Source organism: Sesamum indicum, linkage group LG12, assembly GCF_026168435.1.
Source record: "Sesamum indicum cultivar Baizhima isolate 11 linkage group LG12, ASM2616843v1, whole genome shotgun sequence".
Taxonomy (NCBI): Eukaryota; Viridiplantae; Streptophyta; class Magnoliopsida; order Lamiales; family Pedaliaceae; genus Sesamum; species Sesamum indicum.
The window spans coordinates 6,658,721-6,730,809 of record NC_142668.1 but is presented as its reverse complement, the minus strand read 5'-3'; the positions used below and the strand labels follow the sequence as shown (position 1 = coordinate 6,730,809).

Below are 72,089 nucleotides of genomic sequence, written 5' to 3'. Positions count from 1 at the left end.
ACATCAGTGTTCCACATTAGCGACTGCTCCACCACCACCACCACCATCACCACCAGTCCCCCCACCATCAGCGCAGCAGTACATCACCCTCAATGACCCGAGGTAAATACATTTATCAAATTTTTTTAGTATTATTTTATCTTTAAAATGTCTATTTAAATGTGTCCTTCTAGGTCTGGCAGCCGCTTCCACGAACGCATCAATACGGTAGTGCAGGGACACCCTTCCCCCACCTGTGGCCATGTCTGAGGCAGGTGCTACCAGAGCACCAGCATTTTAGGCTCGAGAGCATGAAGGTAATCAAATTTAGATTATTTTGGTATTATCTAATAATTTAAATTGTCTAATAAATTTTACTAATGTTTTTTTTTAATTTTATTATTGTAGATGACCTTGTTGTGGGTTTGTGACGATGAGTCCATGTTTTGGGTCTTCCACATGTGGGTTGGAAAGTACATCCAAAAGACATTCTCTGTCGTCCAGCCCAGCCTGGTCAAGCCACTTTGGCTGGCCAACGAGGTCCAGCTCCAGCTTCAGGTATATTGAGCTAGCAAGGACATCCAGCAGGAGTCCTCGAACAATAAGGCGAATTGGGCGGCGAACCCCACGGCATCCTCGACTGTGTACTGGGGGATCTTCCTCTGTCGGCATGCACAAGAGGATGTTGGTAAGTAAATCACATTATTTTTTTAGGTTTATCATTATTTTATAAATAAGATGTTAACTGTTTTCTTCTTCTACAAGAGGCAATGGAATTATTTAAATGGTGCTACAAGAAAAAGGAGGACTGTGGTTGGAGCAAGCCAACCGGTAAGTAGCTTATTAATATTATATTTTTAAAAAAATTAAATTTTGGTTAAAAGTACTATAATTTTGTTTGTTTTGCAAGAGACGTTTTAGAAACTGATGGAGGATTGTCAGCCTCAACCCACGGTAGAGGACAATGATACCCTGGTCGAATCGGAGGCTTCGGTGGCAATGACGGAGCAGCAGATGTGGCTAGCTGCAATTGGGGACAAGAACAAGGATCGAGTATTTGGCTTTGGTTTTGAGGCCCACGTTTCTAGCTGGACCTTCACATCATCATCACCACCCCTACCGAGACCTCCACCGCCAAACCTGGCCATGGAGGACCACATCGGCCACCTCGAAATGATGATATCCAACATGATGGCCATAATGAGGGAGATGCGGGCCTCCTCCTCGACTGCAACACCACCTCGGACAGACCCTCTGGTCTCGAACCGGGATGATATGGACATTGCTGACGAGGAGAGGTTAGATTAGGTTTTAATTTTTTTTATTTTTATAAATATAAATAAATTATAAAATTATAGATAAATTAAAAAATTATGAACGATTAGTAATTGTAAAGAAAATATTACAAATCTAAATAAATGACCGTTCCTAATACCATTACTAAAACAGTTCTAAACACGTATTCCGAAACTGCATTAACTGTTCCCAACACCATTACTAAAATTATTTCAAATACGTGTTCCTAAATAGTGGCTGATTGCCCCTAATACCATTACTATTTCAATTTTAAGTACATCTTCCTAAATAAGACAGACTATTCCAAATAAAAATATAACCGTGCCTAATATTATTGCAAATAATGACAAAAGAATCATTCCAAAGATCATTCCTATATTTATCACCAATACAAATAAAAATAGTTCCAAAATTCAGGAACGAATATTACAAAAATCATTCCAAAAATAACCCGATATAAATAATACAACCGTTTCAAATTTCGTCAAAACCGTTTAAATTAAAAAAATAAAAATTTTTAGAGAAATTTAATATTAGGAGCGATTTTTCACATTGTGTTACAATGCCCATCCCAAATGGGAACGGTCATGCACAAACTGTTTCTAAATATTTACAATGCCATTTATAAGAACGGATGTCCAACCATTCCAAAATCGGTCCAAATTAGTTCGGTAACTTGCAAACCATTTCTAAACCTGCTCCAAATTCCGCCTTTTTTTTTATAGTGATATAAAGAAAAATATCTTTCATAAACGAGTTCTTGGGAAAAATGTTATATTCTATGGCCCAAAAAGATTCCAAATAAAAAGAGTCCACTTAGGAGGCCCACCCACCAAAATCCGACGGTTGACTATTTCTAATCTCTCCTCTTCCCTTAAACTTCTGATTCTGTTTGTTTCCTCATAGAAAGGGAAGTCTTCTCTGATCAAATCAATGAGAGTCCTCGAGGCTTATCTTTCTTCGAACCCCTACTCCTATAAAAAGGGGATCTCCCCTTCGGTTGAGAGACATCAATTGAATCAGAAATATACTAAGCCAAAAAGTATTACGAGTGAACTGATTTCTCTGTGTGGGTCTTTGGGACGTTAATACTGATGAAAGATCTAAGTGATCTTGAGGTTTCCATCGGATCTTGCTGGTGGTGTGGCCGTGGTCTGAACCTTTATGAATCGTTGAGTCTTCGGTGACCGAGTTCGTAGGATCTGGTTTCCTGAGCCACCATTCATAAATCTGTTATTTTATTTACGATTTGTTCATTCATTAATTATCTGTAATATTAGTTGTATTAAGGAGTTTCGTACTCCACTATTTCGATAATAGTCGAATAGGATTCTCTGAAATACGAGGTTATCATTCTACAAAAATAGTAGCACATGTGCATGTCATTGAGTTCGTTACCACATGTTCATATGTTGGTAATATTTGATGAGGATGATAAGATAAACACACTCGAAGATTATGACTGTGTTGTTAGAGCATAAACACCAAACAAAGATCAAGAACCTGAGTTGTATGTTGCAGTGCTTAAACACATTATACACGGACCATATAGACAAAGCAATCATAATGCTCCATGCTCAAAAAATATGAGTTGTAAGAAAGGCTACCCTAAACCATTTGCAAAATGTACTGTGTAAGGGTATGATTCGTATCCTATTTATCTGTGACAAAAACACTATAGATTTGTAGCTTCGGACAATGAGCGGGAAGTGGTTGTTGATAATGGTTGTGTTGTTCCTTACAACTCTTGGTTCTTATTGAAATATGATTGCCACATATAGCATCAAGTATTTGCACAAATATGTGTGCAAAGGACCAAAGCATCATGTAAATTATATTTTTGGTCTTATAAGTGGACCTGTTTCTATTTTTTGGTCCCACACTCGGTCAATTCGCACATTGAGTCTCATTGAGGATCATTGAGGGATTTTCGTCCAATTGATAACGACAACTGCTCTTTCCGTTAGTCAATACAATCAAAATAAGGGTAAATTACATCTTTTGTCCCATAAGTGGACCTGTTTCTAATTTTGGTCCCATATGTAAATGTGTGAATTGGCCTGAATGTAGGATCAAAATTGGAAATAGGTCCACTTATGGGACTAAAAATGTAATTTACCCTTATTTTGATTGTATTGACGAACAGAGAGAGCAGCTGCCATTATCAATTGGACAAAAATTCCTAAATGGTCCTCAAATTGAAAAAAAAACCACATATGGAACTCAATGTGCGAATTGACCAGAGTGTGGGACCAAAATTGAAAATAGTTCCATTTTTGGGACCAAAAATATAATTTATCCCTCATTAATCTATTTTTGATGTGATAGCCGACGAGAGGAACTCCCAGACTATGTTAACAAAGTTTTTCAAATATACATAGAAGAACAAGAGCCAAATATGTATTAGAGAGTGCTTAATCGAACCTCGAAGTTTCAAAACGCCCTCTGCACTTAGAAGGTTATTTGCTAAGATTTTATTGTATTGTGAACCCAGTGGAGTTTCAAATCCCCATAGGATTGAAGATTATACGTCTTTGAGTAATATTAATAATTTATGAAAATTTCTTGTCCAAATTAAAATTGAACAAAATCAGTTGATACATTATATAGAGTAGTATTGATTGCATGCTTGATGTGTGTGCTTATACATATCAAAATATATTATTGAAAGATATTTATCAATTTTTTATATAAATTGAAAATATTTTATGGTATTTATTAGATTATTATAAGTTAAAACAAAAATATTATTAAAAAAGGAGTTAATTACACTTAGACTCGCCACGAAGATGTGAAATTATATATTCTTTTTAAAAAGTTTTAAAATTACACTTATTCTTCCATCGAAAACTCTCTGTTTGGACATGAATACTTTCATTAGGGTCTGGATCGAAAATACAAACGTTAGCAAAAAGAATTACATAAATTTTTAATTTTACCCCTCATTTAGCATTCTCATGTATATTTTTGTATGTATAAGGGGATAAATATAACATATACATAAAAATAATGGAGTGAGGTTAATTATTATATTTTCCCCTTATAAATACAAAATTATGACATGAGAATATTAAATGAGGGGTCATTTTTTAAAATTTATGCAATTCTTTTGCTAAAGTTGGCATTTTTAGTCCAAATTATAATAAAAGGGATAGGTGTAAATGGTGTGAATGGAGAATTCTTAAAAGGGGTATAAATATAACTTTGAAACTTCTTTAGAAGAAAGTGCAATTTTATATTTTTAGATGGGTTTAAGTGTAATTAACCCTAAAAAATAATATAATCTAAAATAAATAGAGGAGATAAAAACTTTAAATAATGAGTGATGTGGGATGAAAGAAGAAAATACTAAATAACATGAAAAGAGAAAAGAAATGGGAATAGAAAAAACTTTATGGATATTATCTCTTCAAATATGGATAATTTGGTCCATTCATTTAATAACATGCCAAGATAGTTATTTGAGTTGTTGGTGCTTCATATTTATATATATATATATATATATTTATATAAACGAGTAATTTGTGATACACTCTGTTTTTATAGAATTTTATTATTTAATAAAATGTATAAATATTAAATTTATTAAAAATAGAAACAAAAAAAACGAATAAAAAAAAGAAATAACTATCAAAAGATCGAAAATGGGGAGTGAAAAGTTAGATAACAAATAAAAATAAATTAAATATAAAAATAAAAAAAGACCATAAAAGGGAAAAATACCAAAAAGGTGTTCTCCCTTATAAATAGTATAGATATAGACCAAAAAAAGGTGACGTTGTGGTCCTTTAAAAAATGAAAATTGTGATTTAAATCATTACTTTTGTAAATTTTGCGATGTGATGAGGATGCATTTTATTGGAAAATTATAAATCTATTAGAAATCTGGACGTGCAAGTCATGTGTTGGCTTAAATTGAAGACATTTCGGTCAATTTTCAACCTCCCACCATAATCTATCCTCAAATCCTCAAAGTCAAGTATTAGAATGAAATCAATTTTCAAATTCGATTGGGTCGAATTTGAACCAATTATATAGCAAGTACAATACACTTATCGTATAATTGATATATAGTTCAAAAAAAGTAACAAATCACATAGTAAGTGTATCATACTTACTAAGTAATTGATTTGGTTCGACTAAATTTGATCTGCACAAAATTTTTTTAATATACAAAATGCTAAATAAATTGCAAGTTTCATTTTTTAGAAAACCCAAATCCCAAACACTTATAATTAAATGAGGAAAACTATAATAAAGCCCCAATCACATGTCAAATGCATCTCTAAACTCAATCCACGTCCATTTTTCTCTAGTATATATATGAACATTTATCTTAGAGGGAAAGAAAGAAATTATCATTACTTGAGATTTTGAAACTAAAGTTACAATACAAACCCACTGAGACTGGGCAACTGCATGCCCTTCAAACGAAGTAAAAAGTTTCTATCATACAGATGAAATAGAGCAACACTTCTCCAGGATGAACATCTCAGTCCCTGCAATGATGAGGAATTTCTCTAGGCAGGGCATTGGAAGCCAGAGGGAGGAGTTTTCCCACAGTCCACAAGAACCTCTACAGCAATAGGCAAGATGATGTTAATGTTGAGAAGTTTAGCTTTGATGGTGGTGCAAAGGCAGATGGCTGCGTCCAAGTCGACGAGCCCTTGGAGCACCGGACAGCATGCTTCCTTGGCGCTGCTGCCGATTCCAATGTGCACTAGGCCACCTAGGACGTCCACACATGCACCGAGTTTCAAGGTGTCAATGGGGCATGTTTCTTGTGCCTTGGGTGGTGATGGTGATGGTGGCGGTGGACACGGAGTTTCTGTAGGTGGTGGTTTTGGTGTGACAGTCGGTGGAGGTGGTGGCACAACGACGGGTGGTTTTGGTGTGGAGGGAGGTTTGGGTATGATAGGAGGATAGATAATCGGAGGTTTGGGTATGACCGGGGGATAAACGATGGGAGGCTTAGGTATGACTGGAGGATACACTATTGGAGGGTGCACGATAGGAGGTTTGGGTATGACGGGAGGATACACTATCGGAGGGTGCACAACGGGAGGTTTGGGTATGTCTGGAGGGTGCACGACGGGAGGTTTGGGTGTGGACGGTGGTGGTTTGGGGACGTAGGGTGGTGGTTTTACGACGGGAGGCTTTGGTGGGGAATGGGGGGGTGGTTTGACCTTGGGGGGGTGCTTGGGTGGCAATTTGGGAGGGAGTTTTGGTGGTTTGGAGGGAGGAGTAGGGTAAGGACAATATGGACATGCAAGAGAAAGGAGCAAAGTTCCCAAGTTGAGGAGGAGGATTAGCAGTTGAGCAACATTGTAGTTGGCCATGATTAAGATCTTAGTGTAATAAGAATGAAAATGCACAGCATAGAATGCTTCTTATAGACACCAAAACTATGTACTATGTTTTATCTCCAAATTCAAGACAACTATTTAGTGAAAGTGATTGGGATCCATCAAGGATTTGGAGTTGTTAGACAACTTGACAGCAATGACTCCAGAACCATTTTTTTCATAATTAATTATCTTATAATCATTTAGGGAAAAGTTTTATTTTAGTCCGCTAAGTATGTCTAATTTTAATTTTAGTTCGATAACTATGTCCGTTTTTGTTTAGATCCAGTAACTTACGAAATTATGTACTTTTAGTCCTTTAGCAGATTTTCGAACAATTTTACCCCTATGCAACTTTTGAAAGGCAGTTTTAGTCCATATGCACTCATAGGGGTAAAATTGTCCGAAAATCTGCCAGATGACTAAAAGTAAGCAATTTCGTAAGTTACTAGACCTAAACAAAAATGGACATAGTTATCGAACTAAAATTAAAATTAGACATACTTAACGGACTAAAATAATACTTTTTCCCTAATCATTTATGTAATTACGCTTTAGATGGTGTTTGGCTAAACTTATAAACTCCTCGAATAATTTTATAAGATGTTTGAAAGCATATAAGCTCTTGAAAACAGTTTGACAATTTTTTATTTGGAAAAAGCTTATAACATCCTAAAATAAGATATTTTGAATCTAATAATTTTTTTTTAAAAAAAAAATAAATTTACCTAACTTTTTCTAAAACATCTTATAAAATTCTATACAATTAATATTTTATAAGACAAAAATATCCTTATTATTTTTGTTAAATTTCAATTTTAACCTTCATATATTTTATGCTATTTTTGAATGATGAATCACTCTCGCTCCCCCCCGCCTAACATTGTGTAAAGACTCGGTATCGGATTAAAGCTGAGACCCATGATTTTAAGATTGTGGGTTCTAATCCCACCAGCGTGTCGAATATTTTTATTTTAATAGTATACGTTGATTATATATAGTTATTTAATATTACGATATAGTATATGATCATTATTGTTGTTGGTGCTGTTAAATATTGATATTTGATATTAATGATTGCAATCGACTTATTAAAAGAAAAACCCACTATTAAATTTTATATTTATATTAACAAATTTCATTTTTGTAAAAAAAAGAAAACTTTATCTGTTAGCCAAACACCATCTTACTCAAATTTCACACTTATCAACAAAGGTCCTATTCAAATTCTTTTCTAGAACAATTTAGACACCATGTCTCGACTATAATCCGACACATCGCAAAACTCTCCACCACGTAGGCAATCGAATATAGCTCTGTCCAATCCAACACAAAAAATACAGCAAAAATCAGTGAAAATAAGTAATTTTCTTGGCCATCATTTACTGTAATTTTTGTCATGATTCTTGAGTTGATAAAAACCATACATCTCACATTAGACACTGTATGTTCTTCCTCAGTCGCATGTAGTAATAAATCTTCTATCACACATTCCAATTAGACAAATTGATGTTCCACTTATATTTGTATCGCACTAATTTATCATTTGTGATATTGGAAACAAGCAAATTATTCTTTTATTAAAAAAAAATAGCATTTTACCCTCCCTGTGCTTCTTAAGTGAAGCAATTTACCTTCCTGTCTAAAAAGGCAAATTGCTTCATTTAAAAAAAGGGTGAATAACAATTTACCTCCCTGTGATATTGAAAATGAGCATATTACCCTCCTATGAAAAAATATAGCAATTTGCCCCTCTGTACTTTTTAAAATGAAGCAATTAACCTCCTTATACAGGGAGGTAAATTGCTTCATTTTGAAAAACATAGGGAGGTAAATTGTTGTATTTTAAAAAATACAGGAAGGTAAATCGCTATTTATTTTTTTTAATAAGGGGGTAATTTGCTCATTTTCGATATCACAAAGGGGTTGCTTGTATTTTTCCCTTTTAAAAAAATATAGAGCGATAAATTGCTCTATTTTTTTTAAAAAAAGAAGGTAAATTGTTATTTTTTTTCATATAAAGTAATTTGCTTATTTGTGATATCACAGGAAATTGTCTATATTTTCTTCGTGCATTATATATACATAATTTTTTTAAAAATAATTTAATTATATTTTTTTAATTTTAAAAGAGTACGTATTAATCACTCGTTGACATATTAAGAAAGTGTCATAAAAAATCTACCTCGCTATGATATTAAGCTCCAAACTAAGTGGGGCCAGCTGACGGGTTTTGTGCCTCCAAATTTCAAACTTTTTGTGGAGCAAAGTGATTGCAAAAAACGCGGTGGCGACAGATTTTTTCTTCGTCTTTTAGCGACTGTTTTGTCCGTGACTAATCCTTTTCATACCGCAATAATCAAAGCAAATCACTTTTATATTTGATTTTTGTGTTAGGCTCCGTTTGGTTGGAGTTTGATTAGTTCCGACCGAAATAAATTAAATATTCATGTGCGTTATATAGATTATGGCGTATCCCTTGGCCTGTCGAAAGAGAAACCAATAGTTGAGCACTGTTGTACTATACGATCTTATTTTATTAATGAAACTTACATTTACCAAAAAAAAAAAATACGATATGAATAATAAGAATAAATAATATAGAAATTTGATATAAATAATAATAACTAATACATTTAAATATGAATATTATAATTGTTCAAATATTAATTAAAATCTTAATAGTAATTAAAATTTCTTACATCTTTAATTTCTTTTTTCATTGCATCCAGATCTCGTTCATTATACACCTCTAAATATGTGCACTAAACTCCTCGGTGTACACGATCCCACCTTTATAATATCATAAAAAAATGACACAATAATTGATAATTTTAATACGACTATTAAATTTATCACAATAATGAATTTCATAATTCTGATAATGGCAATAATTTTATAAAAATTGATTCTAGCTAAGTTATTAGCAATATAAAATTGTCGTTAAAAATTATTAGGGACAAGAGTATAGTAACAATTTAGTGATAATAAATAATTGTTATAGCTGTATTTGTATTATCATTATAAATGTGTTGTTAGTGGTTTGTGGTGGTAATTTTATGCACAATTTTCGTAATTAATAATCATATTGTGATCAAATTATCATTATTGTCACTTAATGTGCATATATATATCTTTATTGATAATTTTAAAATTATCGCTTGATATTTTATTATTGGTATTATTTTTGTCACGATTTATATAAATGGGATTGAAATATATTCGAACCTCGATTTTTCCACTATACGATGAAAAATATTAAACAAGATAATTACAAATATTATTAATTAAACAAATACAAGATGATGGATTACGGGAATTCTTGTTATGTATTATTCCATCCTATTTTAATTTTATCATATATAATCTCATTGCGTAAACCAAACGACCCCTTAAAGAATAGAATCCTTTAGGTTTAATTGCATTTTTAGTCCTTTAATTATAATTATTTAGTACTTTAGTCCTATATTTCATTAGGATGGTAAAATGATCATTTACCATATCTAATTTTGTTAGGACAAAACTAGCAGAATTATGATGTCAACATTAAAAATTTCAATCAATGTCATTCTAAAATCGTAAAAAAAAAATAAAAAAAATGAAGAACTATTTTTACAACTATAATAAATTATAGAATTGAAATGCTAAATAGCTAAAATTATAGGACTGAAAATGCAATTACGTCAATCCTTTTATGCTCAAGGACAAAATAACTGCAGAGATTTTCTAACACCAACTATTCTTCGTCACTGAATGCGATCCATACGGACAGAACATAAATGTGGTTAGGTTGTCGGCAAAACGGACAAAAATTTTGAGAAGGCTAAAATTTTAAAAAATCTACACATTTGAGGAGATGACATTTATTTTTCTTAAAAGAAATATAAACATAGGAAATAAATCTTCAAAAATTATACAGATGGGGTAAAAAGAAAAGGACATTTAAGACTACTTTAATATTTGCGAACAAATAATTATAATTCATGATTATGTACTCAAAGAAATTATGAAATTTGAGTTGATACACGTCACGCCTCGAGCCCGTTGAACGCGAGAATTGCCTCTAAAAAACCCATCGAATGGGTTCTAAAATTCGACTATGAACAACTCGTCGAAAATGTATATTAAAAAATGGATGCGCTTGAATTTTTTAACCAAAACACATTAAGTGGTACTTACTCATCAATTCTTAATCGATGTGGGATGGGGTATCATAATACTGAATTAGGTAAAAAGGAAAAACAGTTAAAATGGAAAAGTTTTGGTTTTATTTTGTCCAAATAATTACCAGCAAATTACTCAAATATTGGCAATCTTGAATGCACATTTGGTCTCCCTTAGGTAACATTCTCAGCTGGAGATGAAATGGCACTCACCATAGCCTGCAGATATTCATAGATATGTTAATATTACTAGTTTCTCAATAAGATATATATATATATATATATATATATATACACGGCAAAATTGCAAAATATGTCCCACAACTTATTATATATGCTATTTTTGTCCCATTATTTTAGCACTCATTAGATTTAATCTTATATAAGTCGCAAAAATTTGCAGTTTCTTGACCACAAATTTCGTTAAATATTTTACAGAGGCAGCACATGATTCGCACATGCTCTGTTTAGTAACTGACCATTGATTCAACGGAAAATTACATGCTCCTTTAAATATTTAACAAAATATGTGGTTGGGACTAAAGTTGAAAGGTTTTGTGACTTATGCATCAAAATATGGTGAATGCTAAAATAATTGGACCAAAATAATATAAAAGATAAGTTGTGGGACGTAAATCGTAATTTTTTTTCATGTACGTACACAACGGGTGACGAGGGTAAGCAAGATAAGACATGTATTAATATCACACCAGATAAATAAAATCTATTGTAAACACCCCTATGAAATATACATGCAATATTATTTTACTAAAGGTTAAATATTACGTGCATAAAGCATACAACCCTCATCAATTACCCCTTTAAGTTAACGAAATTTTCACTTACCCTATATCTTTGGGATAAAGATGATATTGAATTAGTATAAATTATATAAGTACAAAATAATTATTTCAAATTTAATTGTATAAGTAGTCGTATTAAATTAGAAAAATGAACAATATTTTTGTCATTTAACATTAAAATTTGTGTTTCCTTATGAACAATATTAAAGTTCATTTACGTCAAAATTTGCTAGATATTATTCGTTTAAAATTAATTAGAAAATTTTACGAGATCATTCATTTTTCTAATCGCAATAGGGATATTTATACACTCAAATTTGAAATAATTATTTTATACGTACTTAATTTAATTATACTGATTCAATATTAATTTATGAACAATGTAATTGGATAAAACCTAAAAAGTCAAATTAATTAATACATTTTATTATAGAGTGGATTAAAATGAATATATCATATTATTAATAGTTAACGATATCGTTAACCATTTTTTTTAAAGTTAAAGGATTATCTCAAAAGATGGGAAAGTAAGTGAAGGTTTCTTTAGGTTAACGGGCTAATTGACGAAGGTGGCATACTTTATGAATGTGAAATGTATTTAACCCTTTTATAAAATTCCGATTGCATCCATATGCAAGATTAATTAGCCAAAATACACCACCAATAAATCGATTATTTCATATACTACGGCTTAAATATTGAATAAATCAATATTATTTACCACGATCAAACAAAATAGATACAAAAATTTAAGGTTTAATCATGAGTAATCAACAATGACTATGATTTTACGTTGGTTAAAATATTTGCCACAGATTTTAACTGTAATAAATGTTTTGGTCAAATTTGTATATAACGACTAATAGTCGTAGCTCAATCGTGATTAATTAATATCTGCTATAATTTTTTATTTTTAATCATCGTTGAAAGCCTAAATTCTTCTAGTGGTATTCCATGTATAGGAGTTTGCTACCTAATTATTTGTAGGTCGTTCACATTAGGATTTCATTCGGATTTTCAAAAATAAAATCATAATTGAAGTATTGCTGATGAATTATAATACTTATGAGATAGTCAAAATATAGGATTAATATTATGGTGGAACAAGAAATCAAACAATAATTTCAGGAATGTATGAATCGGGTCCCGGATGGGCGGTCCCGAATCGGGTTTGGATCCGAATTAAAGTGGGTCAAATATGAAACGAACTGGATCCGAAAGTAGTCGAAAGCAAGAATTCGAAATGCATTCTTGTTTACGAAAACTTCTACTTTCAGAAAAATATTTTTTCTTAAAAAAAATTGAATATTATTACAAAATCGAAAGCTAAACTACGTAATATTTAGCGAAAAAATTACTTTCGGAACAAGTTTAATTGTTGAAAAACTATTTTGTCCCGATATATTTAAAAACTATATTATTTTTTTAGTATTAGTACTTTGACAATACAATTATTTAACAATATTTTTTTTTCAATTAGTATGTTTCATAGATAAATTTTTCTGAGTAGGTACTATTTATATTATTAAATTATTGAACATCAGTAGAAAAACTAATTAATATTTAATGAAATAAGTAAAACTTGCGTGCTTTCAGAAAATATATATATTTTTTATTAATTAATCATATTAATTTAATTTATATTTTCTATAGTGTAAGAGTAATATCAGATACTGTAGCAGATGAAGTATTAAATACGTGAAAATTTAAATTTTAATAGTACTAAATTATTCAAATTATTTGTAAACTCCAATATCAGTAAGTAAATTTGAAAAACAAACTAAAAATGGTACATCTGAATTAAAATTATTATAATAAAAGTAAAGTAATTCCAAATTAAAATTCAATTTTATTTACAAAAAAATCAAAGCTGCTATAAGCACGCTCAAAGATGCTTCTAATTTTTTTCTCTAAACTAATTTTTTAACAGTTTAGCATCCCAAATAATTCAAATTAACTTTTTTTGACCCAGAAGTTGGAAAATATTTTTCTAGAACTCTCACAAACACTCCTTTAAAACGGTCCGCCGAACTCAAAATAATAATAATAAAAACTAATAGAGATAATATATTAATCAAACCACATATTCATGCTTATAATATTTTAGATAAGGGCTAAATTAATAGGGCAGAAAAAATCTTAAGAAAAACATATATATATATATATATGTATATATGTCATCGTTTCTAAAATATTTTTTATTAAGGGTAAATTACAGTAACCTCTCTTGAGATTGGGCATAATTACGAATACCTCTTCGTTATTACCAATACCCTTCTGATTTTAACAACCGTCTAACAATTAGCCCAATCCGTTAGGTTTTCATTCATTTTTTGTGGTGAACTAACCAAAATGTCCACGTGGATTAAAAAGTATCATTTTATTTATTTTTTATTTTTTTTATTTTTTATGGGCTGAGTGGATAATTTTTTTATAATTTTTAAAAAAAAATTTTCATACACTCCGTTTGATTTTTTTATAAGTTTTTAATTTTTAAAAAAAAATAAAAAAATATTATACGGGCAATGTTGACAATTTCATACCTTTATCCAAAGATTGCATAATTTCATCAAACATCAAGGGGGTATTTGTAATTTTTCAAACAACGAAAGGTATTCGTAATTATATCAAATCTAAGGCGAGGTGGTTGTAATTTTATCTTTTTATTAAACTATGTAAATAACATAAATTATATCTATATATATATATATATATATATAGCACATACATACTACACAAAACACAAAATATAACTATATATTGCGTAATAAAAGATCTGAACTGAGTAATATATAGTATGGATCACTGGACAAAGATACTTACTCGGATCGACCGTGACAAGCATCGCGGCACCACCAAAATCACAAGTTCCCCCAGCCCTTTTAGTCCTTTGCCAATAGCTATTGAAAGCGTAGGAAGCATGAGCAAGCAGAGTGTCCGGCTGGTAGCACACCCCGTTCAGCAGAATCGGCCCACAGTCGGCCCCTGACGCGCACGCATAGTCCAAGGCCTGCTGCATCACCGAAGACGGCACCATCGGCTTAGCCACGCACCAACCGCCGTGCTCAGGCTTTGTGTAAGGGGACGGTGGCCCAAAAGACGGTCGACTGGGCTGAGCAGGCGGAGGGTATACACAGACCGGAGGGCGATTCGAGGATGCAGGACTATCAATGAGCAGTCCGCCAGCATTTCCAGCTGCGTTTCTCGTTGAGTTTTCAGCTGCAAGAACCTGAGTTTCTGGGCTGATTCGCGTGCCTGGACAACGTTATAATCGACAGAAATCATGAGGCGCTTTCGTGCCAATGTGCTTGAAAGAAAAAAAAAGATAGAAATACCAATCCGACGGCCAATGTCTACTAACTTTTGTTGTGGAAAGAAGTATTACCAGAGCATAGTCTGCAGGTGGTGGAGACTAATGACAATGTCCAAAACACAGCTATAATGGACAGTTTAATACAGTTAATTTCTGAATTCATAACTGAATCAAGAATTCTATTTTTCCTTTTTTTGTCTCTGCACTCTTAGTTTTAAGATCTATATAGAGTTCTGGCCGTTTTAAGTTGCAGAGTATGGACGAAAGGCACAGTAGTTGGAAGTGGACGAAGGATATAAAGATTGTGACTCTATTGCATGTGTTTGTGTAGAATATGTGCTTTCCCCCAACACAAGCAAAATTCATTGCAAGTTGTAAGCTTTTTCACCTTTTATTTGCTTGCTGTTTCACTCAAATGAGAAGCGAATCAACCAACAAAAAATGAAAAAGAAATCGGGTCTAATGCAATTTACCCGATAGGGATTGGAAATAAGCAAATTACCCTTTTATAAAAAGAATAGTAATTTATCCCCTTATGTTTTTTAAAATGAAGTAATTTAACTTTCAGTCCAAAGAGATAAATTACTTTTATTTTAAAAAACATAAGCAGGTAAATTGCTATTTTATTTTTTACAGGAGATAATTTATTCATTTTTAATATTCGAGAATTGCCTGCATTTTTCCCAGAAGAAAATTGTAGATAGTTCTGGAAGATATAGTTAATTACCTTCCGATCTAAAGAGGTAAATTATTTTTATTTTAAAAAACATAAGCAAGTAAATTGCTATTTTATTTTTTATAAGGGATAATTTACTTATTTTCAATATTCGACAATTGTCAGCATTTTTCTCAAAAGAAAATTGTAGATAGTTTTAGAAGATATAATTAATTAACTGCCAAATACTATATTTTGTTTATGTAATAACAAGAGTATGACACCTCGTGACGCGTGTTTCGGCCAATGGACCGATGCAACAGGCCGCCGGCCAAACTTCCGCGACAAACGATGGCCTTCAGAAATATTTCTGCATTGCTTAGGGTCTTAGATGTTTTTAATGTATAGAGTAAAAAATTTTATAAATTAATAATATTGGGATCACGTAATTTTATTAATTTAAAGAAATATTAATAAATTAATAATTTATTAATTTAAATCTTGTTTTTTTCTTTTTAATTCAAAGAACTTGAGATTTGTTTTTATATGATGTTCATATAGTGACTACACTAGCTACGTTGGATAGTCACTATCTTTAATTTAAGTCATTATCGAGAATGAAACTGATGATACAATGTCTTTGCAACCAATTATGCGGAAGGAAGTACTCGTAGTGGCAACAACTCTTTTTAATTTTTTGTTGTAGTATGGAAATACAATACCGGAGCTTTTGGTTGCAGTAAGGAAAGTTAGAGACGAAATACATACGGCTTGATTTAAATTTTAAGAAGAACCAAACAACAATAGAATCATATTTTACTAAGTGTGTCCTAGTTATACGGTATTTGTAATTTTATAGAATTATTAATTTATAATATTGAAGGGATCGTAAATATATATAAGGGTCTTTCAAAAATCTTATTAATTTAGACCTTAGGCCTAATTCAAGATCGAGAAAAAATATTATATTAGATAAGTTATTACGCTACAAAAAAAATATTTTTTTATAACGGCCAACTTAAAATTTTCTAACTGCTTCTTAATAATTGGAACGGCTTTTGTAAAGGATAGGCTTTCACGATTGTTTTAGGCGTTATAAAGTATTTGTAACGGCTCATCTTGTGGCCATTACAAACTGTGAAGAACTTTGTATCCGCCAGCAAAGCCGTTATATACTTGACCAAATACAGAAAATGAGTTTGGAGCTGTTTTTGGAACGGTTAATTTGAATTTAATAAATGTATCGTTGGAATGGTTATTGTACGACATATAGTTATGAGAGTATATTTATGTTGGACCGGCCTTTTGAATTCTATTTGTAATAGTCGTGCCTTATTTTGTAACGATTTTTCTTGCTTTTTTGGTAATAATCTTTTCAGCACATGTTCAACGATCTTTGAAATGACTTTCATGGTTGTGTGCTAGTAATTCCTATTCCAAAAACCGTTAATAGTCGCTACAAGCGAAATATATTTTTTATATTATTTATTTGTATTTAATTTATTATAATATTTATTTTTATAATAATAATTTATTGATTTTTTGTTATAAATATATAGTTGAATTTGATAAATGTGCAATATTATATAAAAAAACATATAACATATCAAGAAAATAATAACAATATAATTAATACATTGAAATAGTACTCAAACATTGTATTTATAATATACATATAATTTTTTTTTAAAAAAAAACTAATCTAAAAAATTGGCCTTCCCGTCAGCAGTGTATATACCATCGTCAACTTCGTTGTCAGGTGTCGAGGAATCAATTGGAGGTCGCCGGGTCTGTTGTTCCTCTATCATCCTTTGGATCAGCTCCTGCCTGCGACCTCCACTACCCTCGAATCTTTCCATTGGCCGTCCTCCTTTTTAAAGCACGTCTCGAATACCGATAGTCATGAACCTACAACTTAAAAAATGATAATATTAAAAATTATTAATTGTATTATATTATGTATAAAATCATAATTTTCCTAATACATTCAAATTTCCTAAAATTTTGCATCAAAATCAATAATTCTCCTAAAATTTTCATTAGAGACCATAATAATCCGGTAAAATTTGCAGTAAAGTCCATAGTTTTTCATAAATTTGCATTAAAGTTCATAATTTTTTTTAAAATTTGCATTAAATTCGAAAATTTTCATAAATTTGCATTAGAGTCCATAATTTTCCTAAAAGTTCACATTAAATTCTATATTTTTTTAAAAAAAATTGCCTAAAATGTATATTAGAAAATTGTAGAAAATACTCAAAAAAATGCATAGATTTTTTAGAAACATTGATAAATTTTGCATGTAAATACATGAATGTGTTCAGAAAATTACAATTAACATACAACATACATACATTTTAATCCTAACAATTAACAAAATGAACCCAACAAATTCATATTTATCAAATACAACACACATATAAATACATACTTTCAAAAAAAAATACAACATACATACAAATAATTTCATAAATATATTTCTAACAATCAACAATTATCTTGATACAACATATATATAATTTGAAAAAAAATACAACTTACCTACAAAACAATTTCAGAAGTACAACAAAGTATACCAAACATTTAACAAAATACAACAAAATATTCGTACCAATTAACAGTTCTAGAAATATACCCAACAAAAATATATTTCAGAAAAATAAGAATAAAAAATAGAAAATTGAAAACGAAAAAAATAAAAATATTTGAAAATATTTTTGAAAAAAATTCAGAAAAGTACCAACATTTCAGAAAAACATGAATTTTTTTAGAAATTTCAGAAAAAGCCCGATAATTTTAGAAAAAATATGAAATAGTTTCGAAAATATTTTAATATTTCAAAATATTTCAGAATATTCAAGAAAAATTATTTCAGAAACTAATTTAATATTTAAGTAAATTTCAGAATTTTTTTTTAAAAAAACAAAATCACAAAAAAAAAATTGCATTTTTGAAAATGGCCAAGGTGGAGTGGTGGCTACTTAATTTAATGGTAGAGGAGGGGGGAGGAAGTTGATGAGCTCCAGCGACAACGGGTGTGGCGGACGATGAGCTTGATAGTGAGAGATGTGGTGGAGGGGGACGAGGCTTAACTGGGGGAGTAGGTGGTGGTGGCGACAACGTGGGGTGGGGATTGGGGAGGGGTTGGCAGAGAGCAATTTGGGGGGGGGGGGGTCTTTTGGAGAAGGAGAATAGTGAAAAAAATCTGCTAAGTGTGACTTTTATCTTATGGCCGATCCGAAAATCAGTACAAAAAGAGTTCCAACATTTGCTTGAGTGTTACATATATGTAGTTTTTTATTGAGAAACCGTATACAAAGTCATTCTAAAAAGAGTTCAATAAGTAATATTTGCCCTTCACCTAAACAACATTGTATTGACATTGCGCATGTAAAGTGGCTCCAAAAGGAGTTCCAACATTTAAATATATTTTTTCATAAACCAAAACGACATTGTATCAACTAAGCTATTCATAGACCCGTTCCAAAAGGAGTCCCAAATAAATAATTTTTTCAAAAAGAATTTAAAAATTAATAAAAATCCATACTGGACAATTTGATATTGAAGAAAAGTATCCATTGTGTGGAAGGATGCAAATTTGGTAAAAAAAAAAAATGAAATTGAGATTGATATATGTTCAAAGATGAAGTAAATTTGTATTCTCATAATTATTAGTATTACACTGATGTAATTATCATTTTATATTGTTGTACTGTATAGCTTAATCGGACCATCAAAATTTAGAAAAAACCATTAGATATGATCAAACCACATAAAAATAGATTCGATGAAGTTTTGGACTAATTTGGTGTCTGGATCTCGAGAATCGTATTCGGAATATAAGAGTAGTCTTTTAATCCTGTGCGTCACTTAATCAACCCATGTGATTTTAAATCAAACCATCATTTGTGGTCAAATGGACATAATCTTATTTTTATTTAATTTTGATATGAATCCGGTGGACAGATTTTAAGATATCATACCTTACAAACATAATATTTGGAATTTGAACACCAATTATAACGGCTTTTTAAACGAAAATGATATTAAAGTATTTGGAATGGTCTTTATTACTAATCATGGAACGATTGTTTAAAATTTGAAAACCCTCCAAATTATTTTATTTTTCTATCAAACAAATTCATCGGGCCGATTTTTGGAACAGCCTTGTAAACTGGTCGCTCCAAAGAGTTTCAATTTTCCTCCATATTTTGAGCTAGCGCCAAATTTAGAACGGTTTTTATCTCCCATTTTAAATTGATGGACATTCCAAATTTGGAACGATTTTTGTAGCTCTCTTTACATATTACGTTTTAATAACGGTTTTATTTACGGCATTTGGAACGGCTTCTTATTTTTACAGGTAACCATTGCAAGTCTAACAAGACCATTTCAAAAACTATTGTAATTTTGCAACGGTCAAAACTTTGTACGGTTGTTTATAACGGTCAAAACATAATAAGTATTTGGAATGACTCTTCTACTGATTTTGGGACCGCTATCTTTCAATTCAAAAAAAGTTGTTACAAAATTTTCAACTATTCCAAAAGTCATTCCAACTTGTTACAGTCTGGATTTTGCAACGGCTTTACCTATATGACAATTTTATAATGATATTTGTAACTCCTGTAGTCGTTCCAAATATATGAAATTCAGCCGGACAAAACCATGATATCAGCAAATATTATCCATTCAAAATTTGTTACAAAAGCCATTTATATGTGGCCGTTCTAAAAACACCGTTACAAATTCCCCTTTTTCTTGTATTGTTAATTTATCGAGTATTAATTTACAGAAGTATACTATATATAGGGGATCGTGTGCCTTCTCAAGTGCAATTTTCAACTTTTCAATATTAATGTTGTTAGGAGAATTTTTCTTTTTAAGACTATAATAGGGGAGAAGAGGTATTCGAAGTTTGGTGATGGTGTGTTTGTTACTGTCCCCCAAAGGATAGACCTTGCTCTAGCAATTGTTGTACTTTGTATTATGTTACTTTCAATTGATGCAATTAGTTTCTTGAAATTATCATTCACTCAGTTTACTATAGTTATCGTTATCTTGCTATTGCTATATTGTCTCTATTGCTATATTTTTGTCATTGTGGGAATTCAATTATTGCTTTTCAAGCAAAGCGAGTCATTTATTGTTGGATTACGTAGATCTATGGTACCCTTTTACATATCTTGCAAAATGCACTCTCCGAACAAGGATAGGTGCATGTAAAGATGATTGTCAAGAAGAAGAAGTTTTGATTTTATTTCTAACTCATTGAGCACATTTGTCTTTCCAGTTGAATGGTGCATTCTTCTTCAACAAATTCGTCAGAGGTTTCACAACTATAGAGAAACTCTTTGCAAATCTTCAGTAACAACCAGCTAATCCCAAAAAACTCTGGATATCCGACATATTTTTAGGTGGTTCTCATTCTAAAATAGCATTAACTTTTTCTGGATCAGGTTGTACTCTTTCTTTTGAAACAACATGCCCTAAAAAAGCAATTTCCTCCATCCAAAACTAACATTTGCTGAATTTAGTGTACAACTGTCTCTCTCTCAAAATCTATAAAATTGTCCATAAATGGTGTTCATGTTCCTCATGACTACTAGAATATATTAGAATTTCATCAATAAACACAATAACAAATTAGATCGAGGAATGGTTCTAACATCTTGTTCATCAGAGACATGAAAGCTGCAGAGGGGCATTCGTACCCAAATAGCATAACAAAAAATTCATATTGGTCATACCTGGTCCTGAAACTTGTCTTTGGGATTGACTCATCTTTAATCCGCAGTCACCAATACCTAACCTCAAATCAATTTTAGAGAACACAGTGGCAGAGGGTACTTGTTCTTGATTGTGATTTAGTTCAATTGTCTATGATCGACACATAATCTCATACTCACATCCTTCTTCTTTACAAATAGTACTGGGCTCCCTAAGGTGAAATATTAGGTCGGATAAATCCTTTATCCAGTAACTCTTTTAACTCCTTTAATTCTTTCAATTCTGACGAATCCATTCTATACACTGCAATTGAAATAGGTGCCACCCCGAGAATAGTATCTATTTCAAACTCTACTTCTCGATTAGGTGGTAACCCAGGTAATTCGTCATGAAAAAACATCAGAAAATTCTCTCACCACTGAAACATCTGATGCACCCGAACTAACTTTCTTGGTATCGTGTACATTAGCTAAGTACGCCTCACACCCTCCTTTAATTAAATTAAAAGAAGTGACAATGTAAATTAAATAGTTAGGTATCACATTTTCCCCCCCACTATAACCGTCTTCATCTGTCCATTGACTTTTACAATCACCTCTTTTGCTTGGCAATCCACTAAAGCCTGATTACTAGCTAACCAGTCCATCCCAGAATAACATCAAACTCCCTAAGGTTTATCACAACCAAATTTTCATATAGAGTGACACTCTCCACTACTATTGGGCAAGATCTCACCACCGTATTCACTAATACAATCCCACCAGCAGGCGTAAACACATATAAGTCGTGTCCAAATGATTTTATATTAGCTTGCGCACGAGATGAAAAATCATGTGATATAAATGAACAAGTAGATCCTGGATCAATCAAACACATGTGCACTAGAATCGCAAATAGAGAAAGAACCAGTGATAACCTTGGGTTCCATAGGAGCTTGTTCTTTTACAATTGCATACACCCTTGCTTGTGGTTGAGGTTGACTACTTTGTTCTGTTGATATCATGGAAATATTCCTCCTACCTCTACCTCGCCTCTACTCGTACCTGCTTGTTGTGAGTTTTTCCTCACACTGCTCAACTCTGAAGTCTGAGGTCTTTTAGTATTATCTCTCCATGTAGGACAGTCCCTGGCAATATGTCCTAATTGATGGCAACTATAACATACAATTGGTTGGGATCCCCAACATTCACCAATATATCTCCTACCGCAATTGACACAAGAAGGAATAGATCTTCCACTAAACGATCTGGTTGGACTTTGCTTTCCTCCAAATCCAACCGAAATAAGCCCACCTTACTCGAAGACACTAAAGGAGACCTACTAGTCTGACCTGTTGCTCGGCCTCTATACAAACCTCTCTGCGATCCAGAACCCTAAAGAAAACTACACCACTTTATCCTGATGTAGGATTCAGGTTATCTGTCAATTTCTTCTATTTAGCTTCAGTAGAACTCCTTTCAGTGGATGTCTCTTCTGCTCTTAGTGCCGCTCCCAGCAGGGCACCATAACTCGGAGGTTTAATTGCTATTCTCCCGAATCTTGAGTCTCAATCCTCATTCAAATTCGTCTCTCCTCAATTCATCGGTACTCACTCTTCTAGAGCATATTTTGACAACCTCACAAGTTGCAACTCATACCCAGCAACGGATAACTCATTTTGCTTTAGTTCAAGGAATTCAACTTTCTTACAATTTCTGTAGACCGACAGAGTATATTTGTCAGTAAATTCTTTCAAAAAGGCATTCCAAGTCAAGGTGATTGGCCGATTCTTGCTCCTTGGAACTGTTTCCTACCAATCTAAGGCATCTTTCACCAATAAGGACACTGCGTGCCTCAACTTTTGCTCAGAAGTGCATTCAATATGCAGAAGTAATCTCAACGTCACAACAAACACAATCAGCCTACAATATTATACATATACGCATATATCAAATGCCACAAAGTAATCCATCACAAGTAGTTCCCGCGCTTTTAATTCCTCCTTATACAACCAAAATGTGATTTGTATTTTAACTGACAATGAGGAGAAAATTGCGCTACTAGCCCGACCTGACTGAATATAGTGTTTGGACCTAGCCTTCGACAGGCAGACACCTCAAGATCAACTCTTGAAGAAAGAATGTCTGCAGAGGAATGAGCCAGCAACTCAGTAAGTATATAACCAGCCCTATCTACATATGTATATCAAACATAGCCCAAACAATATAAGTAGGCAACACGCATAGATTATAATCAATTTAATCCCAACATAATCAGCTTTATTGCACCACATAGCCAACTTGCAATAAAAACAATCAATTAAACTCCATTTTTTTCTTAGTTTGCTTACCAGAAGGTGATATAGCGTTTTTTCATCAACTCAATCTCATCATTATATAAGTTCAAGTGTATCCCCTTGACAGTCGGCTCATTAATCTCATTTTGCATCACAACTATTTTAATGCACATCATAGCTCTTTTAGCATCATAGCTCTTTTATGTCATATCATAGCTCTTTTCACATCGCATCATAACTCTTTTTCATATTGCATCAAAGCTTTTTTCATTTTATTTCTTTTTCATATCGCATTATAACTCTTTTCATTTCATTTCGCCTTACAGGTTTTTCAACAACATCAAAAGGGGTATTCATATTACAATTATATTCAATTTTCACCAATTTCTCATTTTCATATATCATCATTCTTGTAAGCAGCTAGTAACGTAAAACCATATATCGATATATTCTCATTTTCAGGCACCCACAATACATCATACAACAAATATACTATTTCAATATATTTTCTCATTTCACATACACAATATTGTTAATCAAATTAAATCATCCACCACACATACATTTTCAGATAAATCAGCTTCAGCATAAACCACAAATTTATATAAAAGTAATACCACAAATAAAGGGAACATATATAAATAAACTAATTGTTTACTTAACTCGACTTACAACACTTCTATCTACCCAATAGATAATTGTTTAATCGTTTCATTTTATTTCTATGTCCTATAATGAGTTATAATGCATATAATTAATATATCAAGAATATAATAATTTTTAAATAGAATATTAAATATTATTCGCACAATTTCTAATAATTTGCTCATAAATATTATAACGAACTCCAATTTAATCCATTCAAGTTTTAATATTTTTGAATTTCAACCTATGATTTATTTACTAATTAACTAAATTTTATAAATATTTATCAATTAATCCCATAATTATGTATTATAATCTTTGGGGCATTACATGGAGGGCACACGGTTTAAGATGTAGGCAGTGGTCAAAATTGCATCTCCCTAAATGGATATTGGAAGATTTGCTTGCGCCATCATCGATCTGGCCATTTCTAAAAGTGTTTGATTCCTCCTCTCAACCCCATTTGTTGCGGAGTATAAGGAATTATGAAATTTTCATATGATTCCTTTATCCTCACAAATTTGCTTGAATTGCTTAGAATGGTATTCTCGCCCTTTGTCAGTTATAAGAACTTTAAGGTTCACTTCTCTTTGATTCTCAACCCCTGCCAAGAATCGCTTAAAACAATCAAGCGCTTCTAATCGATGAGATAAGATATATACTGACTCATAGCACAAATAGTCATCCATGAAAGTGAAAAAATAAAATGCACTATGACATACCATCATATTCATCGGCCCGCAGCATATATTGAGTGGACTAACTCTAAGGGGTGAGTAGCCCTTTTAGCCTTCCCAAAAGGCTTACGGCAGCTTTTCCCTCCATACATGGTTCACATGTAGGAAGGTTGATTTAGCAAGAGACCCCAATCGGCCTTCTCAAGCTAACCTTGTCATCCTTTCTTGTCCTATGTGTCCCAATCTTGCATGCTATAAAACAGATATATTATATATATTAACAGAAGAAGAAACACAAGAAAGACATTCATTTGCTAACTTTAGTAGAAAAAAACCATTATTCATAAATCCTAAGTCATAGAGGAACTTTTCAAAATAAATAGACAAACCCATTTATTCAAACAGAAAAGAAAACCATGTTCCATCAATGAAGTAACTGAAAGTAAATTACCTCGAATATTTGGTGCATATTGTGCTAAAGAGTAGCTCACCCCCAGTGATGAACTTGAGTTGGTATGAACTAATCCCAAGGACCTCCTCTTGTGTGCCATTCCACATAGTGATGTAATGGCTGCATGTTGGCACTCAATGGTAATCTATAAATTCGGCTCGATCCCTTGTCACATGTTTTGTTGCACCCATATCTACGATCCAACCAAGGAGAGAATTAGCCACAGAAACCTGTGAGCACACAAAAGAATTTGGAGAGCTGGGATTAAGTCTTACCTTCTTTGGCTTAGTGCATTCATGAGCAAAGTGACCCATCTTTTGACAGTTATAGTATTTGGCCTTCTCCATGTTTTTCTTTCCACCCCTCTTTCCTCAACGACACTTCATAGCCTTGTCACATTATGGGGCCAAGTTCTACTTTTGGCTTTGGCTATGACTTGATCCTACATCGATTTGTTTCAACACTTGCCTCTATGGGAGTTAAGATAACCGGCATGTGGGATAAAGACAGCCTGTTGAGCGCGTTCAAATTCTCTACGGTCAGCCTCAAGTTTAAGATGATTGGCGAAACTATCGAACGTCTTTATTGTGCGTTAACACCAGCTTCACATGTCCCCAAGTTTGCTCAAGTAGCGACCTAAGGACAGCCAGAACTTGTTGTTCATCACTGAGGTCACAACCGGAATTTTGGAGTTCTTGAATCATATCCTTCATCACATCAAGATATTGGATAATCGAGTGTTTTAGGTCAAGCACATATTGATTGAACCTCTGGGTTAGAGCCCTTAATCTCGTAGCCGAAGTGCTACCATATTCGACCTTCAAAACTTTCCATAATTCGTTAGCCGTTAGATACTTTTCATATTCGCGGATCAGATTATCGTGCATCCAGCTTAACATAGTAAAGCACGCACTCATATCTTGTTCCAACATTGTATGCGTGTAATTCGCGATGAGATTGGGAAGTTTGTCCGTTTGCAGGCTCTATTGTCTCAACCATGCTAGTGGTGAGATGATCAAGAATCTTTTGTGATGCAGAAAATACTGAATTTTCCTATGCCACATTGCATGGTTTTGGCCATCCAATTTGCTACTACCATGAAGCTCAGAAAAAGCTAGTTTGATCTCCGTTACCGTATTACATGCTCAAGTGTGTTAGGTACCGTTCTATAATTTTATTCTTAATCCAAGTAAATATTATTATTTCTTTCATTCAGTGGGATCGAAAATTTGGCAACCTTGCTAATAATCATCTTCCAAAGAAATTAAAGATCATAATAAGAATTATCAATTCAAGAATAAAATTGCATTTTGTCTAACAACAATAAAACATGCCATAATTAATATGAAATGAGTTGAATTTGGTGCTTCATGCCGGCATAATCTTACAGTCTATGGTAATAATTAGCGAAACATATCCCAAAAAATTACATGGCCTAAAAAATGAGCGCAAAATACATATCCGATACAAAAATAGCATTTGTTCGGACCTACTACATCAATTTAAAGCAAGGGGATACCACATTATCACCATCTCCATAAATTATTTTGAACAACAAAAAAACAACTAAAGTACATTATTCACGAGCACCCAAATGTCAGCTCATGTCCCAGTTAAAACAAACACATATAAGCATGATTTGCAATCACCAAGAGATGCAACAATAAGGCATGTTATTTCCTAAGCAATATTTAATCTTTCATAAAAAAATAAATAATATTGAAACTTAGAAAAAATAGCCCCCAAGAAAAGGTCAAATAATTTCATGAAATTGGAAATTTAATACTGATTTAGGCTTTAAAAAAAGCACGAAAACAGAAAAAATATATATATACAGTCAGCACGGTCAACCCTTGGTCAATACAGTCAACAGAGTCAATGCACTCAGCGTGGTCAAATTAAATACATTTCACATCCATTTTTAATAAATCAAACACCGTTTTGAACCTCTTTTTTTATGCTCAACAATATGGCATAAAAAGTATGCAGGTTAAAACAGTAATTACTGTGTGAAAAGAAAACTAATTTGCAATTAGGATTTGATTTACCAAAATAAATATTCAATCATTTTCTACCAAATTTTAACCATGTGTCTTCACATTAAGATCTATCATGGTAGAAAAAAGAATTCGAAAACAAAATAATAATCTCATGTAAATCGAATTTTCGATTGAAATAAACAAATGGGTTTCCAATTTCAAAAATACCCAAATTTATGAAACAAAATAATTTTCACTAAAAAGGGAATACATCATTCATGTTTAATCTCATGAATCACCAAAAAGAATTATTCATGGCATAAAATTAAATACTTACATGCTTGTCTATATAAATGATGCGAGTACAAGCCTTAACGGCTCTAATACCACTGTTGAAAATTATAGCATATAAGTATCACATAATTGACACACATTGTACATTAAAGGGTTCCAATAATTACATCAGTAGTTTGGTCTTGAAACCTGCTGCGGAATGATTAGAGGAACCCTGGATTTCTACGACTTGCCTACGAGCTTCCAAACGATCCCTTAGATCTACAAGCACCTTCTTTGTTACCTCTTTGGATCGGCACTCTCTTCTCGCTCTCATGGATTGCTACAAGAACTTCCACCCAAATTCACACGCCTTAAATCCTTGGAGACTTTGGTGATATTAAGAGAGAATGGAGAGAGTATTTTAGAAGAAGTTTTATGTGAGAACTCACGTAGTATGAATTGTGTTTGGTGTATCCATAGAAACGCCTATTTATAGGTATGTACAAGAAGAGTCCTGATCCCACATAAATTTGAGAGACTACAAATACTGTGCCAGAAGATGTCTCGTCCAAGAGTAGTCTTTCCAACTAGAATTTTGAGAGACTATAAAACTTTATAAAATATAGATGTATATCTAATAAAAGAATATAAGTATATGGGGGTTGAATTGTACAACCAACTGAGATAATTGATATAGAATGGATCAAATGGTAATCAAAATGATGACAAAAAATTCGCGATTTTTGAATAATTTAATTATTTTAAGGGTAAAATACACTTTGCTACCTAAATTATTTTTTATGTAATATTTACCCTTCTAAATTAATAAATGTAGCACTTACTCCCTTGGTTGGATAAAAATACCCTCATCCTTTGAATAATTATATTATTTTCAAAATATTTTAGCATTTTGCACATTAAATCATCACAAAATTAATTTTTAAATAATTTTTTTAATAAGAAAAGAATTTAATTTAAAAATAGTATAAATTAATATATATATATATATAGTAGATACACTAAATATAATATAACCAATAACACATATATACTTTTTAAAAGAAATTGACAAATATATATGTTTAACCAAGTTAAATATATTTATAAAAAAATGAATAAATATAAATATTTTATCATTTTTTTAAAAAAATATATTCAAAAAGTTCGATATGTAATTACTCATTTTTATCTAAGAGATCAATAAATAGTTAATAACTTAATTTTATTGCCAAATTAATAAAATCTTTTATGATTTATTTTTTGTGTTTTTATTGTATTCATTTATTACTTAATTTTGAGTCTGTAAAATATAATAAAATTTAAATTATTTAACTCACTAATTTATATATATTATTTTATTATTATTAAAATATACTTTTTTCAATTAAGAAAATTTTAGTTAAACTTAAAATACAAAATTGTTAAAAAAAATCATTGAACTATATATATAAATATAATATATGGACAATATTGTCTAAAAATTTAATTGAAAAGAATAAATATTATATTTGTTAGTTTAAAAAAATAAATATTATATTAAAAATAGTTTAGAGGGGCAAATTGTATTTTATCCTTATTTTAATAATATTGGATATTACAGTCATTTGATAGGCTCCATAATTGATCCCCACATCATATCTACAATAATTAAATTAAATAGTTTTGCTGAATTTTATTTGGATCCGAGCTTATAAGTTATTATTTTGTTATTTTAAAAGCTTATAAACTCTTTAGAATAAATTTAATAAAATCATATGTATTACCCTATAGTTTAAAAAAATTATATTTAATATCCTTAACGTTTGTTTCTATCTAATAAATAAACCTCTTTGTTAGTCAAAATTAATCGAATTTTTTAACATTTTATAAAAAATTGAATAAAAATTTATATTTATCCTTGAATGACTTGTTACTGACTTATTACAGGTCTAACAAGTATTTTCCTACCAAACTATACTTATATATCTTTATATGATAATGCATGTAAGGCAACATAAGGTAAATTTTGTTAAGAAAAGATTTATTTGATCGACTATGAATAAATAATAAATCAATCATGAAAAAATATAAATTTTTATTGAGCTGTTACTAATATCAACAAATGATGTGAATTTTTGATTAACGGAATGATTTATTTTTTACACCGAACTTCAGGGAGCGCAATGTAATTGTCTTATGATAATAACTTAGTGGTAACAAAAATATTATGGTTGATTATTATGATAATTTGTATTATCACTATAAATGCAGCAGAAATTATTGACTAAAATAATAATTTTATCCAAAACTTTTATCATAATAATTCTATTGTCACAAGATTAATATATGTCTTTTGGAGATCTTAAAAATTTATTACTTAATATTTATCCCTAACACTACATTTTGTTGAAGTGAAATAATGGGCGGGCCAAATTACCGGGTTCGGATTTAATAATACTCAAAAATATATTTAACTTTTACTTAGTGCAAATATTTATAAAAATAAATTGTATATTTAATATAATAATAACTTATAGATACTTAATAACAACTTTAACTTCTTTTAAAAAAGTTATGTTTATCAATCAAAGAAAATGAAAATTTAATCGACTTTCGCGAGTTAGATTAGTTGGCTTGAAGCGAGTCGGGCGAGAGGGGTTTGAGGCGAGGCGAAGCAAATCTCTAATCTAAATAGAGGTGGGTCGGGGCATATTCGAAGCTACATTACGATAGATTTCAGATCTTATAAATATTAAGTGGAGTAAGGGGTGAGTAACAATTTATCCTCTTGTGATATTGAAAATGAGCATATTATCCCTCTATGAAAAAATATAGCAATTTACCCCCTTATACTTTTTAAAATGAAGCAATTTACCTATACAAGGAGTTAAATTGCTTCATTTTAAAAATTATAGGAGGGTAAATTATTCTATTTTAAAAAATATAAGGAGGTAAATTGCTATTTATTTTTTCATAAGGGAGTAATTTGCTCATTTACGATATCATAAAGGGATTGTTTGTATTTTTTCCATGGAATAAGTCTCGAGTTCAATAAAACACGGCGTAAATTGGTCTGTTTGGCATTCTTGAAAAATTATTTTTTTCACCATCAAGTGTAAATAAGTCTCTTCTGAATAATTTTTATTTGTTTTTCAAGAAACAATAAGTTTAATTGTTTGATAACCTAATTAATAATTAATTAAAGATGGGAAATAACATAATCAAGTACAAAAATGAGCAGAAAGTGCGGGAAAGAGCGGAGTCTGAGTAGGCAACCATATGAGGTTTCGAGCCCATTTCCCTGACGATGAGCAAAAGGGCAAACCATTTGGAGATGGAGGCTGAAATTGAGCAGCTTGTCACCATGGGTTTCCCCACTGACCTCGCCGCCCAAGCCATGGCGGCCGCCGGCGGGAACCTCCTCAAAGCCACCGATTGGCTTCTCAATCAGAATAACCACCACCCTCCTCCGATTGCTCAAACTCCCACTCCCCCATCATCCAATTCCAGCCCTCCCGTTGTCCAACCCAAGATCGATCGCTTTTTCCACTTCCACCCCAAGAAAGACCAGACCCAACAAGAGTCCGAAGAGATTGAGGGAGATGAACAGTCCCACTCGTTGGTTCATCCCAGAAAGCGTCAAAAATTGGCTGAAAATCAAGAAAATATCCAGAAACCCTCTCCGGAACCTCCGCCCCCGCCGCTAGCGGAGAGAATGCGGCCGCGCGTGCTCGACGAAGTGGTGGGACAGGACCACCTCCTGGCAAGAGACGCCCTCCTCCGCTCGGCGATCGGCTGTGGCCGCCTCCCCTCCGTCATCCTTTGGGGCCCACCCGGGACCGGCAAGACCTCCATCGCCAAGGCCATTGTGAGCTCCTGTGGCGGGTTTGGATCTTCTTCCTACCGATTCGTTTCTCTCTCCGCCGTGACTTGTGGGGTAAAGGATGTCAGGGAGGCTGTGGAGGAGGCCAGAAAATCGAAGTTGAAAACTAGCAAAAGTACTGTTCTTTTTCTTGATGAGGTCCACAGGTTCAACAAAGCGCAGCAAGATTCATTTCTGCCCGTAATAGAAGATGGGAGTATAGTGTTCATCGGCGCCACCACGGAGAACCCGTCGTTCCATCTGATCACGCCATTGCTGTCCCGCTGCAGAGTTTTAACCCTCACTCCGTTGAAACCCCATCATATAACAATGCTAGTGAAACGAGCCGTTTTTGATGAGGACAGGGGACTGGCTGCAAGCCTAAAGCGATTGGTTAAGTTCGAAGTAGATGATGATGCAACAGAGTTTTTATCTTTGCACTGTGATGGAGACGCCCGGGTGGCGTTGAACGCCCTTGAGGTCGCGGCCACGACTGCCTCTGCACGAGCCAAAGAATGTAGTACCGATGAGGATTCACGGGTTTTGGTTGTGGTTTCTGTAGATGAGGTTAAAGAAGCATTGCAGTGCAAGCATTTGGCCTATGATAGAGCCGGGGAGGAGCATTACAACCTCATAAGCGCCCTCCACAAGTCAATGAGGGGGAGTGATGCCGATGCAGCTATTTATTGGCTGGCAAGAATGGTAGAAGGAGGTGAAGAGCCGCTCTACATTGCACGTCGGCTTATTAGGTTTGCGAGTGAAGATGTGGGCTTGGCTGATCCCCAAGCTCTAACCCAGGCCGTTTCTTGTTACCAAGCATGTCATTTCATAGGGATGCCAGAGTGCAATGTTATACTTGCACAGTGTGTCGCATATTTGGCTTTGGCACCTAAGTCGGTTGCTGTATACCGAGCGATGGGATCTGCACAGAAGGTGGTGAAGGAATCGATAGGACAGAATGAGGGGGTGCCGCTCCATTTGAGGAATGCACCGACAAAGCTAATGAAGGATCTTGGTTATGGGAAGGGATATATATATCCTCCTGATAATCCTGACTCGTCATCACAGGCGTATCTGCCTCCGTCGCTTGAAGGTTACAAATTCCTCCATTGGCCATAGAAATTCGAAGGTGTCTTGTAGTCGTATAGGACGAGGTTGTGATACTTAGTTTTTGTTATTTTAGATGTGGTCTTGTTTTCATGGAGCTGGAATGCTAGGAAGAGATGTGCCTGATCAAGACTTCAATCTATGAGTAGTTTGTTCAGTGAATGGATTGATGTACACAAATATGAAGCATATTAACTTGGAAGATGGTTTTCTTTGAGTACAAATGGGGGTTGGGGACAACCATAAGTTTGGTTGAAACAAGCCAATAGCTTATGGTTGGAGACTGATTGTACTCCAAGGCAAAAGAAGGGCTTTTGTACTTGGTAGTTCTCAACATGGAAAAAAAAGAATTGATACGTGATTGGTTATTTTTTTTTAAATACACATTAATTATATTACAGTTATTATGTAATTTGTTCAAATCCAACTAACGATCACAATGAATGTGATATGCGAGCAAACACTTAAATAATTCTGTTTCAAATTTCATTTTCTCATTGAAGAAATTACAAAGTTAATTCAAACTTAGAGGGTATATATGCTTTTCAAAATATCTCATTAGATTTGAAAGCTTCTAGTAAACAGTTGGATAAGGTCTTCTCTAAAGAGCTTATAAGTTTTAAATAAGATATTAGAATTTTATAAACTCTTTGAAAAATTAAAAATACAAAGAAAATAGAGCAACCCATTGTTATTTTAAGATTTTTTAGTTTTTTCTTTTTTTTCTATTTTAACATCTTGAGAGACGAAAACACCTAAAGCTAGCAGCAGGGCGACTATGCTAGATTTAACATCTCTAAACTTTTAAAAATATCTCACAAGATATATGAACTCGTAATATGTTCTGAATAAATTTAGCTACACACCGTCTTAATTTGGAAAGAAAACGTGAAAATGAACAGAAAAACATAAAAGCAATTTTTCATTATCTTATCCTTTCTTACAATGCATAGTTTCATTATATGGTTCTATCATATGCTATGGTGAATCACATTTCATTCCTGGTATAAGAAAGAGAATTCTGAATTACGAGAAAAGATGAAATAAACCAAAGAGAACTTCTGACAAATTGAGGTTTTCCCTTTGTCACTTTGCTGGTAACATCCGTTAGATCAAGACAACTATTTGTACACTCGCCATCGAATGATGGTAAAAAGGCAAATTACAAGAGATACAGAAAATAATAAAAAAAAAAAACAGAAGGTCACTTATCTCAGGACAGATTTATATACCCTTTCCATCTAAATTACATTTAGCTAGTTCTAGGGAAAGCAAGCAGAGTCTGCCGTCTATGGACATCCCTAGCAAAGCTCATACGAGGAAGTATGAACGAAAGTGATGATGAAAAATAACTCCTTGAATTTTGTTGCAATGGAGTTGGCCATCACAGTAAGGAACAGATTTCAACCTACCACTTCTTCTGAGTTGAGAAAAATGTAGTTTCTTAGAGTTGTAAAACTCCCGGATCACTATGAAACAGAATTTTCAAAAAGTTGCTAATGCTATATATACAAATGGGATTTTATCAAGAATTGCCAGCAACCTCTGCTGCACGTTGCCTCATCATTTCCATAACGGCAGCTCTTCGTCGTGAATCAGACTGCTGTTGCAGCCTTCTCATATGCTCCTTCAAGTCCCTGCATCAATCGTGAGAGAATTTAGAAGCATGATTTTCCACACTAAAGGAAAGATGGTAGAGGAGAGAGCAGGGCACTGTCGATGTAGCAAGAGGATTTTTAGAACACACCTGCAACGAGGTACAGTGCACTGGGATTCTTTGCATGCTCGAGCATGAAGCTGAAGGAGGTACCACATTTTCTTACACAAATGACAACCTCCAGAAGCACGTACTTTGCACAGCATACCATGGCGGAAAAGTCCCTTCACTTTGCGACAATTTGGATACTGGCAATGTGGAGATCGACATTGAGAAGCATGCACCAGGAGATCAAGCATTTTCCTAAGCTGCAAGAATGAATAAAAAATTTCATGTCATGAAATCTGAGCCAAGAATTTAATGCTTCCATGGATAGGTCATGTAAACAACCACGCGAGTTATTAACCATCTCGACTTTGATTTCATGATTGTTCCAGCACCTTATAGAAATTGATCTGTAACTTCCACATAATCCCTCTGAAAGAACTAAAGGATCTCCCACTTATGTTAACCATTAACCAATTATTTACTTGGGTGGTGGATTTTTCAAGTGCTTTGACAGATGTAGTTGATGGTTTGTCACAATTTTATGTTTTCTTGATCATTCTGATGAGGTGCATAAATGCTTAATGGACAAGTCATCTCAAGTAATCAGATAGATAAAAAAAGGAGAGTGGGTTGTTGTATAATCTCTCTTTAGAAAGTTATGAAGAACACAATAAAATACAGAAGACAGATAAGACAAAATAAAAGCTCCGAGCAATGTGAAAAGAATGAAAATAAGGAAAGCACTAGTTACCTGCATAACTCTCAATTGCCTAGCTTCTTTGTTCTGTGCATCGTGATCATTAGATTGGTTGTTGCTCAATTTATGAGGATGATCTCTTCCTCCATCCTTCTCATAACAAGCATTGCATACATCATAATCAGGGCATGTATCACATCGCCAACCATGCCCAGCTTCTATGTCAAGGTGGCATGTAGCACATGACGTCACAAATGCTGGGGCAGTAGGATTGTGGAGATGATAGAGAACCATCATTGAAGAATGCTTAGCTCTGCGAAGAGTATCATATTGATAATGGTTTCCTTGACAAAGGCTCAGAAATGCCTGTCTTGTGTCAAAGAATTCACTCTCCAGAATTTCATTATCTCTGGTATCATCGGGGACTCCAGTGATTTCCACCTGCACATTTGTAAACTTCTTATTCCAAATCCTAAACTTATGCGAAACACGTGGAGTAATAAATACCAAACAAAAAGTCAGCCAAAATCATGATCCTATAGGCTTACAGGATAAAGTGCATGTTTGTCCTTTTGATTAATAGGATGTCTCTCCCTGTGCTCACGTTTTTGCTCCACATCGTAGCAACTGAAAAGGAAAATAGGTTTGATAAATTCAATGGCACAATTTAATGCATGTTGTTATTCCTGGACATGATTGATGAAGCCTAAACAGATGTATTCGCTGCAGAGAATTGAAAGGTTGATATGTCAATCTGTTGTTATTCTTGCAAGCAACAATTTACTTATAAACTGAACCAAAACAAAGCTTGAATGAAAAACTATAAGAACGCAAGAAAGTGGAAGAAAATAGTTCGGACTAAAATCACATCCAACAAAAGATGCATCAATCATATTATACACCAATTATATCATGTCTTCAACTAAATAATTTAGGGACTTGCGCTCTCATTCTCATAAAGCACCTAGACCAGACAGGTGCTTAACAAGTGAAAAGGTCATCACAAACAACAAAAGAAATCCGAATAGTAGATCCGACGAAGAAATCACACATCAATAAACTAAGAGAAACGACAACATCAAATTTGTTACTTCTTGTCACTCTACATATTTGAGTTGCTAAGCACAAATTGCAAAACTTTTGATATTGAATTGTTTGAAATTTCCTTACAAATTCTATCCTCAGACCCGACATCCTAAGACAAAATATTAGACTGATAATCTCAACTGTACACAAAATAAGTATCACAAAAGCACAAAAATCAACACAAGTTATTTCATTTCTCTGTAATGTTTTTTCCTATAAGAGCAGTCAGTCACACTTAACGATCATGATTTCTTTCTTCTCTTTGAATAGCCATAATGTCTCCATCAAGCATATAGAAAGATTGACAGATGTGCTTGATTCATGATACCAGAAATTAAACATTACTCTAGAAAAATGAATAGACACGATGAAGTTTTACTTTAATAAGACAAAAGCCCTTAGAATCCTTACTTGTTGCAAAGCTGGAAGTTTTTGCACTGTTTGCAAGACCAACGATTTCCAGAAACCATCAGAATGCAGCAGTGCGAGCATGCATGCTGTAAGTGAACCATGATAAAGTCTTCCTTCATTGGAGATATAGTCTCACCAAGCTACGGAAAAAATGAAGTTACAAAATAAGTGTCTTCACATGTACAATTAGATAAGGAGTCTAAGGACTATCAAAGAACCATAAAGAGTGGAAAGAAAAGATGAGGTTGAACAGACTAAATAATCCCTCAAAATAGCATCACCAGAGGTTAATCCTCAAATGTTGTGTTCTTTAGGGAAAAACAAAACTAGTTTTACCATATCAGATAGATACTCAAGCAAAAGTAAAGAAATTAGGGCAAAGAAATTACTTTATGCATTAACATCAAATCCTTTGATGCATTGCTAGAAAGATCAGTCTGGCCAGATGCCTTTAGAGCTCTTTTTGTAATGCTCTTTTTCATAAATCCCTTCTTATGCTGCTTTTTTCCATCCTCGTCTTGTTGCAGTTGATAGAGGATGTCCTCTGCAGCACCAGGCCAATAATCTCCATCAAAGTATGGCAGCCGAGCTGCAGTTACTTTTGCTTTGCATTCACCCGTAGAAACAAAGAAATGTTCATACAGATTAGTCAGATCGACTACAATATTTTCCTTTGAAGCTTTCCGCAACATGGACAAATACCTGAAACCAGAGATGAAATTCAGGAAAGACAATGGCATGCATAAGAACTCTTAATATGTTCAACAGCCTCAGAAAGTGACAGCAATCAAACTTACCACTCTCGAAGTTTATCAGATTTGGGTGTCTTTTGAATTTCTGGGTGGCAATACAAAATGTAGTCTTCACCCTTCAGTGGGGGGCAAGCCCATATATAACAGCTTGTAAAACCACGCCTTTTGCAATATTCCAAGTACCCAATCTGAAACGCAGATTAATGTTGAGTATTCAAACTACAAACGGTAACAAAGATTTGTTTCCTAAATACATCAGCTGTAGTAGCCATGCAAGAACAATAAAGTCAGAAACTTGCCAAAATTTCATGGTAGACAAATGTCCTAAGAGCTTCTCCTGTCACTGCTCTGACATCTGGCCTGAAATACTTAACAGAGTCCAGGTAAGAGAGGTAGACTCGGCGATGATTAGGCTGCTGACATTCAGATCCAAATTCTTGCACATACATGCCGAATAAGCATACTTCGACACCTTCAATTCTTTGAAATAACAGTATCACCTGAAAGATAGAAAATATAGTTTGAAGTGATATATTGATGACAAGCAGTAACAACTCAAAGATTTTACATAAACTACTTATCCAAGCTTAAATAAACCAACGAACTACCAGCTAACATGAGGAATAATTTCAAGCAACAAATCCACAGTCCTCAAGATAAATTAATAAAAAAGAAACACCAACAGAAGTACTAGTAACGGAAGGTCGAATTAAAAAACCTACTAAAAAAGTTTAACTTAGTATGTTCAGAACTCAGATGCGATCATTGCAATCCCTGCCATAAAATTTCTTGATGCTGATACAAGGTACAAATTAAACCAAATATGCTAAATTAACATCTTTTCCATTTAATACAACTTCCTATGTGCAGCATCCATTTCTTTCCAAAAACAGAGAACAAATTCTAATAAGTGGACCCATTCAATCTACAACTCTTACATTTTCTATCACATAGTGTATACATCAAAAGAAATTAATACAAAGCAGGAAACAGAAGTCCATATTTCAGTCTGCCAAACAATTTCTCGTTCGTACGCCATACCTTAGATTTATATGGGAACTCTACTGGATAATTTTCCTCTTGGAAAATTTCAAGAAAGCGTGGCTTAACATCCAACTTTTTGTCCACTGAAGACACGACCCTTACAACAAGTGCTTCAGCTCCTGGTACCTGGCAGATTAATCACATAAATAAAAACTCAATCAAAAATACTCAGTAGTTAACACAGAAGGTACATAATGTTTTAGTGAATTTGGAGGTATGGAGACACAATTACAAAGTCCAAGCCAATATGTCAAATTTAATAAAAATACAGTGCGAAAAACAGTTTGATACAAAACCTGGAATTAATGCTAACACTGATTCAGTAAATATTTCCATCTGAAGGTCATACTAATTATAGTGATTAAAAAAACCTTTAAAAATCGTGAAATGTACAACCTCAAACATAAAATCACCCCTGGATACTTGAGAGTAGGAAATAGAACATAAAAGAAACATTGAAAAGTTATTTTGTTGATTTAAAGGGAAAAACAATTAGATGTGATACTTGTATGAAAATGGATAGAGTCCCCTAATACTGGTTAAGAAGTTATCCTTATTAGTCATAAAAGCTCAGCAGGAGTCGTTGGGTGAACTTTCCTTGAGGTGGTAAAGTCGGACTTCTTGGCAAGTCCCATAAAATATCAGCTAATTATGTCTCCATTAGTATCTCCAACACGTGCACATTAGATCAGAACATTCAACTGGAATATTTTAATAGGAAAATACAGCTGATACTACAAATAAGTAAACAAGATCACCTCATCATAACTTTTTCCTTGAAGCCTAGCTCTTTCATGCCTCTCATGCTTCAGCTTCGCAAATAATCTTTGCTCCAAGTGATCACTCAAATTTGTTCTAGGCAGATCCTTTGCTCCAAGAACAGCACTCTGTGGCAACGGCACACGTTCTCCTCTTTCTACTTCTGCCATATAACAATTCGGACAAGTGTACTCAGCTTGCCCACCATCGTTTCTTCTGCCATTGAACAATGCACATATTTGATGTTGCCAAGCTTCGCACTTGTCACATTGAACCCACTGCAAAAATAAATTTTTAGTATCTTGTGGGACTATCTCTCATATAAAAAAGCATTTGCAAGTAAATGTGACATACCCACTCTTCAATTTCCTCATCGTTTTTCTTCTTCTCTGCCCTTGCCTTTGGAAGAGTAGCTCCATCTACTACAATGGTGTCTCCACGAGCATCATTATAACATGGAATGCAGAAGCAATGACGAGTTTCACCAGCTCCAATGGTGTAATACATGGCATTTCTTTTAATGCGAGCACCACAAGGTGTACAATATATAGGAGGAGGTTCAAAGGTGAGCTTTTCAACCGCACACAACTGGCAAGAATTTTCACTCATTGAGTGCTCCATTGCTTGATTTCTTTCTGCTTTTGCTTTGCTCTGTGGAAACAAAGACAAGTTAATTTTCATCATTGTGAAGGTTATGACTCCTTCAAAGAGCATATATGGTGCATAATGCTTCTTGCGAAGGTAAAGTCATAAATGAGTGAGATTGAATCAAGAAATGCCACTTATAAAACCCACTTCTCCTCCAAACCAAAGAGGTTCGAACAAAAGCAAGGTAACAAATAAAAGAAAAATAAAAACCAAAAACTTGTTGGTCAATACACCGAATACTAATTAGTAAGAAATCCACAGGTAACCTAGAGAAATAGCTCAACCAAGTCGCATTCCTTAACATTTTTTTCTGTAATCAACAATTCTAAGCCTAATAAAGAAATGGTCATTCTGGTATCTTGAAAGCCACTTTTAACTTTTTCAATTCCCTAATGATCACCTCCCCACCCAGAGAGAGAGAAGTGTCAAACAAAGAAACTAAGGCAAAAAGAACTTAGATGCTTCCCAATTCCGGCTTCTTGGACAACTGCATTTCAAATTTCTAGTTAATGCTTATGATGAAACTTCTGAATCCATCCAAGCAGACAAACTAAAGCAGAAAGAACTCAGATGCTTCCGGATTTTGCTTACTTGGAAAACGGCATGTCACATTATAGTCCATACTAATGATGAAATATTCATGAAAATTCTTTGAGGTGCTAACAGTAACGTTCAGGAGCCTAGTTATGGTCATTTCTTGTTAAACACAAAACATGTTACACCAAGCAGAATATCAATGTAAGTGTTGGTCTAGCAAGATAGACAAAACATATGCATACAAGACTGACCTGGCCTACCCACTGTCTAAGGCCCATAATGTGCTCACGGACTTGTTCTGGGGTGAACAATTCTATCATTGATACTCCCTTTATTTTAGGCTTCCCGGACTTGGATGTATTCCCGGTAGGTGCTGAAGTGTTTTCCAGCTTAGCCTGCCCCATTTCCTTATCAGCCTTAATGACCTCCTGCCCAGCAAATCCAGCAGGGTTATTTGCCGCAATAGGACCACCTTCAGGACTTTGGATGCAGACATCATCCAAGTTGTCCTTAATTTTGGTATTCTTCGGACTTAACTGTCCAAATGCAACACTTCCAGGAAGCTCCATCTTGACTTCAGAAGTTTCAGATTTCATTGGAATATGTGAATCATGATGCTGTTCATTATGATGTGCATCCTGAACATGATAATCATTAATGTTAGAAGCCAAGGCAACAGTGCGTTCACTTTCAGGGACAAGAATCTGGTGGTCTTGTTCAATTTTAATGCGCTTAAGAGGAGGTTGTAAATCTTCTGGAGTTTCAGCTGCCATTTGATCCGTCTTTGCAGTTGATTGTCCAATTTCAGCAGTATCAAGGGAATTACAAGATCCGTTGACTGAACTAGGCAACCCAGAAGTGAGATCAGAACGAGCAAATGCCTTCAATTGTGCCTGCACAAAATCCTTCACAGGAACACATACAGGGCAGTTTGTATCACGGCAGCGCCTGTGATGATTGATTAAAACCCTCGTAGCCCGGCAACGAGGGTACGTACACTGAAAGACATCGCAACATTCCATATGTTTCAACAGCTTCTGAACCGTTAAGCAATGAGGATCATGGCATTTGCCTTCTGGGGCAGGACATCGACGAGCATGTCTCAAAAACAGCAGCCATCTCTGTTGGTTCCTGAACTGTCGTTCACGAGTAATGTTACTAGATCGACATCCAGCTTCACCTATGTTCAGAGGTTGCGACCGTGAAGGGTCAGATTGGCCATTCAGTGATTCTTCCGAGGATAAATTATTTGGTTGAGCTCCAGCTTGCCCAGTTAACCTGTGATGAAAACCATCCTGCATAGTTTGATCAAGTGGGAGTCTTCCTGATACATTAGATGCAACTTCGGACTTGGAATGCCATTGACCATGGTACGCTGCATCTTGTTGGATGCCACCAGAAAGACCAGAAAAATCACTTTGAGGGTCAGCAACAATTTGCTGTGGATTCAACGACTGCTGCATCTGCTCTGAAGCTTGATCTAGTGAAGAACAGACATCCAGGGGACCAGATGGCTGAGTGGTTCTAGAATGGTCATCCATAGAGTTCTGTTGCAACTGATTCTGCATATCAGAAACCAGGAAGGGTTTTGAAGATTCTGACTGTAGACCGTCATCAGGATGATCTGTCCCCATACCAGACTTTGCCTCAGAAACTATATTTGATGATGGCTGGGACTGGCTGAAAGAATTACTCTTTAACAAAAGCTGGTTTTGCATTTGCATTTTCTGTTGAACTTGATGCTGAGCAAGTTGCCTGTGCTGAAACTGATGGGATGGCTGTTGAAACTGTTGATGTTGATGAGGTTGGACCAGATTTTCTTTTACTAAATACTGTGACTGAAAATTCATTCTTTCAGGTTGATCAAGTGCTTGAGGCTGCATATTTGTTTTCGGCATGGATGGCATTGATACAGTATTCAAGCTTTGGTTGTTTATCATTGATCCAACATTGGTCACAGGAACATACAAGTTCCTGGATCCTGAAGCATCAGCCGCACAAATTCCATATCCATCACCTGTCAAGCATAAGTGTTGAAGTGAGTATACAATGTAAAACTCTATATTTAATTAAAAAATATTTTTGCATCACCTCTCCTGGCACGCATACGGAGTGGCAAAGACAGAGAGAAAGGGGGGAGAAAGCATGGAGTCAGTAGTGAAGAGAGAGTCAAGAGAGAAACAGAGTACCCTGCATTACTGGTTGTTGATGTTGATCAAAATGCTGATGCAAGGGCTTCGTGGAGTTTCCATATATGTTTCCTGTTAAATGACCCTCGGTGGTTCCTGGATTCATCGCGGATATATTTTTTCCTGTCATCCCCAACCCTCCAGTTAATGGCCCACTTGATAATCCAAAGGACTTCTGCTGCAATGTAGATCGGATTCCACCACCCATATGCCCACCAATATTGTGTAAGATGCGACTATTTTGCCCACCAGCATGCTGCTTTTGTAGCATAGGCTGTGATGCACTTGTAGATTCAACAGCAGGACATACACCAACACTATTTGATGATTCCATGTTCATGAGAGTGTCGTTACTAGCATTACTATTTATGTCATTATTATTAGAATTATTAACTCCAGGAGTGGGGATCATTTGACTTGTGATTCTGTGCACACCTGTGGATGTCATCGTGTTAGTTCCCCCAGTATTGACTGAGAAAACAGGTGATGACTGTTGATACCCACCAGCCAAAGCTCCTGCAGAACATAATTTGTGAAAAAGAGTTGTAAGTCATGTGATATTCCATAGATCACAAGACTAAATAACACAAAACAAACTAAAAGAACCACCGTGCACACTCCCGGAAGACCCATTTCGAGTTGGCAAGAAGTTCCCAGAATTGACTGTAGACTGTGCAACTGAGCTGGAGCTATTGGTGGCGACAAGAGAACTATCCACAGATGAAGTCCCAACCATGCTTGAATTCCCAGTTTGCTGAAACCCAGGAGTTGGAATCATTGTACCAGCAGGTGGAAAAGAATTAGCATGTGAAAACTGCTGGTTGTGGTTGCTCGTAGGGAAGCGCTTAATCAGAATGTGCAAACGACTTTCCAAAGTTGCCAGGTTTAGATACTCCTCCTGAAAAATAGAAGCAATACATGAGATTAAAATATTCAAAGGGCTTGATCAAAAGTATTTCACTAATATATGTTGGAATTCCACAAAATCCAACATTTTATGAATCCTTGGAATTCGATAAGCATATGTTATACACGAAAAGCATAATTTGATAAGGCAACTACAAGAAAAAAGAAAATGGAAAAGTAACATGCCTTTGTCGTAGCACTCTTGAACAAACCCTCCTCTAGGCGTTTCACTAAATCGATCATTTTCTTAGTAGGTACTTCATGAGATTGTTGACGCCGCAGCGTTAGAAATTCCCAGCTGCAGAAGAGAAAATTTAAAACTTCAGCAGGTTCATCGAGCATGAAATTTCATTGATAACAGCATTTATGAAGTGAACTTTGGCACTTCACAAAACAACAAAAACACCACCAATAGAGGAGACAAGTTAGTAAAAGAGCATTCAATACCGACTAGCGGAAAAGGATAATACATCATTTCCTAGACGCGAATAAGAAACAGATGCACATATCACTATATCCACTATCTCTATTCAGCGGAAATTAGCATAGCAATCACGTAAAAAGAGCAGTCAAATTTTTTTCAACGTTAAAAGAACCCATAATCATACAAACAGAACACAGAAGAAGCAACAAACATCTGCTTGACCAGTGAATCTTCCTTAAAAACTTCCACGAATACAACTTTTACCTTTATCAAGGTATTAAATGTTATTGTGATAAGTACCATAAAGAAGAAATGGAGCGGGTTAGTTTTCCAAGGCCAGAAAAAACTGATTGTCGGAAACTACACCTACACGTGTCCCTCATTGCTCAAATATTGTCATAATGCAGAAAGATGAAATAAAAAAGAGCAAGTTTAAGCAAATTGACATGCAGTTATTAAGCTTCTCCAGCATTCAGTTGCATATACTATCAACAAATCAGCAAAAGGTAAACATGAGTTATTTTAAAATCATAGAGAAACTGCCAAAGGCTATAATACCACATCAATCTGCAGAGAACACAGACACCTGCAAATTTTCAAACATGTGTTGCCAGAGAATGTTGTTTTACCAAATTTTCTTATTTTTATCACGTAGTGTCGTAAGTTTAATTATAACGGCTATAACAATCACTATTTGAAAGTATATCTTTGATTGACATAAATAAGAAGTCTTACATCTTCTCTTGCATATATCTCCGTGTTTTCACAATCTCTGGGTCCATACTTTGGACATTACGAGGAACGCTAGGATTTTGCATCTGGCCGGAAACAGGATTTCCATTTTGGTGTGGTAACCCAGGCAACATAGCACCAGCTTGGTTAGATACCTGTCCAGAAATCTGCCCTGGATGGTGCTTTTGTAAATTCATCCTTATCTTAGACCAATAAATATTGCTTCATACCATGAAATCAGACTTCCTACAAAAAAACACAAAAACCTAACTAAGTTATGCAGCTCTCTCTACTGAAGTCTCATCCGCAACAAGGCTAGTCAACTCCGATGGGAAACAATGGAACATCCGAAGTTGGACCTGAAAAGCAAACAACAAAAATTTAAAGGAAAATACAAAAAGAGAATCATTTTAGTTAAAATTATGAAAACATTGCAAATTCATCAAGCCTACAACCCTCTTTTCAAGAAAAGAGACAGTAAGAAAACATTCCAAAAAGAGAAGCATCTAATAAAGATCCAGAAGCACATACTGATTGATGGCTGCATAAATTCAACACAAATTTGCATTTGCTAGCCTACATTGATGTGCACAGTCCACTTCTTCTAGTGAATCTAGTCCCATATACTAATATATTTAGATTGTCCAACAATAATCAATGCAAAATAATTTCACCCTTCACTTCATAGCAATTTCCCCCCATAAAATTATAGGAGAGGAAGGGACTTCACGAGAATGCCTATCCCTCACAAGATACTCCAGGGACGGCACCTACAAACTGCTGATTACGTCAGAATACAAATGGATTTCTTTTAATAGTTCCATAACATCATCTAATACTGAACTTATTGTATCCAGCTTAAGAAAATGCAGAACCTGAATGCCCAGCTCTTAGATACTGGAAATATACAATCAAAATGATCAATCAGAATACAAAAGAACAAAACAATTTTTCACTTTACTGAGCAGCATCGGTACCATTTATAGATGATGAAATCAAGTAGCAATTAATACTCATCCGCCTCTGCCTCCCAAAAAACAAAAAAGAAGAAAAGGAGAGAACACACAAAATCTACAAGAAATTTAAGCTATTGCACACAATCTAGGCTTTCAACTCTCCCACATCAAACAAAAATGCAACCAAATTTATGGCATTGAATTTTCCAGGAGCCTGATCACATGCATAATCACATACAAAGAGAGCAATTACCCATGCATACGTATTGGGCAGGCTGAAATAACTGCATATATCTGATAAACTCAAAATTCAGATGAAAATCATTGAAATCGGAACAAGCTAGGGTTTCATCAAATTGGGGGAAATCAAATTAGGGCATCAATTCTCGTCAAACCAATGCTGGATTAGCAATTGGGTAAAGCTTGATTGGAAGCAACAATTAAATCAAACATACAACAAAAACTCACGGAAAATCACAGAGCGCGCCAAAAACTGATAGCACGGGGAACAGATAGTCGAGCGAACAGATACAGAAGCGAATAAACCGCACAAATCCCAACGAGGCAGCCGTCGCTGCGCCTAAACTTAACCGGCGTCGCGCCGAGGTTACGGCGGAGAACGGTGATTTTTAGAAGAAAGGGGCTGATTCCAGAATTTGGGTATTTTGTTAATTTCCGAGTGTAGAATGGGCGGTATTTAACTTTTTTTTTTTTTTTTAACTTTTCTTTTTCCGATGGATTTCTGTAGCCAAATTACGTATTATCTCTATATGTAATATTGCGGATTGCCCCTCCCACAATATTCGTTTTCCAATTTGACCCCAATAATTCCATATATATTTCAATTGCCCCATCATTTGAGACTTTTATGTCATTTCAAATAACTTGAGGGTTTTAAACTAGAAATACTAATAACTCTTACTACACGTCAATACATGTCCATTAAGAATCAATTCAACACAGATTACAGAAAATTCGAGAAATCTAAGCGTTTCGATTAAATAAATTATTATGAAAACTTAAAACTGACGATGAATATGAGAAATCTTTCTTCAGTGTAGTGTGGAATTGTAATATTGGTTATGCAATCCTACACATAATCTCACATGTATGACTGTAATCCTTCTTTTTAAATTACAACTATCTAACTTTTTATATTTCTGTCCTAGAAAAAAAATTTATAACAATTTAACCCCTGAAAATCAAATTACTAATTTCAAAAGAAGTTAGCAATCATCAAATTACTACATTTTGGAACTATTATGAAAATCTTTTATGCCATAAATATAATTTCATTTAAAAGTTAGTAAGTTGCCAGCATCTGACTTCTAATGAAATCTTTTTATAATATTTGGATCTAAATTTATTTTTTGATGCTATTATAATAAAAAGAAAAGAGTATTGCACTTAATATTTTTTTTCTTATTCTTTATTTTTTTACAAACACGTAAATATTATTTTTTTTTTTTACTTTCGTGCACGCATTAAGTGCACTGGACTGCTAGTTTAAATTATTGATGGGTAAAAACATCGATGTAAAAAATAAAAAAAAATTCGACTAGATTATGGACTGATAATGCCAAAAAGATTAGCTAAAAAATGGGAAAAATACAACTACAAGCAACCCCCTCATGATATTACCCCCTTATGAAAAAACAAATAGCGATTTACCTCCCTGTACTTTTTAAAATACAACAATTTACCTCCCTATGATTCTTAAATGAAGCAATTTTTTACCTCCCTATATAAGGAGGTAAATTGCTTCATTTTAAAAAGTATAAGAGGGTAAATTGCTATATTTTTTTTTAATAGGGGATAATGTACTCATTTTTAATATCACATGGGAGTAAATTGCTATTCACCCAAAAAAAAAAAAAAAAACCCGTGAAGTGGTAGGGGGAAATAAGAAAAATAACATTCAAATATTCAAAACTTGTAAATAGGAGAAGACTTCAAATATTATAAGAAATGATCTCATTTCATCTAATGCAAAAAATAAAAACTTGGTTGTATGAATTCTTTTAGCAAAATAATTTGGTTGAATTAGTTTTCTATTTTCTTGTTTTTGTGGTATAAATTTAAAACTTCTTTTTATGGACTTTCATATTAAATCCTAAAATAACTTTAAGATATTGTATTTATATTTTTATATTGTTATTATTTTAACATATTAATTTTTATTATGTCATAATTATGATATCACTTGTTGGAGCACGATTGACTCGACGATCGAACCAGTGACCCTTGGCCCAAATCAAATTTCTGATTCGATCAATGGTCCGCGAGTTTTAAAATATTTGTAAATATACATTACAAAATAAACGTATGTATTTCCTTATAAATTTGTTATGTCATTGTTTCCCCTTTTCAAGTAAAATTTCAACATAAAGTATTATAGAAATAAATTTACATCTTTTGAGGTATATAAATCTGCAGGCACATTGGCATAAAGTAATTAAGATGGATTTGGTACTTACAATTAAAAATGTTGTGATTCCAACCAGTGCTACCTCCCAATACCATTTTGTTATGGTGCTTGCAAAACTTTGAGATCTGGCCTCCAGACACCAAGTGAACATTGAAGGAACTACTCGAAATGATCGCCGTTGTTTTTCCATCCATGGTAGTTGGAAATGGTTCCGGCGCATTAACCCTTTTTTCCGATTGGCCTTGCCGGTCCTGAGTTGTGTTTGTGTCGCTAACATTTCTCATCTTAAAGAAAAATTTTGAGAATCTAAAGCACATTTTTCCTTCTTCAATGGTTGAAGACGGAGGAAATTTGCATTTTTTTCTACCAGAATTATCAGTTTGAAATGAAACGCTCGATATGATATAAATTGGCTTAGGAAACCCCTAAATGCTATTGCGTGTTCACTGAAATGAAACTGAAAATCTCTTCTGGTTGCGTAATGTGTATTAAATAGCTATAATCTTCTTTTTCTAGCCGTTTTCGTTCACGCCAACCTATTCTCATATTACAAGTGTAATTTTGTAAATCAACATCGATTTCCACCATACGATATATATAAGATTACAAATAAGAAGAAATACTTGAATAATACGTTATAGAAATGTAAGATTACTATAATATGTATTTAATGAGGGAGAATACGTATAAAAGAAATAATTATTGTTTTAAAGAAATATGAAAACTTATACATTTCAAAAACTTAAGACCTGCTACATTCATCTAATGCAAGATAAAGGATCTCTCTATGATATTGCGAATGAGTAAATTAATTATTTATGAAAAAATTATAACAATTTAATCTCTTGTATTTTATAAAATGAAGCAATTTACCTCAAATGAGGGGGGCCAAGGTAGAAAAATTCATGCCCAATTCTTGATAATTCTATTACCAAGAACATTAAGTAATGGACATATTGCATGAGGCACAATTTCTTTCATCTAATGCAAATGTGCAAGATATATATATAATTACATATTTCATTGATGTTGGTCGAAAAATAAAGTTTATACAATAATTGATATTATTCAATCCAATTTAGTAGTCCATAAGGCATCACGAATAATTTAAATGAATACTATCTTTATTTTTGTGCAAGAATAGATTAATAGCAACCGACATGATCATAAAATACCCTGTTGAGCAACTTTATGACATATAATATCTCTTTGAACAACTTTATGACATTCATAAAAAATTTTCGACCTACATAAAAATAGGCATTATTTTGGATTTCAATAAGGCTCGACGATTAGTACAAATCATCGTACTTGTAGATAATCATGTTCACATACCGACGGCCAAATAAGTCAAGTATTGACATGATAGTTGACATGATAATCATTGCGTGTCTAGGACAATTCCGAGGTTGTTTTGATTGTTTCAAGCCGCAAACTAGATGAATTTGCATAACTTTCACTCTCACTTTCTTATGTATATTTCTTTCAGCCAAATAGAAAATGTAGGAATCATCTTAGACATGAGTTAAAAGACTTGGAGGCCCTTTGCAATAGTTGAAGTTATGTTTTTTCTCATCTATTCCACAAGAACATCATTCGTGCTGCTAGGAAATGGGAATGATGTTATTGTGTTAATTTTATAGGAGTAGTTTGTATATATTAACTTATGAGCAATATTATAGGAACACATCACAAGTTTTGAAAATCGATAACCTTAAACATTCATCGCAAAATAAGTAGCCATATCAATAATGTCAGTAATATATGTATTAAGTGACAATAATTTTATTTTGTCATAGTAATGAGTGTCATATTTTTAATTAGGATTAATTACACTTAGACCCCATTTAAAAATACAAAATTACACTTTCTCCTAAAGAAGTTTCAAAATTACACTTACACCCTTATGAGAATTCTCTGTTTACACCTGACCCTCTTTTGTTAGGGTTTGGACGTAAAATACTGATGTGCAACAAAAAAACTTTAATAAATTTTTAATTTTACCCATAATTTGACATTCTTATATAATATTTTTATACTTATAAGGAGGTAAATATAAAACATATAAAGTCAAAAGGTATAGCCATTGGACAACAATAGCGGTTTATGAGTGGAACAATTAGTCATTTTTTTGAGTAAATTACATTGACACCCCATTGAGGTTAGGCCAAAATACACTAAAACCCCTAGTTTTTATAAAATTATAGTTACACTCCCTTGAGGTTATAACTGTAATTACAACTACACCTCCTATTTAAACGAAAAACTTACACAATACCACCTGAAAAATATTATACTAGCACACCTCAGTGGAGGGTAGCTATAATTTTGTATGCACTAACACTCCTCAGGGGGTGCTGCTGTAATTTTGTAGAACACGTGAGGTGTTTGTGTAATTTAGCATAACCTCAAGGGTTATTAATGTAATTGAACCCTTTTTCTTTTACTTCCGATATATGGTGAGGTGAATATCATATTACCTATATTTTTTAAACACTAGATGAAGTACTTGAACAAGACATTTTCAAGAAATAGATACAATAATGATGTTAACCTCATCCATATATAAGAAGTAAAACAATATTTTCTCATTCATCTATATTTTCTATCTAATGACTATAATTTGAGAGCAATAATTCATTAATATGATACCCTTTTGGCTATATATATTAATATTAAATTTATCCCCTTACTATTATAAAAATATTACAGGAAAATGTTGAATGAGGGGTAAAATTGATCTATATTTTTCTTGCTAACATCAATATTTTTTATCTAAATCCTAACAGAAGGGAGTTAAGTGTAAATGAACAATGATTCTTTTTTTCGGAGGGGGGGGGGGGGAAGGGGGGTATGTAAGTGTATTCTTAAAACTTGTTTAGGAGAAAGTGTAATTCACATTTTTAGAAGGGGTGAAAATGTAAGTAGACCTTTTAATAATGATAATTATTTTTTAAAAATTATCACTAGCAATAATTAGTGACAAAAAATTATCCACAAAATTATAATTAAAACCACACTTAATTTGTGTCATTGAATTGTCACAATAAATACATATGTCAAATTAACAATGGTGACAACTTAAGCAAAGTCCATTTCACCAATACGTCTTAGAAAAATATATTGTGACAAGACCAAAATTACTATTATTTAATATATGTATTTAGTTATTACTACTTTAAAATTATCATTTAATATATTATCACTAATATTATCTTTAATCGAAATACATTGCAATTCTTCATATGTCTCAAACAATGCTAAGATAAGAGTGTGGGAGTTTTTCTTTAAGAAACTACTAGGAAAACATTTTGCTTTTAGTCCTAATTAATGCCAAAAAATATGCTCAACTCAAGAGGAGGGAAGGAGGTTCAAGTGGAGACCCCTAAAGGTGCAAGGCCCAAATGGAAAACCCCCCAAAGACCCTCAGCCAGGAACCCACGGGCAAGTTGAAGAGATATGGGTTGTAGTAATGGTCCGCTGGCCCATGAAGGGATAGGGCTTCTAGTTTGCCTGGCTGCCAGGTCGGCTACCTCCACAAATGGCAGAAAACCATTCGCCCACAAAGAAGAAAAACTGGTTGCATGGGTTTCGACAAAACTTGAAGATGTGCGTAGATTATCCTTACATTCCAACAACCTCCCTGGGAACTTGGAAACCTATCCCTAAAGAAGTTTATCCTATCAAGGTCGCCCCAACCGGCAAGACTCCTTGGAGATTCCAACCGATTGTTTTCGCATTAGAGAGGGCATATCTGCTGCATATCACTGACCCAAGTCCTAAAGGGGGCACACTTCGTCATCCAAGGGGGAACTAAGACTACAAAAGCAAGTCTTCTCCGCTCGGTTAATGGTAACACAAGTTTATACTAGCACCCACACAAAAGCCCTTTATCAAAAGTATTCACTTAATCATCTTAAACCTTCATTATTATCTCGTCTTACTTCGAATTTGTTTGGTTCAAGTGAGAGGAAAAAATAAGTGAAACGGGGATGGGAGGAAAAGAATAATAGTTTTCGTTTAAGTTGTTTGGTATGATTGGAATGGTTGTAAATCTCAAATACTTTTCTTTATTTGGTAAGAAGAAAACAGATTGAGAAGAAAAGATTAACTCTTATAATTTTACTGAATTACCCTTCTCTTCACTTTGTATCAGAAAATAAGTAAATTAATATTATACCAATATAATTTTAGGTATATCAAAAATTTAAAAATGTTATTAATAAAAATATTTATCAAATAAGAATAAGAATATTTTTATTAATAAAATATTCATCAAAATAAGTAGTGTTCATTTATTCTAAACTATTTAGTTTAAAAAAATAAAAATTAGTAACAAGATTATTTGCCTGATTGTTGACTTTGATGCGATAGTTTTCAGCAATTCTTTTATTTATTTATTTTTTGGCAATTATGTATTGTATTATCAGTAAGAAGGAGAAAAGAATTGGAGAGAAATTATATATATAGATATATATGGGTAATAGAGTAAATAAAAGTAAAAACAGTGCTTCTTTGTCTTTTTAGCCTTATACTTCTACTTTTCCGCCCATTTTTAGAAAGAAACAAAATTGGACTCTAGAGGAGTTTTATATACATCGAGTTTTAATTCACCTCCATCTTTCCCTGCTAGTCGAACACAAGATTTTCTCTTGTACATCTATTTTTACTTCTACTTCTCTTATTCCGTTATTTTTCACCCCAACCAAACACACTCTTAAATTCATCTTTCTACAATTATTTACTAACTTAGGTTGGAGTGCTAAAGTTATTTTGCAGATTCTCTCCTCAGGTTTGCAGAGAATTCTACTGAAGAGCTTTGAGTCCAAAAACTTTTCTCAGGAGCGATTTTTGCTTGCATCAAGTGACATCATCTGTGGGACACTGAACTAAGATGTGAAAATCAATGGAGACACCAAACAATAGTCTAAACAATCAAAAGACCTTGGATGCATCTAGTGATGCTCAGACCCATCAAGTGGTTGTAGGGACACCCCTGGCTCCCGCAGGACCTAAAACAATAGATCCTGCCGGATGTATCGAGCCTCTAGCGAATCCCTCGTGCAACAACACCTCCTTTGACACTTCCTCAAAAAGGTTGTCCCCGGGACTGTTGGAGGTGATGCAACAAATTATTGCTTTGGTAGTCTGAGCACAGTTGATAGCTATGACCCCAAGTGCCTATGGTGGCTTCTGTAGCTGTAGAGGCACCTGGTGATCGAGATAGACCCCCGGCTTGAGGGCCATTAGCTCTCCCTTAAGGTGCCAGGCCAGCCCTCGTAGCTGCTGCAGAGGTTCCCCCTTAGTAGATAGCCCGCTTGGAATACCTACAAAAGGAACTTTAGGAGGTTCAAAATCATGTGATGGGAGTCCCAATGGAGGAACAAGGTAGTGTCTCTTTCGCTGAGGGAGCCATGACAAACGAACTCCCCTTGAATTGTCGGATCATCGCCGTAGCAGAATATGATGGTACCATGGATCTCTAGGTGCATTTATCTCGGTTTGAGAATGTGACCCTCTTAAATCATTACACAAAAGAGATCAAATGTCGAGTATTAATTACCACACTTTCCAAGGCAGCCTAACAATGGTTCAACCAATTGCGGACAGGACCAATTAGGAGCTTCCAGGAGTTTTGGTCCCTATTTCTACATCAATTTGCTAGTAGCAAAAAATATCGAAAGACAAAGTTCAACCTCTTCACAATCCGCCAAAAAGTGTTGGAATAGGTGACCAAAAAGTCAATTGGATTGGATGTTTTCTATCAGAATATCTTCATTGAAATAATATTGAAATAATGAATATGGTAAGAGTTCATCAAACTGGCATTGTGTTTTGCTTTGCCACTTATGTTGAACGGCGTTTGAGTGTCACAACAATTTGCCCATAGACCGAAAGGTTAAACCTATGGAGTTGGATTGCGCATAGATTTGGCAGCTATAAACCAACTTTTAAGTGTCATTCTGACATATTCTAAGTTGAGCACCTCGAGTTGGGGCATCGACAGTCCTCTAGAGACTTGCACTAATTATAACAGCCATGTTTCATCGACAGGAGATATAGGTTACCTATGCAATTTTAGTGGGTTAGTTGGCAAGGGAGCGATTGACTGAACTGACTCGTTGGAATCATCATATGAAAACCTTAAGGGCTTAGTCAATATGACTGGTATTTCCAGTTTCAATAGTACGATTAGTCCTTGGACTTGAGGAATCATGACAATTACGTGCATACAAAGATTGTATCTTAGATATGGCGAGCGGTGATCGAGGCATGGTTATCATAAGCTTTGTCCAGTGCAGTCAGAGTATGTAGCGAGAATTTTGAATTCCAAGATGGATACCGTCCCTTGTCAGTATTGTGACAATAGTGTCTCCTATACGATCTGAGACCCATTTATACTCTCAAAATATGTAGCCACATTGATTAAATAGGAATCGATGCCCAATTCCGCCCTATATTTAGGCCACTAGATAATTGATGGAAAGACCATATTCTTACAAAAACTCGGAGCCTAAGCGTTCACGCTATAATGCACCAAGTCTCTAGTGCCATAGATTATTGCTAAATGACCACTCATAGTAACAGGCTATTTTTGGTTATCGATTAATAAAAAATAATTAATTAAATTAAATTTAATTAATCGAGACCCGGTGATTAGAGTGGACTAATTTGAAGAATCTCAAGGTTGAGATCATGAGGAGAACGGTCCCATTGGAGAAAAGGAAACAATGCTCGAAGCTGATGGAAGAAGAATGGCAAGGGTAAGAATTTAATTTTAATTCTTGTACCCTCATGTTTTTCTTTAATAATTGGCCTATGTAATTTGTTTATTATTTGTACACCAAACGCCTATAGATCAAGGGTGCACTCCTTGATTGGGTTTAATTTTGCTTTGAATTTCATTAATTTTAATTTTTATTTTCCAGGCTTATCTAGCTTCCTTCAAGTGGTATTAGAGCTTGATTCGGTGTATAGGCCTAGCCATACATGCATTATGTGTTTAGAAATATTTTACGTGTTTGATTGCTTTTAGTAAGCATGATTTAATTGATTGCATGATTATGTGTTTTAAAGTGCATAGTTTAATTTTGCATAATCAAAATTTTAGATATCTTTTTTTTGCTGGAAAATTGGATTTTCTAAAAATTTATGATTTCATATTCTTTGCAGAAAAGAAGAAAAAACAAAAAAAAAGAATAAGGTTTTTTTTTTTGCAAAGGATTGCAGCAGCCATGGGATGCCTGCGAGGAACAGTTGCTGCTACATAGATGCTTACTTGCGGGGTGCACTGAGCCCACTACTTGTGCGTCTTGGCACGACCGGTCAGCTGTTTTGCATCGTTTTTTCTTGAAAAATTAGATTTTTTATTATTTTTGTATTTTTTAAAATTTCTGATTATAGCTACTTTTTGGTTGCATTGGATTTTTTTCAAAATTAAAGTTGCCTAGAATTAATTTGGAAATGATTTCCAAATCAAAAAATAAAATAAAATAGTACATTGAATGTTCGAGGGGATATCCATTTTTTTAATTGTATTATTAAATGTGTATTTTTCTGCATGTAATTGTGTCAATTAAAAATTTTGATATAGATATCAATTTTTAATAATGCATGGTTTGCATTATATGTGGTGTTTGTTTATTTGAAAGTAAATGTGCTATATTATTTTCTTTTTGGGTGAAATGTAAGTTTTCATTCATCCAGTAATATTTACAGAGTACTCCGGGCATACCCGGAGAGATACAAAAGAACCCACACTAAAGTTTAAAAAGCAATTAAACCGTGCGGAAAATGTGTCAAGAGGAGCCTATAGACTGTGATCTTCACTGAAACAATAAGACCCTCGGGACTGGGTTTTGCACCCTCAAAGATGACTTCATTGCTATGCCTCCGAAGGGTGTAGACCGTGCATGCCAAAGCTAGGTGTCGCGCTTTGTTATGAACGGAGGAGCCGGTTTTCTCCTTCTTGAGCCATTTCACCGCACTGTGCAGGGTGGACATACGTCGGTTAATCCCAAGTCATACTCGGATATGTGACCAAACGTAGTTGCTGAACGGGCACTCAAAGAAAAGGTGTTTGACCGATTCCTTGGTATTGATGCAAAGTGAACACAAATCCTCCTCATAGAGGAACCCAAGTCTGTCCCTTGTAGCTAATCTACTTCGCAAGTCAAGCCACATAATAAACGAGTACTTCGGTGGGATGAAAGCTTTCCAGATAGATGCTTTCCAAGGCTGTCTTGTAAGTTTCGGTCTGAAGTACTCATATACTTTCGACGTTTGGAGGGCCTTATTGGTAGCCCATCCCATCATATGTTCAATTGCTGCCGCCGGTGACCCGAAAGCAATGACTACTCTATTGCGGATATCAGCAAGCCGTTGAAGGAGTGGAGAATCCCTCTTCTTCGGTTGCTAGTCCCAAATCGAAGCACCTCTAAGGTAGACACCGTTGACCCACTACACCCACAACGTGTCTGCCTTGTGGTGGATGTTCCATAGGATGCTTGCAAGGAGCGCAACGTTCCAAGATTGAATGTGCCTAATACCGAGACCGCCTTCTTTCTTGGGATGGCATATTTCCTCCCAAGCGACTGGTGCCCTCCTTGAGTTCCATAGAAAATTCCTACAAAGTCGATGAATTTTCTTGATGACCGCCGCTGGAAGAGGGAAAACTTGGAGCCAAAAGCACTCCACGCCCTGAATAACCGAACGGATAAGTTCCAATCGGTCTGTATAAGATAAGAATTTGGACTTCCACTTCAAAATGCAGTTGGCAATTTGATCCACAAGCGGTGAGTAGTTGTTGAGTGAAAGCCTTTGTGCCGCTAGTGGAATGCTAAGGTATCGGATTAGCATCTCGCCTCTCGCAAACTCTGTCCTAGTGAGAATCTCATCAAGCTCCTCTTTCAGGTAATGGATTTTGATTTTCTGGTAGAAGAAGTGTCGTTCGGCCTCGGCAAGAAAAACGGCCTTCCTCCTAAGATCTCCCAAAGACTCCCGAAGCGTTACATCTCCCGGATTGCTTTCAAGCTGGTTCTGAGCATCTTACAGTGCAAGGTTAGCCTCTTTGGCCCTGGTGGAGATGTGGATGTAGTGTTGTGTGTTGAAAGCTTTCAGTGCACCTTTGAGTAATTTCAGTCTCTTGCAAAGGCTGAATTGCGGCGTTCCCTCCATATTCAAGTTCCATCGTTGTTCAACAGTAGTCAAGAAGTCCGGATGGTCTGCCCACATATTGAAAAAGCGGAATGGTTTTGGCTTAGTGGGTGTATGATCGAAGATAGTGATAATACTCGGGGAGTGGTCTGATAGGCATCCCGGTGGGTTGAAGTGGGCGCCGCAATGTAAACCGGCCTCGAGCCATTCGTTGTTGACCCGGACAAGTTTGCACCACACAGGGTTGCTTTCGTTGTTGGAATACCATGTGTAATAGCAACCCGTTGTGGGGACGTCAAACAGTCCAAGTATTTGCACAGTAGTCCACGAAATCCTTGAGTTCATACCAAGTTGGGGCCACTCCAAGCTGTTTCTCCTCGGGAGATTTCACACAGTTGAAATTGCCCATAATGAGCCATGACATGCTTATCGTCTGTCCCAATTCTGTAAGCTTCTCCCACATACTCCTTCTATTGACAACAGAAAATAGGCCAAAAGTAAACGAGATATAGAAGGAGAGCTGAGAAGACTTATTCGTGGCACAACAGTGGATCACTTGCGGCGAGATATCCTCCGGTTGAAGGTCGATAACTACCGGGTTCCAAACCACAAAGATGCGTCCACCGGCAATGGTGTCAAAGTTGTTGGCTTGGCACCATCCCGGAAATGATCGACTAAGAAATGTCGGAATCTTTGATGCTGCAAGCTTTGTCTCCAAAATGCCTAAGAGGCAAAGCTGGTTATACTTGATGAGGTGGGCTACCCCATTGTGTTTGAAAGGCCGATTGAAGCCCCTCACGTTCCAGAAATCGATCTTCATGGGGATCGAGGGGAAGACTCCCCTCCTGCCTGCTTTGTCGATTTACTGAACGTCATTACAGTCTCATTGGTCTTGATCCCTGGCATTGCATGTTGAGTGATCGTCGGGGAATCAGTTGATGAGATGTCTGAGTCTGTCGGTAAGGAAACCTCCCTATCTTGAAGTTTGAGCGAATGCGGTACTTTCGTGCTCACTCGTCCCTTATCCACTTTGCTAGTCATTGGTGATGTTGGTTGGTGTCCCTCACTGCCGGTTCGGCTGCTGTATCGATAGCTTTGCCCTTGTTCCTCCTATGGACGATAGTCCACTCAATGGTCTGTGGTTTCGTTGCTTCTGTCTACTTGGCAGGTGCAGTAGCCGGGGCAGATGCAGCAACCACGGTCGGTAGATGTGCGCCTTGGCATGTCTCCTACAGGTAGCCGAATCTGTGGCAGTCAGTGCAAAACTTGGGGGTGAACTCGTATACGATCGGTTGTTTCCAGGTTATGCCGTTTGGCATAACAAGCTCCACTTGGTCGACGAGCTTTTTGGAAGCATCAACCTCTATCAATATTCTAGCATACGACACCCTTTCCATTTTCATCGTAAGGGAATCCATGGCAATGGGACTGCTAATCCTAGAACCAATCTTCCAGAGCGCATTAGGGTGCCAGCACTCAAGGGGGAGTGATGGGAGGGTGGCCGAAACCGATGTTGGGCTAATATCATTCTCTTTAAATTCGATGCAATTCGGCATGTGCTTAAGAAGTAGGGGGCGGCCATAAACAAAATAGGGCCCACCGGACAAAATCCGCTGCCTATCCTCCTCACGGGCAAAATGGAAGATTAACCAACCGCTCTCGTGCTGTTGGAAACTGGATCCCCAAGATTGGGACAGTGCACGTATCGCCTTTAGTCCTGGGAACTTGTCGGCAATGTAGCCGACGAGGCAGTAACCCAGTTTCGATCGGACATCAAGCAAATCATTAGGCCCCAAAGTGAGGGACCATCATCAACCGCAAACTTGGAGAGTTTGTTTTCGTTAGTGAGTTTACGGTTGCTGCTGAAAAATCCTGCAAATGAGATATTTTTCTTGCCGGCATTTACGGCAGTAGTATCTGTTGTCGGTTGTTTATCATCCGGCCATGAAGCAGTTGCATTCGAGGCATCGTTCTTAGCGATAAAGGAGGGGAAGCCTCCATATCTGAGATAAAAGCACTAAAACCCGAAGGATTAACCTTACCAGAATTGGTGTTGGCGTCGGCCTGCCAGTCAGCCGGCTGACTGTTAGTTGCAGTTGATTTGACGGCTTCAGCTCCTGCCGATAGCTGGTCGGAGTGCTGGCCAGCAGCAGCATCCGCTGTAGGTTTTCTTAGCTTCTTGGTTTTGGCCATAGCAGGCAGTGGATGTGAAACAGCTGTACCATCTGCGGAAGTGGTGTTAGTGTCAGGTTGTTGCTTGGCCAGTTGTCTGGCAGTTGCACCTGTTTTGACAGTTGCGGCTTTTGCCAGTGGCTGGTCGGAGTGTAGGCCAACAACATATTTCCTTGGTTTATTGGTTTTGGCCATAGCAAGCACAGAGTGTGAACGGCTGCAGAAACAGCTGCAGAAACTGATGCAGAATAATGGCAGCAACAGGGCAGTTATGTAGCACTCAAAAATTCGAAATTCAAACCCTTCGGCCACCAGAAATTCAATATTCAAACCCTCCGACCACTGGATAAAGGTCTGAGAAGATGGTGGGAGGTGCGCAGCGGTAGCAGAATATTGAAAATGCAGCAACAGTGCAGTATTGAAGCTGAAATTCAAAAATTCAAAATTCAAATTCTCTGACCACCTGAAATTCAGAGTTTAAACCCTCCGTCCACCGGGAATGATTGTGGGCAGAGGAAGTGGTGGAAGGTGCACAGCGGTAGCAGCAAAAGGCAGAATTTCTCTGGTAAAGAACCTACAGCAGAAATAGTTTCTCTGGCAGGACAACAGGTCGTGGAGGCTTTACAGCAAGCAAAAAGTCTTCAAAACTGAAAATCGTTCGGTAGAAACGATGAGCAACAAAAGGAGATGCGATTAATTGGTCCAGAATTTGCAGAAAATTAAAGGAGATCCGTTAGAGAGCAAAACAAGGTTGAGGTATTGTAGAGAGAAAACTTTCTAGAGAGAGAAACACTCATGACCTCACTACTATTGAGAACTAAATGCTATATGGTTAATTAGATTAACATGGGATGATCACAAAGCCCTTAGACTGTAGGTATGGTTTTATTTTCTATTGGGTTAGGGTTTGCGTGGCTCTTGATTTCCTTCATTTCTCTCATTTTGAGCCTTAAAATTATAAAGTTTGGTTTCTCCCTCCCTTTTTACTCCCCTAATTGTTGATTGGGGTTTCTTAATTTTTATGATTGAATGAAAGTAGCCAGGAAGTAAAGGATTTTATATTTTTTTGTAAATAAAATATAAGTAAGGCAAGCTCAAGGCAACGAAAGCCTCTAGAGGAGGCTATTGGATAACCCATGGAGGATCCATGGAGAAAAGACCCAATAGAGCCCAAGAAGGAAAACCCAAAAGAATAAAAAGGAGATTTAGAAGGCCCATTATTTGTAAATATGTTAAATATCTTGTAACAACGTAAGCGATATCCTAGAATGACCATAGCTCCACTGCGGACTTAGTGGGTCGCATAGATTTTGGGCTTCTGATCATCCAACAAATGCATATTAGGCTTATATTTTGCCTGTGATGCATTTTAACCAATGCGTCCAATATATTGGATATATTTTGTCATGCAAGACCTAATAATTTATGATGAGGGTTCGGTCATATTTAAAACCTGTCACTTGGTTGGACCAAGTTAATATTTGAACCAAAATGGAATAAAAATAAAAATTTATTTTTCCGGGCCTTCCATCCAAAACAATGTAGTGGGAAAGCTAATTTCACCGAATCGTCATCTCACGATCATGGCACGTTTGGGATGAAATAAAGATACGCTATTATTGTGAACAACGTGAATACACTTCTGTTTTTCTGTCTCACGAGTCGTGGGGGATGAGAATTTGTGCTATAATTGGTTGATGGGTTGAGTCTAACGCCGAGTAATATGATTCGCTCGGAGTCCTCAAAATCATATGAAGAAGCGAGGCAAAATATCGTGGGGATCTCATATGATGAAAATGGTAAGAATACCTCCGACAAGATTATTTTCCACATGAATCATAAAAGTGGTGCATGAAGAATTTGGCTTGTGGACCCCAAGCCCACTAGAAAATATTTTTACAAAACTCTATTTGAGAACAATGTGGGCTTTTTGCAGAAATAGTGGGAGAGGTTAAGGCTAAAAGGCCGAGTCTTAACTTGAACACAATATTATGATAATTATTAAAAATATTAGTCAATTTAATTTGATATTTATTTGAAGGTTGTGGCCCCATTATTACAATAATTTAATTGTCATTTTATGAGTTCTAATAAGTATTTGACTGTTATATTTTATATATTTATGTGGTCTATTTATAATTGAATTTATTATAATATTATGAGCTTTAATTAGGGTACTTAATATTTTTTTTTTTTTTTTTGGTAATGGTAAATTTCATTAAGTAAAGAAAAAGTAGAGAGTGTTCAAATCAAATGGCAATTTAAGTAGGCCATGGTATCCGCCATACTCTATACAAGGCGATAGTACTAAGTTATGAGTTAGTTCAACCCTAAGTATACGGAGTCTAAGCTCATAAAAAATAATCGGGGCAAGGGATACTGCATCGCGAACCAGCTATTGATACCTTCGTTGATTCCATTCTTGCCAAATATGATACACAAGGGATGCCAAAAAATTACGATAAGCAGCATTAATAACATGTTTTCCCCTCCATTTTCATACAGCAATCAATACACCAATGGTCCATCCTCTAGTGACCCAAGAGAAGCAGACCTCACGTCGCAACAATTGAAGACACTGTCTAGCATAAGGACAACAAAGAACAGGTGCTGGTGAGTCTCAATAGTGCCACTAGAACATAATACACACTCACCATGGAGATGCTAAAGCCACGACCGATCCATGATGGAGAGCCTTTCATGAAATGCTAACCATAGTATAAAAATATTTTGGGGGATCTTGAAAAGACCTATAAGCAGTGAAGACCAGCCTACCTTCGGGCTCGGATGCCAAAAACTATCATAGATGCTTTTATTGGCATAAGAACCGCCATCAAGGGAAATAAAATCTCGACCGCCTCTAATTGAAGGTAAAAGCCGCGTGACATCGAGCATGAAAGCATTCCTCATCCTAGTCCAGTGCCACTCCCCATCCTGGATGACCACTCGAAGTAAATCATCCCCGCATGTGCGAGTAAGTGAGGGGCCGCAAGGGACATGCCGCTCCCAGGGGATGCCATAGATCGTGCCATAGCGATATCCTCTCACCATCTCCAACATATAATGTATATGCGACTGCAACGTACTACGTAATCGAAGGAGCTTCCTCCAGCCCCAAGCTTCCGATGTAGCGTCAACCGTCCATATAGATTTACTATGCAGTCGCACCGAGTTAATCCACGAAACCCAAATAGAGTCAGGGTTCGAATTGACCACCTTCCATATATGCCAAGTCATAGGGGCCAAGTTAAGTCCAGTAAGATCTTTAAGTCCTTGGCCACCCTCCTCAATCGGTCGACACACTTGTGTCCAAGCAACCTTAGGGTAACTAGTGGTCGATGTTCCTTTCCATAGAAAGTTGTGGAGCCGCTTTTCAATTTCTTTAATAATCCCTTTTGGCAAAATAAATGCCATCGCCCAATAGATATGAAGAGCCATGAGTACCGATTTTATCAGTTGAATTCTTGCTGCAAAGGACAACTAAAGGGCGTCCCAACCTCATAGCCGCTTATCTATCTTCATCATCAATGGTTTACAATCAGTGATTGTAAGCCTAGACGAAATGAGTGGCAAACCAAAATAAGTGACGAGAAGTATTCCCTCCTAAAAACCAAGGATGCCAAGGAGGATATCTCGTATTGGATATGCAGAACGTGAGAAGATAATATGACTCTTGGCAGCATTAGTATGAAGTCCAGATAATGAAGCAAACATCTCCAATCCCTCTTTGAACAACCGGACGGATCACTCATCCGCTCGGCAAGATAGGAGCAAATCATCATTTAAAGGAGAGTTGGAATAGCCTAATCTCATCGCATCACCAATGGTAAAGGAATCCACCAACTTGCTCTATTCTTTGCTGATAGATACTTAATGTTTTATAGCAGTCGAATTCTCACAACTATTTAGAGGATCATTAGCTTTTTTCATTTGGCACAACCGTATTCTAGTTTGAGTTTGAGCGAGTCCGCAACAAAACCTAAGACCCGCCCCAAATTCGAGCGGGTTCAATAGGGTGGGCTCCTATGTAAACTTATTGTCATGCATACAAGTCATGGATTATATACATTAAAGTAGCATAGAGAGAAGTTGTAACATATATAAATATAGAGGGGGTAAATTATAATTTTTTGTCCATATTCAATTCACAAGAATAAAATTCTTTTAAACAAAAATTTTGATCAAAATGATTATTTATAAAAAATCTTTTTTTTTTTTGAAAAAAAAAAGATAAAAAGAAAGGCATTAATTATCCAATTAACTTCTCAATCCAAAATATTACTTGAGCCAACATTTTGTATTATATTGGTGAATAATTAAAATGAACATGTTTCATACTAATATATGACACCAAAATGATGCAGACGATCCCCACCGTGTTCACCTATCTCCCGTTTCTTAGCATCGTCGCCCGTCCCAACTCTCCGCCACACATGCCATCAATTTAAATTAAGATACCGCGGAATATTTATTAAATTTAAATTTTCATAAATTGTGAATATGTATAAATGATAAAAATTCGAAGGCTTTTTATGGTGAAATCATGTATTCATGTATGAGTTTTTTAATAAATTTGTTTTGAAGCATGTTAGTCGCATAATGATATGTAATGATATATTCGCCATAAGCATATTGTGAATTCTTTGCATGGAAAGACGACAAGGTGATGATTCCTCAATTATGTGGAGACTTCTTAATAAGCTATTTTATCTTAGTTATTTTGTTCTCAAGTTCTGATTTGGCCATTTACCATAGCATCTCTATATATTTTTTAAAAATCGGGTAAAAACTTTCTTGTATTTTAAAAATAAGTAAATTATTCTCTTTATTTTCTCAAACGTGGCTCACTTGTCTTGTTCCGTTAAATTCACTTAATGATGTTAAATTTTTTTATTAAATAACTGTTATACCCTTCCTATTATAACTTATTTTAGTGACTATTGGATTTTCGTTTATGGAATAAAAACCATCATATGTAATTAATTTATCTTAGTCGTTAGATCTATAGATAAGTTAACGGTCAAAATTCAATCAAAATAAAATTATTATTTTAAAACATAAATTTAATAAAATTAAACAACCCCCCGCCCCACGCCCTTCCTCCACCACCCTCACCCTCTGCTCACCACAGATGCGGGGCTGCGGATGTTGCCATCAGCCTAAAGTAGTTTTAGGCGACAGCGATTGTCGCCCAGATCTGACTAGCTACCGCAGTTGGGGATGCGATATTTCCTCTAGGATATGGAGATGGTCATCGCTCAGCCATAGGCGACAGCGAGGATAGATTTGGGCGACGATGACTTTCTTTTTCTTTTTTTTTTCTTCATAAATTTAAATTTTTAGTTTTAAATTGAAAAATAAAAAAAAATAATTTATATTTTCAAACATAAAAATAATTCAAAGAAAATATTAAAATTTTATTTTAAATACGTAATTAATTTATATCTAAATACGAGTTATAGTAAGTAATATAATTTATTTAAATATATTTCAACTTAATAATAATTTTAATTAGTTGATAATATATAATAACTATAAATAATTAATATTTATATTTATATATATACCTAAATTTGAAAATAAACTTTAGTATATATTAATTTTTGAATTGTAATATTTAATTTAACTTTTCAATTTAAAAATTATAAATTTTTATATACCTTTTATATTTTAATTTAAATAAATATATCCAAGAATAAAATTATTTACTTCTTAAGAGGATAAAAATACAAAAAAGAAAACTAAAAAAATAATCTCAAAGCAAAAAAGAAATAAACATGAGTGATTTTATATATCAAGAACGGTATATTAGTCATTTTTATTTTAAAAAAAAGGTCAAAATATAAAAAATCACTCAATTTCACACTAAGGGAGCGTGAAACGAAGGAGAGTTTCACTCAGAATTTTATAAATTATGGGAACTTTTTTAACTTATTTTTAAATACATGAGGTATTTTTAACTATTTTGACAAAATACAGGGAGTAAAATGCAATATAGCCTTCTAAATTGCATACCCTTTGCACCATCTCCCTTTTGTTTATATTTCTCCAAATCTAGTCACCTAAGTTTTAAGAAATATATTTCTCCAAATCTAGTCACCTTTTTTCACTTCCATCCAAATTAAACTGCGTGCAATAGTTAATTAATTCGTCTTCTCTTTCTTTTTTTTACATATTTATTAATAAATAAAAAATCCCAAATTCACAATAATTTCAAGAAAGCATCAAATTAGGAGTACTACTTCGACATAAAATTGCAAATATCAACAAGGTAAAAAGGAACTATACTAATCTATTAGAAAATTATAGGGTTTAATGCAATTTACGTCTCGATAGTATTGTAAATGGGCAAATTATTCTCTTACAAAAATGATAATAGTGATTTATCCCGATGTGTTTTTCAAAACAAGTAATTTATTACCTCCCTGTTTAAGGAGGTAAATTGCTGCATTTTGAACACACAGGGCGGTAAATATTGTTGCATTTTTTAAAAAAGAGGTAGATAAATTGCTAATTTTTTTTATAAGATAATTTGCTCATTTACAATGTCATAAGAGGGTTGTTTACGCTTTTTTCGAGAATTATATGTATTTTGAAACTTCTAAATCCTTACATACTCCCTGCATGAACTCTAGTTCCCTAGTCTAATCTATTACAAAGAGATATACTATAAAACCAACATGAAATGTACTCTCCTCCCGAAGTTCGGTATAATTATAGGTACATCTTTTATCATTTGAAAAATTACATCTAGTAATCTCTAAAGTTTCTGCATTCGTCTAGCAAATAGGTTTTTTCGTTAGTCAAAATTCATTGAATTTTATTGATATTACGTAAAAATGATGAAAATTGATATTTATCAATTTATTACAAGTCGAACAAATTTTTTCTGGCTGACTACCCTTATAACGGTAAAGATATACCTCATCATATATATTAATGTATGAAAATGTATAAGGGTAATTTGATTATAAAATGATTTATTTGACCTGCAATAAATCAATAATTATATATAAGTCAACCGGGGGGTACATATGCATTTTTATCCGATTCTTTTGTTAATATCAGCAAATTCGATGAATGCTGACTAACAGAGGAACTTATTTGTTAAACATAAGTAACTTTCAAGGGTCCTAGATGTAATTTTTCAAACCACAAAAAATTTCTCTATAATTATACCAAGCTTCGTAAGAGAGAAGTATAATTATTTTTTATTTTTACTATAAGATGCATGATGAGGTTAAAGAAACGAAAATTGAAAAATTGAAAAATCTATAATTTGGTTATTTGAATTAAATATTATACGTGAATTAAATTCCAAAAAGATTGTCAGTGAGGCCTCAGCTTCGTCAGATGAGTTAGACCCCGTTAACAATTGTTTTGGAATTTAATTCATATTATGCAACGGATAACTAAAATATGATTAATTAAAAAATAAATGGAAAATGAACTGCAAAAATATATAGAAAAGAACTCAAACTTGAATAAATAACAAGTTATTAACACATAAAATGCATAGTCTCTTGATAAAATTCATCTGATCTCTTGCATAGGAATGTCATAACATTGATTCAACGTTACCTATATGTCAATAATAATCAGCAAATTATGCTCATTATTATAACTGTAGTATCCATCTTTTACTGTCGACGTTGTCGTTATTATAGTTGTTGTAATAATTGTCGAAAAATCTACGTAAAGTTTAACCAATAACGACATTATAAACATGATGCAACGCAATAATTTTGCATTAATAATTAACACGTATATAGTACCAACATTAGCTCTGTTGCGCCTCTTGCGAAGATATCTATGTGGTATCCAACGAAAACCTTCCGATTTTGGCTACAATTATGGTTGAATAATGGGCGGGAAAGCCCTCGTATATTCGTTTGCCTGTTGGGGTGGTGACTTCTGTTCGGAAATTACATCAGGCATCAAAATACCATAACTTAAGAATTTGTTGGCCTCTGACGAGGTTGAAAGAAATGTACATAAAACAACCAACAGTAGTGCAGCAAATACGAGGATCGTCCTTGCCATGTTTGCTACATAGGTTGATTTCCTGCGAAATTTCCCTTAACTTGCCATGGTTTGATCGGTCGGAGAAAGAGATTCCTTCTTCTTTCTGTTTGCTGCTGTTGTTTTGTTTATGTGAAGAATGATTTTGGCTGGAAATGCGAAACAAAAGAATTTGCCTTTTTATTGATTGATGGACTACAATTTGTATTTCAACAAAACCGTTGGATGATATATATATATATATATATATATATATAAATGGAGTGATGTTACGACCAAAAAAATAAAAAGATTAATACCATTAATTTTGAGGATCGTTCGTGTTTTTTTTTATTACATTCATGACGATTGTAATATGTGTTATTTGTGGATTTTTATACATGTAATATAGTAGATAGGGTTAGAATTTAAACGATAGATCAAAATATCATGTTATTTTGTATATACTCGTGTATCGGCTTAAATATATTTCGGTCCCGTAATTTAGGTCATTTGATTTTTTTATTCTTTTATTTTTTAAGGTAGCATTTTGGTTCTGAATTTTTTTAATTTTCGTGATTTTGGTTTTTTTTTTTTTTTCATTGAAGTTTACTGTTTTCGCTGGGAAAATCCATGTGCCTCTCATGTGACATTTTAAAATTGGGGTTTCTGTTCCTATGACCCAATTCTGCCAGCATTTTTGTCCTTTAATTTTTTAAAATAGTATTTTGGTCTTTCATCTTTTTAATATTCACGATTTCAGTCATTTTTTCACCGAAATTCACCTCGCCGATGGAGGTGAACTCCAGCAAACAAAAGAGACTGAAATCAGGAAAATTAAAAAGATGTAGGATCAAAATGCTATCCTAAAAAATTAAAAGACAAAAATATCAAATGACTTTAGTTACGGGATTAAAAATTCATTAATTTACCACACATGATTAGATGTAATGGAAACCTAATACTATTTTATTAATTAGATACCTTAAACAGACATGAATTCGTTAAGGAATAAAATTGTTGAATATGTCTTATAAATCTTTTTTGGACAAAGGTAATAGAATTACTAAGAAAACAATTATCGTGTCAAAAGTTCAAAAGGGTATTAGGAAAAAGAAATAACACAACTTATAGCCTTTTGTATGTTTCTTCACTTAGCAAATTACTATAACAAGTGAAATAAAACAATAGTAGCTATATTTGAAAGCATAAAAAAAGAACAAACCAATATATATATATATATAAAGATAATTTACAACGAACTCTTTAAAATTTATTATAATTACAAATACCCCCTTATTATTAAAAAAAATAACATGAAATTAACGACCGTCTAACAAATACCCCCTCCGTGACAACTCATTGTACGGGAGTATTTGTAATATTTCTCAAACAACGAGAAAGTATTTGTAATTATGATAAATTTTAAAAAATACCCATTGTAATTTATTTTAAAAAAAAAACTTTGAACTTTTCTTATCGCAAAATAATAAAATTAGGCAAAAGTAGGGGTGGGAATAAGTCCAACCATAACATACTCAACTAACTTTACCTAAAAACTCTCAACAGCTTATGTACTTAAAACTATAATAACACACACTCATCAAAATCTGTCTTAATCTCTTGAAGCCAAGAAGAACAAAAGCATTCATTCACACAAATTCAGACCAAAATAAGTTAACTTCCAAAGGTGAAAATTAACAATGGCTGCAAGAACCATAGTTTTCCCACTGATGGCAATCTTGCTTTGCTTCTTTCTGGTGAGAGAAGTCCATGCTGCTGGATGCACTTCCGGCTACGGTGGAAGCTGCGTTGATGGATCCAATTCGAAAGGCAGCGCCCCGACTCCTGAGCCTGAAGGTCCAGAATTCAAAGAGGACGAAGGTCATGACATGTCGGATACGTTTGAGAAGATGGGACAAGAATTGGAGAGAGATATGAGAAACTTCGTTGTTTTAGGACACTGAAACACACAAATGCACGACATGTTCGTATCTAGCCTTTTGTACTAGCTAGTTCAAATGGGAACTAGCCAATATCCTCTAGCTAGTATTCGCAATAACTCGATTCATATATTTCCCTCGTGTCGAGTCTGAAGCTTTTGAAAAGTTTGATCTTAACTCGATTCATTTTACAACACTATAGTTATTTGTAAGTGTGTCGCATCTCCTGGATATTATTTGTAAGCTTTGTTCATTTATGAAATTTTATTGTCTCGAGATTTGATGTTTATTTCTTTCTAACTATTATGATGTTTTGCAACAAGAAAATCTCCGTTAAGAACAGTTCTCAGAAATTGAACGTTTGCGCTTAAAAACTCAATTTTTTTATTTTGAATGTAATGAAATTTATAGAAAACCTATATATGATCACTCCAAAGGTTGATTAATTTGTCATTATAAGTATATATTAGGGCATATGATTTTTACAACCATGATTGTTTAGCTTAGGTTGTCGAAAATTCAACCTAAACTTAAAAAGAAAAAGAATGATAATTATTGACAAAAATGGAAGCAACTCCTTTGTAATATCGGAAATGAGCAAATTACCCTCTTATGAAAAAATAAATAGCGATTTACCTCCCTATATTTTTTAAAATACAACAATTTACCCCCTATGATATTTAAAATGAAGCAGTTTACCTCCCTATATAAGGAGGTAAATTGCTTCATTTTAAAAAGTACAAGGAGATAAATTGCTATATTTTTTTTATAGGGAGATAATGTGCTCATTTTTAATATTATAGGGGAATAAATTGCTATTCACCCAATAATTATTGATAAATGTTGTCCGTATCGCATGAGCTAGGCATGGATGAGTTTTAAATTTTTATTTTAAATCAAGTTTGATTCAAATTTTGCTATACAAACAAAAGAGCTGTTACCTACAAAAACGAAATCAAGAAGTACAATAATAATAACATTGTACACCATGTGATACTAGAAGCAAAACGCATCCTTACCGTTGATCCTCCTGCAAAAATTAAACTAAATTCGAATCGAAAATAAAAATAGTACCATCGAATTTTAATTGGTTGGTTTTTAATTAGGTAAGAGCTAGTTCAAAAATAGATCTAAATCAAAAGAAGGTTGATGGGGGATAAGTGATCCGACGGTGCCGAGTGGAAGGGTCATAAAAGTTACAAAATATTGAAGTAAAATGATAGAAATTAATAGACTATAAAGAAGTGAAATTTCTCGTCTTTCTGTATAGAAGTAATATGGAAATTGAAGTTTAAAGTGCGAAACTCCAAGTCAGAAATTAGAGTTGTAGTTGAAAGTGAAATTGGCGTATTCTGCTTGGGGATCCCACAATTTATAGGCCGAAACCCTATGGATTCAGTGGGAGGTTTATCTCCAGGTGGTTGGAGTCTCCTAATTTTTTAGGGAAGGATAAGGGACTCCACTGCGGATGAGGTTCCTAGATTCATGGAGATGATTGAGAGGATATCCTGCTTCTGTTGGGTTCTCAAGCTCGAGTTTACTTTAGATAAGGACAACTTTAGCTTTTCTTCTACAACCCCTACATGTCCCTACCGCTAGTGCTGATCCAATCTTATGGACCCTACGGAGTGGCTTGAAAGACCCTATGTGAATACCACATGAGAAATCTGTGGATGCCCCATGGTATAATTTTGATTGTATTTGGGTCTTTACTTTTGCGGTGGGATAGGGATCTTGGGCCCTTGGGCCTTTTAAGGGTGTTCTAAGCCTTTACTTGGATTTGACTTCCTAATCCCTTTATGGTGTTTTGAGCCTCGGATTTCTTTGTACTTCTACAATCTCAATCGTTTTTTTGGTGTCGTTTAGGCCAATTTATTTTTACGGGCAGAGTCAGTAGACCTGGTTGCTGCTAGGTGTGCTCATAATAATTTTTCAAAATCATTAGAAGAAAAATGATTTACTATCATAATTAATATAACAATTAAAAATTTCAAAATTATGTCGAATGATACTAATTAATCACATCTATGCAATGGCTACTAATTATTGTTTCTGCAGACGAGGCTAAACATTAGCAACAATTAAAAATCATGACAAATATTTTAGCCAAAACTAAAATGATGATTAACCTTCTTCAGAATATAAAGTTTTGCACTGATTTATTTATAGGAAAAAGTATTATTTTAGTCCACTAAGTATGTCTAATTTTAATTTTAATCCGATAACTATGTCCATTTTTGTTTAAATCCAGTAATTTACGAAATTACTTACTTTTAGTCATCTGGCAAATTTTCGAACAATTTTACCCCTATACAACTTTTGAAAGGCAGTTTAGTACATATGCAATCATAGGGGTAAAATTGTCCAAAAATCTGCAGAGAACTAAAAGTAAGCAATTTCGTAAGTTACTGGATCTAAACAAAAATGAACATAGTTATCGGACTAAAATTAAAATTAGGCATACTTAGCGGACTAAAATAATATTTTTTTCTTATTTATATGACAGTGATAGATAATATTAATATGTCATAATTTTAAAATTATAATAATTTCTAATATAAAAAAAAAAAATACATTGTGGATTTTCATTTTGCAGATGTATAGTACTACCTAATTTTGTCATTTGGAAAAAAAATTATCTTATGAGTATTGAAAATATTAATAAAATATATAATGTTGATATTTGTATTTTATTTTTTTAAAAACATAGAAAAATATAACACCATTCACAAATAAAATAAAATAAATCTGAGGCCACCAAATGGCCTCCATTTGAGGTGAAGCATTGAATGCATGTCTGTGTGTGGGAGATAACTAAGAGTTTGTCACTCTCATCACCAACATTTTCCGGACCATTATTTCCTTTGAAATTATTGCAATCTTTATGTCGTAATAATTCTTACAAACGAAATTTCTCACTTTGTAAATAAAGAAATATACCAAGTAACATTCATTTGTCATAAAGAAAGATGCAGAGTTGGTTATTGGTGCAATAAAGGATATATTAA

At 34.4% G+C, this 72,089-nt stretch overlaps 4 protein-coding genes across 4 annotated transcripts; 1 reads left to right on the top strand and 3 right to left on the bottom strand.

Annotated features, from left to right (window-relative positions):
- Window positions 1-5,601: 5,601 nt before the first annotated feature.
- On the bottom strand, window positions 5,602-6,645 carry LOC105178649 (uncharacterized). The gene has a single exon (XM_011102159.3). It carries the CDS (start codon window positions 6,612-6,614, stop codon window positions 5,796-5,798), a length of 819 nt encoding a protein of 272 aa, XP_011100461.3. The 5' UTR covers window positions 6,615-6,645; the 3' UTR covers window positions 5,602-5,795.
- A 3,916-nt stretch (window positions 6,646-10,561) lies between these two features.
- On the bottom strand, window positions 10,562-15,270 carry LOC105178650 (major pollen allergen Ole e 10). The gene is made up of 3 exons (XM_011102161.3): window positions 14,972-15,270; window positions 14,410-14,841; window positions 10,562-11,002 (listed from the first exon to the last, which is right to left on the bottom strand). Exons 1-3 carry the CDS (start codon window positions 15,060-15,062, stop codon window positions 10,971-10,973), a joined length of 555 nt encoding a protein of 184 aa, XP_011100463.2. The 5' UTR covers window positions 15,063-15,270; the 3' UTR covers window positions 10,562-10,970.
- Window positions 15,271-30,803: 15,533 nt separating this feature from the next.
- LOC105178651 (AAA-type ATPase family protein) lies at window positions 30,804-32,737 on the top strand. The gene has a single exon (XM_011102162.3). It carries the CDS (start codon window positions 30,874-30,876, stop codon window positions 32,545-32,547), a length of 1,674 nt encoding a protein of 557 aa, XP_011100464.2. The 5' UTR covers window positions 30,804-30,873; the 3' UTR covers window positions 32,548-32,737.
- An 857-nt stretch (window positions 32,738-33,594) lies between these two features.
- LOC105178653 (histone acetyltransferase HAC1) lies at window positions 33,595-46,090 on the bottom strand. The gene is made up of 17 exons (XM_011102163.3): window positions 45,850-46,090; window positions 44,429-44,784; window positions 43,456-43,567; window positions 42,973-43,261; window positions 42,364-42,879; window positions 40,426-42,191; window positions 39,344-39,640; window positions 38,989-39,267; window positions 38,228-38,356; window positions 37,486-37,686; window positions 37,232-37,374; window positions 36,824-37,136; window positions 36,435-36,574; window positions 35,486-35,564; window positions 34,992-35,378; window positions 34,283-34,500; window positions 33,595-34,172 (listed from the first exon to the last, which is right to left on the bottom strand). Exons 2-17 carry the CDS (start codon window positions 44,620-44,622, stop codon window positions 34,061-34,063), a joined length of 5,175 nt encoding a protein of 1,724 aa, XP_011100465.2. The 5' UTR covers window positions 44,623-44,784; window positions 45,850-46,090; the 3' UTR covers window positions 33,595-34,060.
- Between the last annotated feature and the right edge of the window lie 25,999 nt (window positions 46,091-72,089).

Bases quoted from the DNA above. Each gene is read 5' to 3' on its own strand.
- LOC105178649 (XM_011102159.3), bottom strand. From the start codon at position 6,614: ATGGCCAACTACAATGTTGCTCAACTGCTAATCCTCCTCCTCAACTTG.
- LOC105178650 (XM_011102161.3), bottom strand. From the start codon at position 15,062: ATGAATTCAGAAATTAACTGTATTAAACTGTCCATTATAGCTGTGTTT. The intron at 14,842-14,971 runs GTAATACTTCTT...AACGTTGTCCAG, and splicing joins CACCTGCAGACTATGCTCTG to GCACGCGAATCAGCCCAGAA. The intron at 11,003-14,409 runs GTAAGTATCTTT...GAATATCTGCAG, and splicing joins GCTTGTCACGGTCGATCCGA to GCTATGGTGAGTGCCATTTC.
- LOC105178651 (XM_011102162.3), top strand. From the start codon at position 30,874: ATGAGCAAAAGGGCAAACCATTTGGAGATGGAGGCTGAAATTGAGCAG.
- LOC105178653 (XM_011102163.3), bottom strand. From the start codon at position 44,622: ATGAATTTACAAAAGCACCATCCAGGGCAGATTTCTGGACAGGTATCT. The intron at 39,268-39,343 runs GTATGTCACATT...TTATTTTTGCAG, and splicing joins ATGAGGAAATTGAAGAGTGG to TGGGTTCAATGTGACAAGTG. The intron at 35,565-36,434 runs GTAAGGATTCTA...TTTCCTTTTCAG, and splicing joins AACTTCCAGCTTTGCAACAA to TTGCTACGATGTGGAGCAAA.